Genomic DNA, 72,089 nt, shown 5'->3' with positions numbered 1-72,089 from the left:
ACTCCTGAATGGCTGCAACTCGGATAGCATAGACCGGTAGCAGGGTTCTAAACACCCTACTAACCATTGTGGCATCTTCCACTTTACTATCAGCACTCTTCATCTCACCAACTATCTCTTTTATCCTCTGCCCATACTATTGTATATTCTCACCTTCAGCCATTCACATGTCATCAAACTTTCCTCTTAGAGACTCTTCCTTGGAAATCTTCACATGTTCAACACCACTATAAATCTCTTCAAGTTTCTTCCATATCTCATATGCAGTCTCCAAACCATGGACATCTACATATTTTGCATCAGACAAAGAACTGATAGTAGCCTCTAATGCTTGATTGTTTTCTTGTTGGTCTTTTTTTTGATCATCAGTCATAATCCCATTAGATGCAACACATTGAGTACCAACATGTTCCCACTATTGATTTCCTAAACTCTTGATATAAATTTTTATTCTATCACTCCATATTCTATATTTCTCTCTATTAAACTTTGGACCTTCCTTCTTCATCATGTTCTACAAGATCTTTACCTTAAGTTGTTAGGCCTAGACCTTAGATGACCTGAGAAGCTCTGATACCAATTGATGGTATGATGAAAGAATAAGGATCCGGTCAACTACTGAGAGGGGGGGTGAATCAGTAGATGGAAAAACTGATATAAAATTTCATCAATCTCAAAATCAACCTCTCAAAGTAAACTATAAATTCAATATCACTGTCAGAATAAACCGGTTGATTGTTATAACAAATTAATAGTAAACAACTTGAAACTTCACAAACATCCCAATACTTTTACTAACATAAGTAAAACCTTATTTCATATTGTTTTCAGTTATCATAACTTATCAAGGTGGATTAAGTAGTTAAGCAAATCAACCATAGAAAACATAACCACAAAAACGTTCACCACTTGACACAATATGTTTGATGTGGAAACCCAAATGGGAAAAAGTACGGTGAGATGAGACTCACAATATAACTATTTGAATTATTCTAAAGTTCGCTCCGTTAGGAGCCAAGCCTATTAAAGCTTTTACAAAAAGTCTTGTTAAGAACAGATCATGTTAGGGACCACCCGGTTAAGGGATTGACTATAATGCCTTGTTAGAAGCAATACCCTGTGAGGATTAACCTCGGTAGAGTATTTGAAATCCAAGCTAATGGACCACCTGGTTAGAGGATTTTAATAACACTAGGCTTGTTAGAGCTTACCCAGTTAGGGGATTTCAAAATGTTGTAATTGTTAGAAAATGGTAGGGGTTTGTTGATCTGTTTGAATAGCACTACACTTGCTTTTTCAGATCCTTTTCATGCTCCTATCTACCTTTACACAAACTGTAGATACATCATCTGGTTCAACAACCACACACTCAACTGAAACTTTTCCAACTCTGAAACAAAACAACTCATCGACCTTATAAACAAATCAATAGGTCAGTAACACAACAAAAACCTAATTCTCTCATAGAGATTACAAACAAGTCGGTTCAAGTATGACCGCTGGATTACATAACAATCTCTACACATCATTCAAGAAATCCTCGACCGCTCCTTGATCACCACTTCATCGAACTCAGTAACTCATCACGCACTTTGCATTACATGCAATATACTTGCTCATTCCCTAGACAAAAACCATTATCTCAATGCACCAAAATCATTACCGCTCATCATCAGATCATAAACCAATACAACCAATTCATGAAACTTCATCGGTTACGATTTATCAAATCAACAGGTAGGGTTTACTGGTTCACTCTACAAACTTACCTACCGATTACATTTCCCTTCACTAGCTCTTCCTACCGGTTACAAAACAACATTACAACAATATCATTACCAGTTAATTGACATCAATGACAACATAAAATTTCATTAATGCAATCTTCATGCAAATTCCAACATATTCATCCTAAGCATCACACAACATAAGCATCCAAACATATGAATAACTAAAATTCAAATTAAAAACACATCAAAAATAATTGAATACAAACAATACATATAGAATTTTAAAAAAGAACATAAAGCAAGTAAAAAGCACAACCTTACAAAACAATTGCATCATGTATTATAAGATAACAACAATAATCACACAAATAAGAGAAAAAATCTTAAAACCTGACACACATGATCTCTAAAACACATCAAGAAGGTTTGTCCCAATGATTCCATAAACCCAATTATCATTGTTTCACACAAGACAAGAAGGTTAATTATAGATACCAATCATAGAGCACCCCTGCCACAAGGTAGAAATAGTATGTATTTTGATAAAAACATATCATGAGACTTAACTCATATAGCTTCTAGTTGTAGTTGCTTTTGGACCCTATACAAATGAGAACAGGAGCATATGGTGATGTGATTCATATAGCAAGATGAATAAACTCAAATCTCAACCAACTTTTTTTTTGGGAGAATAATATCTTATGGTAATAATATTGAAGTAAAGAAAATAAGATATCAACCATCCTAAACGATAAGATAAATCATGATCCACTTTCAAATAGAACCCATGGGTAAGTGCACCAAGATGGTGAACAGAAAAGTGGCCACATGAAAAAAAAAAAAACTAAATTTTTCATAACCCGTGCGTGTTCTGAAAATTCAAAAACGTGCAAGCCTAGCCAAAAACAAAAAAGTTCCTCAAAACCCTTACGACTTTTGAGGATCATTATATTTTATAATATAAAATCAAAATTTCCTCAAAACCCATACGAGTTTTGAGGAACATTATATTTTCTAGTAAAAAATCAAAAGTATACTTTTTAGAAACCCACGGGTTATGTAGAACTAGAAGTTTTGGCCTTAGTTCTGCATAACCCATACGGGTTATGCAGAACTAGGAACCAAATAGGAAGTGGGGAGAGAGATAGAGGGAGAGAGAGAGGGAGGGAAAGAAAGAGAAGGGAGAGAGGGTGAGAATAGGATTAAGAGAGAGAGAGAGAGAGAGAGAGAGAGAGAGAGAGAGAGATTAGGAAAAGGAGAGGGGAAGAGTAAGAGAGGGGGAGAGGGAGAGGAGAGGGAGAGAGGGAGAGAGGGAGAGAGAGGGAGATTGGAAAAAGGAGAGAGAGAGAGAGAGAGAGAGAGAATAGGATAAGGAGAGGGGGAGGGAGAGAGGGAGAGGGAGGGCAGAGATGGGGAGAATAGGAGAGAGAGAGAGAGAGAGAGAGAGAGAGAGAGAGAGTAGGGTCAAGGGAGGTGGAGGGGGGAGGAAGAGAGAGTTAGAGACAGAGAGAGAAGGGGATAGGGAGAGAGAGAGAGAGAGAGAGAGAGAGAGAGAGAGAGAGAGAGAGAATAGGAGATAGGGAGAGAATAGGATTAGGAGAGAGAGAGAGAATAGGAGATAGGAAGAGAGGGAGATAATAGGATAAGGAGAGGGGGAGGGAGAGAGAGGAGATTGGGAGAGAGGGAGAGGGAGGGTGGGATGGTGAGAATAGGATAGAGAGAGAGAGAGAGAAAGAGAGAGAGAGAGAGAGAGAGAGAGAGAGAGAGAGAGAGAGAGTAGGATAAGATAATGAGAGGGGGATAAGATAACGAGAGGGGGAGGGAGAGGGGGGAGAGGGAGAGGGAGGGGTACATAAATAAAGAGAGAGAAGGGGGAGAGGGTGAGAATAGGATAGGATAATGAGAGAGAGATAGAATAGGATGGGGAGGGAGATAAGGAGAAGGAGGAGAGGGTGAGAGACATGAGGTAGTGAGAGAATGAGAAGGAGAAAAGGGTGAGAGACTCGGCAGAGAGAGAAGTGTGAGGGGGAGAGAGATGAGATAGAAATCAAGGAGGATAATTAGGGCTCAGAATAGACAAAGACAATGATGGGGGAAGGAAGACGAGAGAGAGAGAGGAAAAGAAGAGAGACATGCATGTATACAAACATATATACATATACCTATATAAATATATGTATATATAACTATAGATATGCATATATACACATATAAACATATATTATATATGTATGTCTATACATATGTGTAGTAAATGCTAAGTTTACAAGCATAAATTATTATGTCTTCATAACCCGTACGGGTTTTGTGAAACACAAAATAATGGTTTTAGTTCTACATAACCCGTACGGGTTATGTAGAACTGTGAATAGTACTTTTTGTTTTTCAAAACCCATGTGGGTTATGTAGAATTGTGAATAGTAATTTTTGTTTTTCAAAACCCATGTGGGTTTTGGCTTGGTAAGAAGGTTGGAAAAAGACCCTAAGGCTTACAAGCCCATTTTCCCCCCATTTTTATCCCTTTACATGTTTTTCATCTTCCAACATGATTTCTTGACTTCGACTTCATTGCCTTCATATTTACAAATGATCAAGTGGGTATCTCTAAAATTACCACCATAATCTCACACGTCTTCTCAGTTTTCTGACCATATAAATTTTTCTATTTTTGGACATTAGCATAGTAAACTTTAATTTTCTTTATCAGTGCCTTGACAATCCTCCCAGACATATGTCTACCATTTTTTTAATAAATTTTGATATACTTGACCAAATTTAAAATAAATTAAATATTATTGTTCTACACTATAATCTATACACTTTTAAAAAAAGAAGTTTGCATTTTCAATTATTTTGATGAAAGTTATGCCCAGCACACGAACAGGTACCAATTTTTTAGGATGCGGTCACTTCAAAAAATCATAAAAAAGAAAATACACAATGGAAAATTATAAAAAAATATACAAATTTTAGATCTCACTCTTATCTATCATCCTACCAAATTTTTTTTCAAAATACTAAATCTAACTATATATTTTGTGCAGCGCACGAAAACAGCTATTTTATGTTTTTTCTGAAAAAATCAGGAATAGTTTTTCGTGCACGAGAGGTTTGACCCTCTTAATCTTATCCAATTTTTTAAAAAAATAGTAGTTTAGAAAATAGATTCAGAGAACTACAATTCTTATTCTTTTTTCAACTCCTAGGTTTTAGTGCATGACCTTCAAATATCTCTTTGAAGTTCAGGTTTACCTGTTTTCAGAAAAAAAAATAAAAAAAAAATGTGGCCACTTATACCCCCCCTTTTGTTCACCATCTTGGTGCACTTACCCTGAAAAACCTCTCATGTACCCTATCCTTTTGGATAGAACCCTAATTTCATGAGTAAAAAATCGACACAAAATATAATCAACCATGAGTTCATAGATGTCACATATACATAGAATCAATTATGAAATAACATATGCCACTTAGAATTGGTTCACTAAGGAAACATTATAAAACCAATCTGAACTAGATATGTACAACAATTATCAACAAAACTTGTTTCAAGCACATAGTCAAAGAAAGAATTGTACAACTTAAGAACACAGTTTCATCAAAGAGATTATCTCCACCCAAACTAAGTTAGGGAGTCAAATTAAAAAATTTGATTAAAGTCAAAATATCCTAACTTTAACTAGAAAATTAATCATGACTAGATCCACTAAGGGACTCTCAAATGCAATAACATTGTACTTAGATGTACGAATACCATAATGAATAAATTTCAAATCATGCTCACACCCCTACAATTAGTACTCATAAAACTAGCAGTTGCACATTTTTTTGTGTGAAATGAATTGTCGATAGGATAGGAAAATAAGATAATAACAATGGATAAAATTGTTTTTTCTACGTGTAATAGATAATTTTTGTATTATTTTGGTAAAATATATAACATTTATTTAGGAAAGTTTGTTTGATGAATACAATTAAAAAATACGATTTTGAAAGTTTGTTTTATCTAAGATGGATAAAAAATAAAATAATTGTATATAGTCAAGAGTATTTCTAACAATTGTTCTGAGTAGTATTATGTCTCTAAGAGCAACTTCAGTTGGTCATAGTTTGTTTTTTGGTACATCCCATAGAAGCATTGAGCCTCCTTAAGTGTTGAATGCTACATTTTGTGCCTTGAAGAGAGAAAGACAATTTAAAATGAGTGGAGGGCTGCATAAATATAGGGAACTAAACTTAAAAGTACAAAGTAACTAAACATAATAAACACATAGCAGAACAATTTCACATAATATCAAGCAATACAACAAGAGATGATCACCTACACTTTATCAGATGGTGCATGTTTGCATTTTTGTACATTCTCTCATGCTCCAATATCTATAGAGTGTTCATTAAAAGTTAAAAGAGTGTCATACATTGTTGTTATCTAGTTTCAATTTCTTTTGGACAATGAAAGATCATCAACGTAGAAGACAAATAAATATTATATTGGGAGGTAGTAAATGGAGGTAAAGGCTTATAGTCTTGAGAGCTATTCAAAGATTGGTCTTGCTAGTAATCTGTCATTTAATAATGCACCAATCCTCTCACCTTTAAAAAGGGAAACTATTGTTGGATCAGGGATGCCATTTTGGGGGAAGATTTTCTTCAATTCTAAGGTCGGGTTGCTATCAATAATAGCTATTTTTTATGTTTTGTTAGGGGCAAGCTTGCTACAAAAGAAAATACGAAAGGATTTTCTTTTTTTAGTTTTAAATAGCATCAAACATTTATTTGAATGTATATTTTGTTGATTAAGTCAATAAGTTTGTAGTAGGTGTCTTCGTATGTTACATTCAAAGCATCAATTGTATCATACAGAGAAGAACAACTTGGAAAGCTAAAGGTTTGGAAAAGAAAAAGAAGTATTTTTGAAAAATTTGCAATTAAAAGGCATCCTATAGATACACACAGAAACTTGAAAGCATATACATATGAGCCGTCTCAATAGGCTGGCTATCTAGTGTATTAAGAAGATCAGCGTGGCCGAAACAAACAAAAGAGAATTTTATGATCAAGATGGGTTTGCTAAGTTTATAAAAATCAGTAGTAAAATGAATTATAATAATGTCGATGTTTTTAGTAGATAATAAAACTCTTTCTTTTTACAAGGAACTTAGAAAGTAGTAAAAGAAAAAAATTCCAATTCAATAGGCAGATTGGTATCAATGGGTTCTAGCTTCCTTTTGTAAGAGAGGAGTCTACAACATAGGATGAATTATAATAATGTAAATGTAAAAGAACAATTAAAAATGAAAGTTGAATTAGTACGGTGAAACAATACAACGAACATGTATCGTATATTGAATAAATCAATGGAAAGCTACAGGTACATACCATGTTCATTTTTTACGCAAATTGGCAATTGTTTTGATTATCAGAAAACATGTGTGACTTTGTTTTCTTTAACGGTGTGTGTGTGTCTTTGTGAAGCTAACTTTAATTTGCCAAGAGTGACAAAATTTCTAGTAAATATGATTTCAAATGATTGAAGAAACTATTGTAAGAATAACTAAAGAAGAAGAAAGTGCATAGTAGTAGTAGAGAATACCTGGAAGAATATTCTACATCTATGCAAACAAATTATGAGATGATGGAGAGTCCTATTGTATATGTAACATTTGTGCGACACAAGCAAGTAAGGTGCACAAACTGCATAATTGAAAGGAACAATGTAAAATCTTAATGAAATTGAAAAAAGCAAATACAAAGTCTCAATTCAATGACTTTATATGAAGAGGAATTGCAAATGAAACACCTTAGGAAACTTGTGATTTGTTTGGAACATCTCTATGTCAATGCAGAACAGTGAAAGCATGTTGACATAAAATAACGATAACTTGAATTGAAACAAACAAACAAACACAAATGTGCAAGTATAATAAGCAAATGGAAGATTATAATTTAACCTCCATATGTAGAGATGATTAATAAAAAAGGTTGCATTTCACCTATTTGCGGCTTCGATTGATGCTATTCATTTCACCACCAATGGTATCACATTCTAAGTAACAAAACATAAATTAGCCAAGCTTATGAAGAAACAAACTATCACCAATCTCACATTGATATAATGTCACGAACCCTATTTTTCCATAATTATTTAATTAGGAAAATAATGTTTATTTTTCAAATGAAATTGAAATGAAATGAAAATAGAACTGTTAATGAAATAAGATAGAAGACCGAATGTATAGAAATGATTTATATACAATTGAATGATCAGTAATAATTTTTGTTGGGATTGTCATTGCTGATGAATTATTGAGTGCAAGTGATGCAGGGACAGGTGAACGAAGTTGAACGTGGGAACATGACTCAGGTAGAGTTGTTTTTAACTAATGACCTTGGTAGACTAGGGGAATCTCACACACCACATTAGTGAAGTTATACATATGTCTGCATTGATGAATGATTTTGAGTCATGAATGAAATTTTGTGAGTAATGGCAAATGTTATGTTTGATTTGTCTATGAAGAGTGAAAATTTGCTAATAATTTGAACATAAATAGTGACTCTATGATTTAACGTCCTTTGTGTAGAAGTATGTAATTTATTGAAACTAGATTTAATGTTTGGTTTTCAAAATTATAATATAACTATACGTATTTTATGTATATTAGTTCCAATAACATGGACTCAATCATATACATATATATACGTAGGTAACTATGGTTTATGTATAATTATATTGATTATTCTTAATATGATTATTTATAAGTTAAATAATTTGGAAAAGAGTTAGGGATTTCATGATTTAACGACTTAACATACCTTATATAGAATGATTTATTGTCTTTCGTATAAGAAACTGTAATTTTATTAATGATTGTTTTGTTTATATTGATACAATTTTATATGCATGGTAGTTAGATAACTACAATTCCTTCAGACATACATACATATATATGTATTCTACAATGTATATAAGTTCTAATAATTCGATCATGTTCTTACAAATACATATGTAATTATTGTTTATATAAACAAATTTATGAAATTAAGTTATTTAATGAATATCCAAAATATATATATTTAATTATAGAAAATGGTTATTAAGAATTTATAAGAGTTTAATGTTTAATATATATATTAATGAAAAATCATTATTTTTATATATAAATATAAATAAAATTAAAAACTAAAAATTAGAAATAATAATGAGTGGCGGGTTGAAGTTTTAAACAATAATGAGGGTGGTCGATAGTAATATCGACCACCCCCCTTAATTAAAGGGAGGGGTCGGTATTACCACCGACCACCCCTCCTCCCATTTTGTTTACAAGTACCCCACATGGCGATAAACACCGACCACTCCACCTCTTAATTAAATAAACCAATATAGCAAACACCGACTATGTCGCAAGTTAAGGGTGGCTAACTAGGCACACAGGCTAGCAACTAATGCAGACTTAAGTGGAAACAACGTGGAGACCATGGCTTAGACTTGGCAGCGTGAGTGATATTCAAGCTCATGACAAACACTTAAGTGTTTGTAAACATGTTTAACTTTCCAACCCCTCCATCAAGCGAGTAATCTGCTAATAGTTTCCACGGTGAATAAAGAGAAGAAGTCCACAATCTATGGCAAATAAATTGCAGATAACTCCCTTATTCCACGGAGATTGGAATCGACTGATAATGTCCACAGTGATAACATAGAAGTAGACCTCAATCTTAGGCATATAACTACAGGAAGAAATGAATTATCAGGCACGTGTGCCATGGAATTAGGAAAGCCAATGATAGGAAGTTGATGCATAGTCAACTCATGCACTTCAAACTGCAGAAAATATAATTAGAATTGCCATCTCTATTAGACGTGTAGACTTGAGAGAGAGAGTTAAATAAAAGACTCAATGTATGCAAAAAGAAGACTTCAAATCAACCACCATAACCGAGCCTCTAATTTGGGAGAGATCATAGGAGAATTTAGGATAAATAGAGATGGAGGATAGAAATATGAACACACAAGGAAAGACACAGGAGAGAGGAATAACGAGAAGAAAAGATTAGAAAGAATGGAGAGAAAAGATTAGGAGATTAGAGGAAATAGAATAATGGAGATTTCGATGTGTTTACGACCGAGTCGTAAAAGATCAATGATGAGCATCTCTGATTTAGTGTCGAACTTAGAAAGTTACGCTCGTGAATGAGTGTTAATTAATTTATTATTATCAGAGGAATTTCCAGAATATAGAAAGGATATGGACTAGGAATAGAGAGCTCGTGAGATAGAAGAGCGTCGAAGAGGAAGGCATTGAAATCCAGACATAATGCAGACAACTTGAAGTTATCAAGGATCGTAATAGCCATGGATCGCGCTTCTTGAGGTAGGCTCAAATCTAGTATGTTTTGTTGAAAGGATTTAAGAGATTAAGAATGATCTAGATTTATATTTGTGAAATATTCTAATGGAAGAGTTAGAGTCACAATATCAATCAATTTATAATTGTTTAAATTACGACCATGCAAATATAGATGCATTAATGATATATTTTATGGAAGTTGGTTGATAAAACTTAGTGAAACTCTTAGAAATTACATCACCCAATTCTCTAGAAACAGAGTCAGAGGATAGAAAGAGAAACTCTGGAATTGAACTACAAAAAAGATGAGATATTAGGATTATGATTTATTAAATAGTGGTGTTTGAGAAAAGAGGTAAATGAACTAGTACACATGGGAATATAGAGAGCTTAGAATTCTAAACCATAAGAAATGGAATGCACATTAATGATTAAGTTATTTAAATGTTTTCATAATTGAATAAAAGAATGTGTGCTCATTCTATTCAAATTTTATGTAAAGATACGTACATGTGTTGCACCTTAATATTTAATTCCTGTCTTTAAACTGCTTGAAAGATAGAAGGGAAAGATTGTTTTCTTTCAGATGTACATTTGTTTATCCATGAAAGATTGCTTCATGTCAGATAGGACTGGTAGTAATAAAAGATTGATTCTTTCAAATTTTATTTAATGAAAGATTGTCTTCTCTAGCATTGTATTTTATCTTACAAGAAATAGGAAGCTAGAATTGAAAGGCGAAATATTGTCTTCCTACTTTGTATTTATTTGAATGATATTGATGAAATTATAATTGCTTTTCAAATTACGAAAGACTGTATTTGTTTATGAGAAAGTAAGGAAGTAGTGTTTAATTTACGAAAGTGATAGGAAAGATGTTATATCAGTTAGTTAAAAGATTCTTGTGGGAACCAAGCTATGGATAGGCTTGTGTATAGAAAGTTACCTTCCGAGACGGGTGCCGAATATGGATTCTTAGAGAGAATAGTTGCTTTTTCCAACTATTTATTTTTGATGTGCATGGAATTATACTCGGTCGAGTAATCAAATTGAATAAACCATTGAAATAGATGGAACTCTTTTATTTTATGCTCTCTACCATATCCTTGATTGATATTGAATGCTTGTTTCTTGAAAGAATTAGAAAAATGAAAATGCTTGTATCATCTAGGTGTAGACATCTAAAAATGGTCAATGCTTGTGGAGTCATACTTTAACATTGGCGCATTGCCTTATTTTAGGGTTCTTGCGTCGCATTAACATTTCTTCTATGTTGCACACTTGGCCTTTATCATTTGCGAGCATCGAGTCCTTCTACATTCCTCATTTTTCTTGCTTTCGAATTAGGTCTTGTCGATAGAAATCTTCAGTCATGATTTTGGTCGATCTTATCCTGTCGCATCATGGTGCGTGCTCATTTATCATCATTTTGGACATCGTCAATCCTAATCGATGATAGAATTAGGGTTTTGTCCTCTTGTCAATCTTTCAATCATCTTTAGCTTGTTAGTAATCATTTGCGATTATCAACGTGTCAATCTCATCATTTTGCGATCGATTCGTCATTGATCCTTGTCCTTGTCAATCTCGTCATTTTGTGATCGATTCATCATCGATCCTTGTCCTTGTCAATCTTGTCATTTTGCGATCGATTCGTCATCAATCCTTTTCCTTTTCAATCATGTCAATTTGGATCGATTAGTCATTGTTCCTCGTCAATTGGCGCCTATCAATTTGATCTCCTTGTCAATCTTGGTCAATTTGTCATTGATTTTTGTCAACCAATCTCAATCATTTATCAACATTGGTCCTTTGTCAATCAGAATCATGATCGAACCTACATTAATTTCTTGTTGTCTTGACCTAATTCCTTGTCTCTTATTTCTAGGGTTTTATGATTTGTTCATTTAATCATTTTCTTTCTTTGTGGGTTAAATAAATCTATTTATTTAGTCCTAGGTCTCTTTCATGAATTAATTAATGGATGAAAACCTATTAATTAATTCACCTAATTTCTATTTCTCCTATTTTCTTTAATTTTTCTAATATTTCCCCTAGTTTCAATCCCTCATTTTCTCCTATGTTTATGCTTCCATTTGTTGCAATCATGGAGGCTATTTTCTCTCTTCCCTTTTGTCATGGGAATGGCATTTCAATCTTGTCATAATTTGTCATTCTTGATTTGAATTTCCTTTCAAATCTCTTCATGCTAATCTTGTCCTCTCTCCAATTTGTCTATAAATTGGATGATTTTCTTCAATGAAAGAAGATCAATCACATTTTCGAGTAACCTTATACTGCGAATTTCATCTCTCAACAACTTGCCTTCCACTTGCATTTTGCACTTGTAGGTGAGATCCACATCAAATTTGAAGATGAAAGAAGAACAATGGAGCCACATGAAGGAGATATTTGCGTCGGTTTGCTTCGATTTCATTTGATTTGAATATCTTGTCTTTATGTCTTCATTGATTGGATTAGGATTGCTTTCATAGAAGCTTTAGGTTTTGTGGTTGTCCTAATTGCTATTGTTTTGATGATTTTCAATTTCCTGATCTACACTAGGCATGCACCAGATTCCCTCTTGCCTTTCAAATTCTTTGGTTAAAACAATTCGTGCAGGGTCAGGTATTCTTGATTCACCAAGAATTTGGGGGAAGCGTAAGCTTCAAGGTTGGGCAGAAAAAGCACCTGAATCTTGTTCTCATCTTCATGCTAAAGATTGCATTGGCGATAGCTTGGGTTGCAGATCAACGGATGCATCTGACCCTTTACTTTGTATTATTTTGTTATTTAACTTATGAAAACTTGAAATACTTGAGTATTGTATGATTGAGATACTACTTTTATCGATTTATGGAATAAAGAATCTTTATGTTTTATAGAAATTTTGTGTTTATTACGATTTAAATGGAATGATTAAATGAAGCTATGCATGGAAATTTGGAATGAAATAGACTTATTAACTGATCTATGTGTTTACTTAAGAATAAAGAGTATTTCGGCTATTATTGAAGTTAGCTCGATTTACGTCTTTACATATAATGAGCAATTGGAGAACCCATGTGTTGAGCTACTTTAGCAAGGCAAGCAACAACAATGTTGCTATCTTCAGGTGGTCGAGATGTCTTTTGTATTTCCAAGGAACTGTTAATAAGAAGTATTTTATTTTTAAAGATATTGCAATTTAGCAGGTACATACTTCTAAAAATGCAAAACGATACTTGTCGCATTGAAAAAAACTACTAAAATTGGGCTCAATTTGAGAACCTGTGCACTTTGCAAATACATGCTACGAAATAAAATTAAAAAGAATCTTTTGTGGTGTCAATCATAAATGATTACAATAGTGCAAATATACTACAAGGTAAAAATAATGAGCTCGACAAGGTTCATGTCAATGGAGGTAAACATAGAGTTTCTGTTGGTGTTAAGTAACCTGAGAATAAGCTTATCATGTTCATATTTCAACCTTATATTAGTATATTTCTATTTGCTGGATCAAAAACTATATTACTTAATTGAATGCTTAGAATACATATGTTTGATCTAAGCATTTCTATGGATCAATTAGATTTTGATTTGCTTTCATTCTTAGCGATATATTTCTTTAAAAATGCAGTAATAGATTCACAAATAAGTAAACCATGTAATTTGATACTTCAAGCATTAAATGTATCAGCACAACTAAATTTTGAAGATTACAAAATCTAGGATTTTTTAATGAGAATCCGAAAGTCAATGCTTGAGATTAGGGAGGAGGGACTTGAGCATCAATATTCAAACTTTGCAGGCTATGAGTGGCACTGCCTGATGCAATGATCAAAACGTCATGTGATTTCAAGGGTGTGAAGGCCAATCTCATCTTGTAGTGGTACTCACCACTCTGTGTTGTCTGGATAGATAGCTAACAAAAAATTATATCAGCATTAGGGTGCATTAAAGAAGGGTAAAAGCCCAAATTAAGGCTGAACATTTGGAAAAAAGTAGTAGCCTGTAAAAGTAAAGCTGCATTATATGAGAATAATGAATATGTAAGTCAATAAATTGCAAACAACTAAAGGAAAATATCAGCTATAAATAAGAGGAAGAATTTAAGGATATTTGAAATAAACCACAATGGAAGTTTAATAAGAACAATAAATGGATTGCAAATGTTCTTTGTAGTGAAAATTTTTACTGGTACCGGAGCATCGGGGCAACAAGCATTGGAAGTTTTACAAATAAATCAAATGGATTGGTATCAATAACTGTGTTAACTATAGGGAAATGAACAATGTCAAAAAAAGTGAGACACGTGTAGAGAAAGTTAGAAAAACAATAAAGATGTACAGTCAAACCACCCAAACCAAAATACAAATAACAACAAGGACAACAAAGAAATATCCTTGGCTGCAAAATAGAATTCAATAGCTAGAAACTTCATCCTTTTTGACCCATAAATTCTATGAGGAACGATAATTTAATTTGTAAAATACATGCATAGATGTTGATACCACTGCAATAATCACATAAAGTAATTTACACCAGATCATAGAAATGCTTATGATCATATCAGCTCCAAGAAAACCAATTTTATTCATGTAGGAGGACATGATAGTTTACAAGTCCCTATTTTTCTATATTGCAAAAATTAAATCAAATAATGTAAATCATGCATAAGTATCTCCACATAAGAAGCTATATACAGTATTGACGAATTGGGCTCAAGAGTTTGTACAAAATATCAACATTGACAACATTAATCACAAACTAAAACCTAATTTCAATACCCACAAAGCCATCTATAAGTCTACAACAAAATAGATCTCAATGGCAGTTTACAGTTAATGAAAAGGAAAGGGAATGAAATTTATTATCTGTAGAAATAGTTGATTGGCACTTACATATCTGAGAAATTCCTTATTTGAAAGTGATGGGTACCGTCCAAGTTGAATTCTATTAGTTTGGAATGAAACAGGAACCTAAATTTTAAAGTGCCTCTTGTTGAGTGTCACTACATTCTAATCGTCCACCTCTTCTCTATGATGAGCAACAGCTAGTTTACGATCCTACCTTCCATGGCCTTGATGATCATAGCTTTATTTGTTGAATTATCTGAGAAGAATTAAACTTTTTGGTAGCATTAAATTTATCCTATATAACTTCAATTTGTAGGTTGTTGCTTTTCCAATTCATCTTGATTTTTAAGTAAATGCTCAATAATTACTACCAAGCTATTAGCCTAAAGAGCTTATATTATTACATTTGCATTTGTTTAGTTAAAGTTTTGAGTTGTCTGACATCCTCATTCATTTGAAGCTACAGTGCAAAGTATGGAAGAAGTTTCGACATGGCTTCTTCAATCAAAATCTCCACTGTTTCTTTCCATTTCTCTCAGCTTTGTTTTGGTTTCAGACAACCTTTAATGCCAACAAAAATAGGATATCCAAAGTTAGTAGTTTTGGTTTCTCAGAAGAAGAAACAAAATGAAAAACAGAGTCACTTTCCAAGCCCTTTGAAAGTTATTGCTTTGGATGTTGCACAACCATTTGACTATGAATCCAAGATAAGTGATGAAATTGAGAAGTATAGTAAGTTAAAGATTGGTATAGTGGGGTTTGGTAATTTTGGTCAGTTTCTTGCAAGGACCATTGTCCGGCAACACCATACAATATTGGCTTATTCTCAAACAAATCATAGTGAGGTTGTATGCAAGATGAGGATTTATTTTTACATGGATCAAGATGATTTTTGTGAAGAGAATCTTGAGGTTATATTGCTATGTACATCAATCATAGCAACAGAATCTATGTTCAGATCATTTCCATTTCAAAGATTGAAAAGAAATACACTATTTGCAAATGTCCTTTGAGTCAAAGAGTTTCCACGCAATCTGTTTTTACAGGTGCTTCCCTTAGAATTTGATATATTGTGAATTGACAACATTCCAACCATTTTCACTATTTATCATAAAAGAAGATTTTACAGAATGTCTTTTCTTAACCTCACTTGCAATGTTTGGACTAAGATAAGGATATTTCAGTCGGAAAAAGCTTGGACAATGTAGAAGTAAACGAAAAAATGCAGGATATTAGAGATGAAACATGCATTTGTATATAGAGAATATATGAAAGCATGGCCAATTTCTTCTAAGTGTTCTCTCAAAATAAAGCATGTACAATGGCCAATATCAAGAGGAAATGGCCTACATAAAAAAGACCTGCAAAACAAACACAACATAATTTGAATATTCTTATAAAGTAGAGGCCCATATCAATCCTACAAAACTGAAGCCCCCACACACATTTCAAAGATTCTATAATCCCATAACTCGTGACTACAATTGAATGGGACCCAATGAACAGTTTCAGCCCATTGTGCAATGCTTGGACTAAGATTACCCTGAAGCCATCTTGTGTGAATGAAAGAAGACAACATTACCAACATACTCTGTTTAGCATACTATTAGCATCTTGTGTCATGGAGAAACAAGAAGTAGATCTACTTGGACCCAATTAACCAAGGATTGCCACAAACCAGTGTCTCAAGGAGACAAGATAAACCCAATCTGCAATACCTTGACCAACATACCCCTTAAACCAGACTTCTAGGAACTAAAGAAAAAGACATTACCCACATCCCCCATTAACACTTGTTTTGAAATCAATGCTACAGAGAGAAGGAAAATATATTTACCTATTTGGAAAGGTAGACCAAGAAGGAGAAGGAGCAGCTTCAGCATCATCCCAAACATGCAACCACTTGGTGCTATTGGGCATCAGGGGACCCTTGAAACACCCAATAAATTAATCAGGCTCATTCATTTGCATGCAGACTTGAAGTGAAGTGGCAACAATATCTACTGGAGAAGAATGAGAATGAGAGAGCAAAGTAGTTTTATCTCGACTGTGAAACCCACTTCTCCCCTGCCTCTTCCCCTTTCTCAAAGGGTGTTTTTCCCTCCATAGGCCAAATCTTGGCAATGTTTTCATTAAACAAGCCGTCATTTTCCTTATCACATAACACAACCATCCCACCACAAAGATGTAGATTAATATTCCCAGATGAAGTGTTTTAACTCCATCAAAAGATTCACCTATAACGATTTATATTATGCTTTTTGCCAAGTTGCAGTCAATTTCTTCAATCTCGACAGGCTAAATAACAAGTAAAATACAAGCTAAAGTTTCCTCTATTTGAAATCACTTATATTCATACCCAATCCAACAAACTCTGTAAATTCTACTTCTGCAAATCCACCACCGCTAACGTTAAAAGATTTGGATTTTTCCTTTTGCGAGAGGATAAATTTGAAACTACTAAACGACGACCCACCGTATAAAAATTTCATTGAAGCGTAGATCTTGTTTAATTCTCTAGTTAGGGTTTTTCTCATATTCCCTAAATCCAAGGGCCAAGATTGGTTAATATCTATGGCTGAGATTTGTTACGATTTTCATTAAATTTGCACAGACAAGTTTCCAAGCTGGCGGGTCCGGCAATGTGAATTTTGCCACCAGTCACCGGAAAGCGATAGTCGTCAGATTATCTTGCACTTCGGCAGTAAAAAGTCCCCACTAAAATCCTATCGGCTTAATAATTTGACACACATACTAAGAATTACAAACTCACCAAACCATGTTGGAAGATCATATAAACCAAACATGACTTCCATATTAATAATTTATATCTAAATTGCATAAAATTAGTTTTCACTAAAATGAGAATAACTTTATCAAAACATAACAGTTTTTAAAGTTTTAAAATTTGTCAAATAATACACCGATCTACAAAACTTTTTATAAAAATGTTATAACTCTCTTTAATATGATTTTTTAATGATAATATAATCATAAATAAAACATAATTTAAAAATTTAATAGCACAAATAGAAAGTCACCAATGTCTATATCTCATAATCTAAAAATTTGGTATGACTAATTTATTATAATAATTAATAAAGATTAATGAAACACCTAACATAAAAATATTAGAAAAATCTAAATTCATAAAAAAAAGCTTATTAAATATGAATTGAGTTATTTTTTATCACATTAGTTTTACAAATTTATAATGTTTCCTAAAAGCTTATTTTCAAATAGAGTTTCAATCACAAAAATTACATCATTACAAATGGATCTTGTTTACATATAAGTTCAAATATTAAATCAAATCTATATTTGAATTCCTTAAATCATATGATTCTCCTAAGTTTCAATAGGCTTCATCTTCTAAAGCAAACCTAATTTTGTAGCTACAACTAGTTTATTTTCATTAAAAAACTTACATCATTGATTAGACAAAGTATATATTCTATGATAATAATCATACCTCAATCCTTGTAGAAAAATCAACAATAATAATCTCATAACAAAATTAATTTCCATTTTTATACTGAAGGTGTTTCTTATATGAAATTCATCGCAGATTTCGCAAATCAATGGTCCATAATATGTATGACGAATTACAAGACGATCACAAAGATTGTAGACCATCGAAATTTGAGGTGATAGGCTTCTCTTGTGAGATTGGGCTCATACAGATGATAGGTAATAGAACACTAATAAAGTCAGAGTAGTGAACGGTTCAAGAAAGGTAGGGCTAAGGTTGGAAAACACAAACAGATTTAATATTTTAGTTTGATAGTGGCAGTCTAACTTCTTCATCACCACCACTCCACCGCCTACAATCATAAATCATATCACTGCTCATGGAGGATATGAAATCGTTTTATAATCCAAAATAATATTATCTGTAACCAAGAATTCATTTTCTCGATTGGGAACTTTTTTATTTCTTCGTTGTGTAATATTTCTATTGAAAATTGTAGGCAATTAGGGTTTTACAACACGTTGAAAATTAATATCAAGATTCCCCCTCCACTTGTTTAAGTTATTAAAGAAAGAGGGACTATTATATTTCAATTTATCTTTTTGATAAACCAACTATTCTCCTATTTCCTCTCTTCATTATTTTTTCCAATGTTTTTGTATTCGGTATATCCATTGCACACCAAGGTGCAATTGTTAGTAATATTTTTCTTCTTTCTTTTTCTTTGATTTGTTTTTTGCAATGTTGTCAATATTTTCTCCTATTGTAACAATGACAAATGATGGATGTCTTTGTACAACTGTGCCACCTTCCTTTCCCCATAGAAAATCTCTTTGTGATTCTTGCAATTCATAATCAAATGGATCTATTTTCCAATTTTTCATTCAACATTTATTCCAAATATTCACTTGGATGGCTTGGCTAACGACAAGGAGGAGTTCTTACAAAACTGTGCCCTAATTTTCAGATTCACCAAATGATGGTCGAAGCCCTAATTTTTCAGATTCACCAAATGATGGTCGAAGCTAAATGAGTTGCATACTTGGATTTTGGTAAACTAGAAATAGTCTTTAGAGGAAGAAATTTGTATTTTCCCTTGCACCAAGGGGTTCTCCATTTTCAAATTTGAGAATTTTGATCTATAGAAAACAAGATTTGGGTGCTAGTAAATAGAACTTGGGTTATACACAACAACTTCGTATACACGAAGCCTTGGTACCCATCCTTTGACTTGTGAACTAAAATATTCTCTTCCACTTTTGTTTGGGTGTTTACCCTATTTTCCTTTGCAATTTTGGAAATTAGACTGTTTACAAGAAATTGACAATGGCTTAGGGAAATATCATTACAACTTAAAGGAAATGATTAACTATCAAGGCTCCACCAATGCTTGAATTTGTGTGGAAATGGACCTATCCAAAGGATTACCTACAAAGATATCATTAGAGGTGGGAGATTGTTGCTGGATGCAGCTAGTTGATTATGAAAAAGTAGTTTTTTTATGTAAAAAAAGATTCTCTATAGATCATTTTATCCCTCAATTTCATAAGATGATAACCCACAAGTGCGGTAAATTGGACTCAAGTGGCAAGCCCACTTCGTGGATTGGGGTAGAGTCTCAACACTAGGTGAGGCCTCCTAGCTCTCAATAAGGCCTCAAATCAAGTTCCTCCAAAAAATCATACACTACAATTAGCCTCTCCTGCATTGGATAAATTAGTTTCTTCTAGTGGGGATGCTTCAACTATTGAACTTGAGGATGGTAACTTTGTGTTAAGAATTCTCAAGATCTCCATTCAACCTTGCAAGGTACTTGCTTGGAAGATTATGAGATAGAATTAGGTTAGACAAAATTGAAGTGAAAGAAACCAACCCCTTCAAAAATCAAGCATCAAATGACTCTAAGGTCATCATCAAAATAGAAAAATAGGGATGGAGTGGGCGAACTTGAGGCTCCTTTGTCCATGGGTTAATGTTGGCTTGCAAAGTTTTGATTGCAAGTAATTTTGAGACGAGCTTATAGAAGCAAAGTATTAGCACCGTTGCACCACTATTTTTTAGGTCATGCAAATTATCTTTTTTTTAATTTTTTACTATTTTAGGGCATGTAGATTATCTTTTTTTATTTTGTTCTGTTACAAGGCCTTCCTTACAATGTTTTGTTACAATAGTGCTAGTCTGTGTGAAAACAGAAGCGCTAGTTAACCAAAAACACATTTTTACATAAACAAAAGCGCTAAAATAAGACTTTGACAGTGAATACAAAAGCGCTAGAACAAAATCAAAAGCGCTAAAATAAGCACAAAAGCACTAAAACACGTACAATAGCGCCAAACTTGAGACAATAGCGCTATTTTAAAAACAATAGCGCTAGAATAGCAAGTTGCAATAGCACTACAACGTGAGCAAAAGCGCTAAAGCGCAACCTGTGTGACAATTTCAATATTCAAACATGTTTGTTGGTTTTTAAGTGTTTGTGATTCACGTCGGGTTCACCAAAGGTTTTTAAGTGTTTGTGATTCACGTCGGGTTCACCAAATGATGCTCTGCAAAAAGGAAAAGGTTAGGATAAACAAACACCGAACAAGAAACAACAAGAAGTCGATTGTTAGATGTTAGAAAATCATAAATTAAAAACTATCCTAAGCAAGCATATCAAGAAAGACACTACTAAGCAAAAAGAAAGCTTAAGGAATCTACAAAAAGAAACTAAGCTCCTCCAAATGCTCTCTACCATGTTGGTAGTTTCTCCTTCCTTGTTCCTCTCCTCTCCAAGTTCCAAAATAGTGTAGCTCTCAGCATCTTTTTGCACTATGGATGCTTATGGAGATTCAAGATTGTAAATGATCTCAAGCTTATGCTATGCAAGTGTAAAACCAACTAATAAAACATATTATGAAAAAGAACTAAGATTTATTTTAGTCCAAGATGACAATATATGAGTTATTTATGCTAAATGCTCTCTAAAATTCACTATAGGTTAAATGCATACAAGTTTTCAGGATCTGGATTATGAAGAAATTGGCTCTATTTATAGGAAAAATGGAGCAATGGATGGTTGAGATTGAACAATCTCAACAAGGGTCAGGATTGAATGATTTGAGATCCATGTGAGGGCTTTCAACCCAATCCCTGATTGACAAGTGTCAATGTGAGATAGGTTGAGAGGAAAGGGAATAACCATTGAATGCTTGACATGACCTGAAGGTTAACTTGGAAGTTAAGGTCAAGGTTAATTGAATGGATAAATTCTTTATTCAAAGAATAAAGCTTTTATCCAATGGATAAACTCTTGTGCAAAGGCAAAAGGGATAACCATGGTCAAAGCAATAAATGCTTGAGGAGGCACATGAGTGCAAGTTGAAATAACCATAAATGGTTATGCATAAATGGTCATGTAAGAGCCATTAGTGGTTTTCAAGACTTTAGAGGTTAAATTGTTGAACACACAAAGCATTAAGTGCTTTTCAAATACTTTAAAGTCTTTTAGAAGTGACTCCAAGTTGCTTAGGAATGTGACAATAATTAGGGGATGGATTAGGCTAATTAGTAAGGGTTTAGAAGAATCTAGAAGGGGTTAGGATTGCAAGTGGATTTGGTGGGTGAGGGAAAATAGGATTTTTATTTAAAATAAATTAATTTATTTCAATAAATGTGTGCAAGTTGCATTTGTAGGAAAATGCAAGTGGGGGTGATAAATGATTTAAATAAATGTTTTATTTAATTTATTTAAAAGAGGAAAAGGGTTAAATGAAATAACTATGATTTATTCATTTAATTGATTGTGAATTTGGTATAATGAATTAATTAAAAATATATTCAATAATTTATTTAATTAATAGAAGAATGTTTGAGGACAAATTAATTAAATATTAATTTAATTAACTGATGGCTAGTGGATTTTTTAATCAAATAAATAGCAAATATTCATTTAATTAAACTAGACAGATTTATGTGACTACATTTGCCCCACTTTGAGACGGTGCGGTTTATCGCGTTGTTTCAAAGAAAGAAAAAAATAGGTGTGAAGAAATGCCCCATAAAATGTTAATTTAATAGGTGGTATGCCCCCTTGAGAGATGGGCTGAAAAATTTTGAAAAATCGGGCGATCTTTCAAAAAAGAATGAAAATTGGCAAGGTGGTAGAAGAGAAGAAGTTAGCAACGCGGGTGAAAAATAGAAGAAATTGGAGGTAAAATGGAGAAATGGGAGGGTCAGGAAGTTCACGGGGACCACGGTGGTGAGCGGGGGAAAGTTACGGTGATGGCGAAGGGTTTATATGGGGAGAAAGGGGTGAAAACGAGATCATTTGTTACCACGACCAGTGTAAAACCAGAGCTCTGATAGTGATATTTTTAGAGGAGCAAGCAGCAGTCAGGATGTTGGTACCTATTGCAGAGCACCGTTTCGAGCGAGTCCGTCAATTCCATCGGCCAAACGACTACGGACCAACGGTACGCAAATTTGAAATTTTGAATTTTACATATTTTTATCATGTTTTTTGCTGAGTCCAAGTTGAGTCAGGACAATAGCGCTGAAACTATGTTTTGGCGCTTTTGTCCAATTAACTAGCACTTTTGTGCCGCAACAATGCTATTGTGTTGTTATTTGAGCACTATTAAAATTATTAGCGCTATTGTGTGCATGTTTAAGCACTATTGTTTGTTTAATGCTATTGAGAGGTCAATTGAGCGCTTTTGTCTTTAAGCAGCGCTATTGCATAGGTCTTGTAGCGCTTTTGCAATTTGAGCACTTTTGTAGGGTTGATTAAGTGCTTTTGTTAGGGGTTTAGCACTATTGTGAGGGTTTTAGCGCTATTGTTAGGAAGTAACGCTTTTGTTGAGGAAAATAGATGCCCCAATTTGTGTGAAAAAAAATCTCCCGATGCTAATGATGGATGGATGGGGATGTGAAGTGAGAGTCATTTTGAACCATAGCAGCCCTGATGAGACTTAGGTCATTAGGATAAATGTCTGTTGAAGTCTAGGTGTGCCATGATTGCTTACCTGTTGAGACCCGAAGATACTTGATCAAAGTATCTGTTGATAGTCTAGGTTTAAACTTAAGAAAGTTTAGAAACAAAACAACTGATAATGATTGATTGATGCCCGTGTGTAGGAGGATCTACGCATGTTACAGTTATGCGAGAGACATCCAGCGACATAGCGGTTATGGGATCGGCTGATAGAGGCCGAGATTGATTTCATTGCAGCGACTGGGTTGTACGATGTGATGCATATGCCCATGATTCGGATGAATCACGATTTGATTATAGTTTTGGCAAAGCGCTGGCACAGTGAGACGTGCACGTTTCACCTAGCACAGGGGGAGATGACAGTGACTTTGGAGGATGTGTAGTGTATCCTTCATATTCCCATTTGAGGTGAGCTAGTCACATATGACAGAGCATGGGGGACTCTAGCAGTGCAGCGATTCTTTGATGAGGATGTGTTCATTGATGATGGCTCCACAGCTTGGGAGGACATCGTGGCGTTGTATGAGCCATTGCCCGCAATTTTATCGGGGATCGTGGGAGGGCTAATGTGTCCCAATAGGCGCTCGCATGGTCTGGTCGTTGGATGGGGACATGTTATAAAGCAGATGATGACAGAGGGGACTCGATTTGCCTGGGGATCGTGCGTGTTAGCACACATGTATTAGGAGCTGCATGAGGTAGCATACCGTGGGAGAGGCTTGTTGGCAGTAGGAGTGACGCTGCTGCACATTTGGGCATGGGAGCACTTACCGGTGACTCGACCAGTGAGTCTTAGATTTTGGGTTGTTGATCAACCTTATATGTTCATGTACAGTGGCATGATGAGTCAGCCCCACCTAGGGAAGTTAGAGTATTGGCGGTGGGCGTTGGATGATCTTGATGCGGTGATCTGGAGACCTTATTTGGAGTGTGAGCCCTAGGAGGATGCTATGAAGGCCTTGCCAAATGTATTTATGACCTGATTCCTGATTGGGCAGACATCCTACGATGTAGAGAGACAGGTACCAGGCAGGGTTCTGAGGCAGTTTGGATGGCAGTAGGGACTGCCGAGGGGATCAGGAGAGTATGCCAGAGTAATGCGAGAGAGATATGCATGGGGGGCAGTACTTCCATATGATCAGGTGTTGGCGGAGTTCTGGACGCTTCGAGCGAGGCCATGGGATATACGGCCGAGGGTGGTGGATGTTGGGGTGTCAAATGAGTATACACAGTATATGGCAGCTCATCCGATTCTGCGGATATCCAATCTAGCAGAGCCGATTCCTACTTTTGAGGATGAGAGGGGATGGAGACAGAGGACGGGAGGAGGTCGAGGACCGATAGTAGGTGGAGGAGGGAGAGGAGATGGTGGAGGTGGTGCAGGTGGTGGAGGTGGCGGATTAGGTGGCTTAGGTGGTCGGGTCTAGCAGAGAGGGAGAGGCAAATTGCCACTACGGATATCTCAAGGGTCGTTGGTGCCAGGCGGAGTCAAATTAGGTTAGGTGTTCGAGGTATGGAAAGGGAGATACCGATGGACAGAGGGGAGGGAGCCACTAGAGAGGTACCTATGGAGATAGGGGAGGGAGCGACTGGAGAGGGAGCTACATGTGAGGCACCTATGGATACAGGAGAGGGAGCGGGTGGAGATATTCGGGAGCGGTTGATAGTACTTTTGCAGTCTCAACTTACAGCAGTCAAGACATGGGCGGAGGATTTGGAGGCAAAGGTTGTAGCTAGAGATGTGAAGGTGGAGGATTTGGAGGCAGAGGTTGCAGCTAGGGATGTGCAGTTATTTGCACGAGAGTCAGAGCTGACTATAGTGCTGCGGGAGAGAGATCAGGCCGTGGACAGGTTGAGCCAGTTGCACGTGAGAGTGAGGGTTTTGGAGGGAGCACAGGGACAAGGGCCATCTGTAGAGGCATTAGCAAGGGAGGTACAGAGAGCATGTGAGGAGGTGGCTTATTGGTGGGGCCTATATGAGAAGGTGGTACCATCTAGTCAGTGGGCACTATGCTATTCACAGATGTGGCAGGCCAGATCAGAGCGATCATAGAGGATGCAGAGCAGTGGGGGTGTGATGGGTCCTCTACGGAGGGATAGATCAGGGGATGCAGGAGCTAGTGGGGGTTTGATGGGTCCTCCACGAGGAGATAGATCAGGTGGTGCAGGGACTAGTCCTGGAGCAAGTGGCGATGGTGGTGCAGCATCTGGTCAAAGCGGCATCTGAGAGAGCATTTTGCATATATGTATTTATATTGTTAGTTTGGACTATATCTTGGATGGCTCTTGGTAGCCGATTTTGTAGACTTCATTGTACTCTGATATATATGAGGAGATCCCATATTTTGATGATATGCATTTGATATGTATGGATGTTATGCAGGATGGTGATTTTATGAGTTTATGCTTAGATGGATACGTGTATATGTATGCATTTATGAGATGATTCCTATATGCATGTTTTTATGATGATTTATGATGTTGGATACTAACATATGAATGCAAGTTTATACATGTGTGTATGTTTTGTTTGATGTAATGCTTTATGTATGTAATGTCATGATGATGATGTATGCTTATGATGAATTATGAACAGGATTTGGTGCTTCATGTTTGATATATTTGTAATGATGAATGCAATATTTTGAATGAATGATTATATGTATGTAAATGTATCTAGATGTTTTTAGATGAATGAAAGATGGAAAAACAAACGTAAAGTACAAATGTTTATATGATGATGTCTAAATGAATGCATATGTAGAATGGATATATAAAAATGGTATGAACCAATGTTTGAGACAAATGGTTTTATGATTCTAAATGCCTAAATATGATTAAGTAAAATGATAATGTGATAATAATGCAACCTATGGTTTAATAACTGCACCTTAATGCAAGTAAAAAGGATAATGAATGCAATGTAAATGAATCCTAGAATGAGCATAATAAGACACTTAATAATGGATGAATGAATGCACTTTTTAACTAATGAATAGATAAAGAAATGGGTGCAACGATAAATGATAAAGGATAATAAAGGATGATGAAATGATAATTGATACCCAACGATAAATGATAAAGGATAATAAAGGATGACGAAATGATGATTGATAACTGACACTAAATGAATGCATAGTAAATGGTTAATACAATCAGGTATAATTGATTTAGATGAATGAATCTAAATATCTCAATTATGCAATGATGAGATGATATAAATTTGTAATAAATGATAATCAACTAAAATGATATGAAATGTACTTGATGTAAATGCAACTAAATGTAATGATGATGATATGACCATGAGGAATGCAAGGTATTTTTAGACTTTGCATGATGCATTGATGATGTATCAGAGTACTCGGTCGCGATTGTATCCAAGACCAGCTTAATTTGCACATAGCTGCTCATTTTAACTTTGTTCACATTTGCAGACAAATCCTACATATGAATGAGTGAATGGATGGATGATATGCAACGGAATGCAATATATATACAAATGGGATGAAATGACGATCCATAGTGCTTTATTTTTCATCATCGGGCTTTAACATGTTGGAAGAAAATACAAGCATCTTGACATAATGATTCAAGATGACCAGAGTATTTCTTACATGGATTTGATATAGCAAGTTAATACAAACAACTTGATATAATGGGTCAAGTTGACCTGAGTATTTCTTGCAGAACAGACAAGGATCATCTTCGTTTATGCATGACTTGGATCATCCTCCTTGATCTTGGGCCGATCATATCCTGAGACAAGTTCATACCGTAATAAGAGATAAAAACCTTTATCCAAATTGGATGAGGAGGAACCAAAGAAGGAGCATTGTTTTGTAAGCAAACAGTATGTATATAAAGAATAAAGAATATGGATCCTTGGTAATGGTTCATGCTCATATGGTCGAGGTATACGCTATAGTCAGCAAGCCGTAGTGATCTATGACTAAATTTTGCATAAGATCATGTAGCTTAGTGAACTTCCCACGTAGACACCATTGGTACATGCCCCAAAACTTCATCGGGACAATCTACAGAAGATATACAAACAATGTTGTAGGAACCTAATATATATAAATGAATGAACTACTCACAAATCAACCAAGTATTTGATAGCTTTAAACAGAATTTTCTTGTCAAAGAAAATGTCATTTTGTCTTTGTTTTGGTAAGGATGCATCCTTGTTGAAGACAGTTTTGAGTGTTGATGTTGATTGTTTGGTCAATTTGGAGAAGTGATCATCATGCAAGTATTTTTCAATGCTTGTTTGGTATCTTCTTGGATGAGTATGTACAATGTTTTGCCATGTTTTTCTGTTTGATTTTTGATGTTTTCTGATGTTTTTGGATTTTGTGAGATAGTTTTGAATGTTTTTGGTATTTTGATGATTGTTTTGAATGTTTTTGGTATTTGATGATTGTTTTGAATGTTTTTTGGATTTTGTGAAATAGTTTTGAATGAAGAACTTTAATGAATCACGAAACAATGTAGAATCCACTTCCATCAATAGGTTAAGGGCATTGCCCCCAGTTTAGACATGACTATGAAAAAGCGGGATGCAAGACGCATGAAGTACTTTCTTGATTGTAGATTAATAACAAGCCATGGTTTGGATGGATGGAGGTGTGTATGGAATGGATGTGATCGCAACAAGTCTTGAAAGACAATGGAGCCATAGCTTTTACGAGTGGCACCTATTTGCTAGGTTCTCACCATCGCACTTACCCAAGGTGCCACCAGAGTGGTTGTTCATCGTTTGGATGCATGATTTTTTCTTTACTATTTTAATGTTTTTGTATTTTCTTCAGGGCATTTATCTGAATGTTTTTGGATTGATTTTCTGGCATGTATGAGAGCCTGATACTCTATACAAATTTTACGTATAAAACTATTTGAGGTGCATGTTGTTGATCGGATCTGCTAGTGGTTCTCCTTCTAAAGTAGCCAACTGATATGCCCCGGACCCAAATATAGCAGTGACAACATATGGACCCAGCCAATTTGATTCAAACTTTCCTTGATGTTCTCGGTTGGGTTGGTTACGAGGATTTTCCCGAAGAACAAGATCACCTACCTCGAATGTACGAGGTCTAACTCGATGATTATAGATTTTGCTCATGCACTGTTGATAGGCCTTGAGGTGATTGTACGCAGCTTGTCGCTTCTCATCAAGTAGCTCTAAGTCCTGAAGATGGGATACTCTGTATGCTTCATCATCTATGAGATTGTGTAAGGAAACCCGTAGTGATGGGATCTCGACCTCAATAAGTAAAATAGCTTATGCACCATAGACCAATGAGTAGGGAGTTGTGCCTATAGGGGTTCAAATGCTACTTCGATATGCCCATAGTACTGGATTCAATTGAAGATGCTAATCACGACCGGCATCATTGATTGTCTTCTTTAGGATCCTCATTATGTTCTTGTTTGATGCTTTGGCCTGACCATTGCCTTGTGGGTAATAAGGAGTGGAAAAGCGGTGTTGGATGTGAAACTTCTCACAGAATTCACGAACATCCTAATTTTTGAAAGGAAGACCGTTATCTGTGATGATGGACATGGGTACACCATACCGGCAGATGATGTAATTGAGGATGAATGAGGTGATCTGCTTGCCTATAACTTGGGTAAGTGGAATAGCTTCGATCCACTTTGTGAAGTATTGAGTGGCGGTAATAATGAATTTGTGGCCGTTGGATGAAGATGGATGGATTTTACCCACAAGGCCAAGTCCCCATTGACAAAAAGGCCATGGTGTTGTGATCGGTTGCAGTTCCTGTGCGGGTGCATGTCTTAAGTCTCCATGAACTTGGCATTTCTTGCACTTTCTGACAAAGTAGTAGGAGTCTTTTTCCATGGATGGCCAATAGTATCCAGCTCGTATGATCTTCTTGGCTAGTGACGGGCCACTTGAGTGAGTCCCACAAATTCCTTCATGTACTTCTTCCAAGGCCTTTGTTATCTCATCTTGTTCTAGACATCCAAGGAGAGTACCATCAATACTGCGTCAATATAGGGTTTCAACAATAATGGTATATCGAGCAGTTTGGCGAATGAAGGTTTTACGTTGGTTATTCGATTGGTTAAGCGGAAGGGTGTGATCGCGCATGTAGGTGTAGAACTCACTGTACCATGGGGATTCAAAACCGATAAGGTGACATATCATCTTGGATTTGGGGATATCATAAGCAGGAATCCAAAGTTATTCTACCAAGAACTCATAGCGTGCTGAATTTTGTGGAAGATCTAGGAGAGATGCAATGGTAGCCATAGCATCAATAGCTCGATTCTGATCTCTTGGTATCTACTCAAAGGTGATAGTAGTAAATGATGCCTTTAATTTGTCCACCATTTGTTTGTATGGCATGAGTTTGTCATCCTTGGTCTGATATTCATCTGTTGCTTGTCGAATGACCAGTTGGGAGTCGCCATATACTTGTAGTTCTTATAATTTTCATTGTATGGCTAGCCTGAGTCCTGTGATCAAGGCCTCATACTCTGCTATGTTGTTGGTACATGGAAATGTGAGCCTGTAAGACTTCGGGATGCTGTCACCTTGAGGTGTGATAAACAAAATGCCTGCCCCCGAGCCATGCCTAGTATACAAACCATCAAAGTATAGTTTCCATGGTTGTGTTGTAGTGATCATGAATATCTCTTCATCTGGAAAATTGGAAATGAGAGGATGATCACCTATGAGTGGTGCATCAGGCAACTGATCTGCAATAACTTGTCCTTTGATAGCTTTACGGTCTACATACTCGATGTCAAATTCACTTAGAATCATCACCCATTTGCCCAAGAGGCCTGTCAATGCTGCTTTGCTGAGTAAATACTTGAGTAGATCAATCTTTGCAATAAGTTGTACTTTGTGTGTTAACAGATAGTGCCTTAGTTTAGTGGCTGCCAAGATTATTGCTAGGCAAGCTCACTCAATAGGTGTGTGATTGAGTTCATAGCCAACTAGTGTGCGAGAAATGTAGTGAACAACACACTCTTTCCCTTCTGCATTATGTTGTGCCAAAAATACACCCAATGCGGTACTTGTTGCAGATATATAGAGTAATAGAGGTCTGCTTGGATCTGGTGGGATCAGCAATGGTGTATTCATGAGATATTCTTTAAGCATCTGGAATGCTTACTGGCATCTGGCATCCCACTAAAAGCATATGTTCTTGTGCAATAGGTGTGTAAAAGGATGACACTTATCCGCCAGTTGTGCAATGAATCTTCGTATGGATTGGAATCGCCCTTGTAATGTCCTTAGCTGACTGATGTTCTTTGGTGGTGGCATGGCCATGATTGCCTTGACTTTTGCTAGGTCGACCTCAATACCTTTGCTTGAGACAATGTATCCGAGAAGCTTCCCTGAGGTTACTCCAAAGACACATTTCTTTGGGTTGAGTCTAACATGATATTGTTCCAGTCTATCAAAGATTCTCTCTAATATGTCCAAATGACCTTCTCTTGTGAGTGATTTTGCTAGCAAGTCATGAACATAATCTTCCATTATGGTGTGCATCATATCATGGAAGATAGTGGTCATTGCTCGTTGATAGGTCACTCCTGCATTCTTTAGACCAAAAGGCATTACATTCCAGCAGTATGTTCCCCATGGACATGTGAAGGGCATCTTATGTTGATCCTCTGGTGCGATCTTTATCTGATTATACCCTGAAAAGCCATCCATGAGTGAAAGCATGGCATGTCCTGCTGTTAGGTCCACTATGATATTGATATTTGGTAGGGGAAAGTCATCCTTAGGACATGCCTTGTTCAGATCTCTAAAGTCAATACAAATGCAGATGCCCCCTTTTGGTTTGCCGACAGGCACAATGTTGGATATCCAATCCGCATAATCAATGGGTCTAATGAAGCCAACATCCAGAAGTTTCTTGAGTTCAGCTCTGACTAATACTACTATCTGAGGATGCATCTTACGAAGCTTCTGCTTGACAGGTTTGGCTCCTTCTGCTACAGTGAGGTGATGCATGACTAAATCAGGATCAAGCCCAGGCATGTCTGCATATGAACATGCAAAGTTGATCTGACGCTTTTGAAAGAACTCTACAAATTTAGGTTGTTCCTCTAGAGTTAGAAGAGATGTCAAATGTATGTGGTGAGGAGTTTCAGGAGTCCCCATGTTGTATTCTTTTGTTTCCCCGATGAGAATCACTAATTGTTCCCGTTGTGTGCTACAGGGAAGGATGTCAAACCTTTCATCCTCAGGCACCTCAGAGAGGTTTTCACCGTTGGATACGCTCTTTCTTTTTACTTTTGTTGAATCAAACAGTGCCACGGTGTGGTTTTCACTAAAAGATCCATGTTTTATTGTTATATTTTTGTAGCTGAAAGGTTTGGCACCCACCCCAAAGTATGTTGCACTATTAAGTTCTATGGTGAATCTAGCTTTGTGATCCCCACTTGGTATGTTATCCTGTAGTTCCAAAAAGTCAATGATTGCCTCATCGTTTTGGAAAAGATCAAGACATGGGGGATTAGGTTGGTTCCATTCGATGAGTTCAGGATGGATAATGGCATTACTTCATCGATTAGGTTAAGTTCGTTAGATGTGTCAGTGAGGGTTAAGACGTTATGGTGAAGGTCGTTGATGGTACTCTCCCTGTCAGAATTAGGCGTAGGATGTGACGTAGGGTCTGTGGAGAATTTTCTAGCTCAAGAACCCAAGAGGTCTTTATCTGTGCTTCTCCGTAAACAGGGATGTCTTTGCGAGGTGGAGGTAGTGATGTGTCTTCCTCATCTGAAGTATTAAGCTGGATGGAATCAAATTCCCATTCATGTGATTCGGTCTCTGAATCACTTTTCAGTATCCGATTAATATACCATACTGGGATGTCCTTTGTGTTAAACACTGCAGGTGTGATCGGTTGATGTACCTTTGTAAATGAAATGATCGGAGTTGCAGGAAGGATTATGGGGATCAATGAATCTGATATGGGGAGCATTGGTAGTGTTGACTCTGTTGCTTCTGCTAGAACCACTGGTGTCGTAGATACTGCTATGGGTTCTAGTATAGTTGTTGCTGCTAATGGTGCTTTTGATGTTATTGTTGTTGCTGATGGGATAACTAGTTTGATTGGTGGGATGATTGGCATTGTAGATGGTTGTGCTGGGATTTTGAGCCTTGGCGGGGGAGTTGTGATGGTGTTTGATGCTTCTTTGATAATAAAAGGTGTCCTCTTTGCAATAGGCTAATATAGTGGTTTGCTGGATTTTCCTTTGAATCTGAGTTTAGGAAAGATCTCCTTTTCAAAGCCTAGGCCTGTATTATCCTTGGGCTTTAATTCTGGCAGCAGTGGTTCATGTCTTCCTTGTTTGCAAGGTCCCAAAGCACTCTGACCATCATAACCCATTCTTTGCATAATGAGGAGTCCTTTGCCATACTGATCTGTGGGAAGTATAGCTTGCGGCATATCAGTGGTGACGAGATCTTTATAGATCCATTCCGCTAAGTCCTCATCTTTAATTTCTTCTTCTTGATTCTTCCCAAGGATGAAAGGCGTCAAAGCACATGTTGGCATGATTAGTGGTTGCTGAAGTAACTATTGTGGTTTGCCATGTGTTCTAGGAGAAGTGGGCATTTGTCCCACACAAAAGAGTTGACTCAAATTGTATTCCCCAGGACCTTCCTCTGCTATTTTCATCTTAAGCTTTTCTTGCTTGGGTATAGTGGTGTTCGAACTGGCAAGAGAGGCTGTACTTATATATGATGTGGAGGAAATGGCTTCTCTATTGTCAGGAACGGTAATCTCTGGTTGATGACTGATATTATGACAATATGTAAAGGGATTTGCATCGCCCAGGATTGTAATCTCTACACCATTATGTGGGAATTTGATACACTGATGGTAAGTGGATGGAACGGCTTGCATGGCGTGTATCCAAGGTCTTCCTAACAATAAATTGTATGGCAGAGGAAGGTCCAGAACTTGACAGATGATGTGCTTCACCACAGGGCCCACTCAGATTGGTAGTACCACCGCTCCTTTGGATGAATGCTCTGCATTGTCATAGGCTTTGATTGTGATCTTCTTGCAAGGATCCATTGATTCTATTGCATATCCCAAAGCTGTGACCCACTATAGTGTACAAATATTCAGGTCGGCTCCATTATCGATCAAGACTTGCTTGATCCTATGCTGGTTGATAAATCCTTCAATGTGTAGTGAGGCGTTATGAGGTTGCTGGAAGGAAGAGTTGTCACTTTTGGGAAAAGTGAGACAAGGTGATGACTTTAGATTTCCAACCATGGCTTGAAATTGATCTGTATTTAGGTTTGCAGGGACAGACGCCTCTTGGAGAGCTTGATCCAAGATTGTTTTATGAGATAGAGATAGGCGCAATAGCTCTAGGATAGATATCAGTGTTGGCATTTTGTCTAATTGTTCCACAAGATTGTACTGCTTTAGGATAGATGGGGTGCCTTGTGGAGCTGCCTTTATAGTAATCTTGTTGCGACGTGTAACAACATTGCAAGTGGAGCTGGGATTTTTGATGGTTATAGTTGCAATTTGTTCACTGGCATCATATAGGTGATTTACAGTATAATTATTCTCGGCTTGCATATAATCAGTGGTATCAGTGCCTCTCCTGGAAGTGGAAGGACCCCTTTGATCTGGTGATGGAAGTGGATTTTTGAACATAAGATGATCATTGTTTGTTGTCTTTGGGTCATGTCCTTCGATTTTGATTTCACCTCGATCAATAAGATCTTGAATAAGATCTTTTAATCTGTGATAATTGCTTGTCTTGTGTCCTCTCCCTTGATGGAAATCACAATGTTCAGTATCCCTCCACCATGCAGGTTTGACTTGAGGTTCATAGTTTGATGTTTTAGGTAGGGTTACCATATTTTGAGAAACCAGTTGTCGCAACACTGTTTCGATGGGTTCCCCTAAGAGAGTGTATGTTCGCTTTTGTTTTTGTTGACAAGGTCTGGGTTCATCGTGAGATGTCATGCGGCCTTGATTTGGAGGAGCAACCGTGTTAGTCTGAGGTGGATTTTGTCCTGCAAATCGAACTATAGGTTGTGCACTTTTGATAGTTCTTGCATCCACAACCCCGTCGTTGACGATATTTTTGTTTTTGTTCCAGAAGCTTGGTTTGTCACTATTGAAGCATGGGTGAGGACCATCCTTTGGCTCATTATAGATTTTGATAAGTCCTTTCTTGATGAGAGCTCATTCACATTTTAATCCTTTGGTGATCATGTCATTGAAAGAGTCTATGTCTTTGACATCCAGGTGAAATTCCATTTCTTCGTTTAAGTTGGAAATAAATATTTCCACTAGTTCTTGTTTAGGTAACTGAAGAGAACGTCTGCTAGACATTTGACGCCATCGTTGCAGGAATACTGAGAATAGTTCACCTGGTTTTTGTTTAGTGTTACATAGATCAGCCATGGTGATATCACGTTCAATGTTATGAGAGTAATGTGCCAAGAACTTCTGAACTAGCTCTTCAAAGGTCCTAATGTTACCTGGTAGTCGGGAAAACCATGATGTGGTTGTTCCTCCCAAGCTTTGGGGAAAAAGGCACATGAGGTACGTGTCCTCGTATGCCACTTTGAGGCAAGCTAAATGGAATTCTCTGACATGATCGCAAGGATCTCCTTTTCCTCTATACTTTTCGAACTTGGGTGTTTCGAACCCTCGTGGAAAAGGCAGCATATAAAGATTCCTATCAAAGGGATAGGGACAAATGTCATTGAGTGAAAATTGATTAGTTTTCACACCATTATGAAGTTGTTGGGTGAGATTTTCAACTTGTTGCCGCAACATCTCTATTTCATTTGGAGGAGGAGGAGGTGGTGGTTTACCTCGAGGAATGTTATATCTGATGGGATCTCTACCTCTTTCTTCTTCATGGCGACTTTGTCGTTCTGATGCTTTTCTTAGTTGTGCAAGATCAAATTCAGAGGGGAGTTTGGCTCCTTCTTGAGCAAGCTTTAAAAAGTGAGCATCCGCATTGCTCTTGAGTATTTCGTCAAAAAGTCTGTTAAAGAGAGGGTTGTGCTGAGCCCTTTCTATTGTTGCAGGAGTAGGAGTACTTGGGTTTTCGTCATTAGCATTTCCTCCAAGTGCTTCTTGAAATTCATTGATATTTTCCTCCTCTTCTTCTTCAATTTCTATTTCTCGTTGCCTTGACTATGATCAGGTATGAGCCATTTTGTTTACAAGTTTTTGTTGAAGTTGGGTGAAAATGATGATGAGTTGTTGATGAAATGAAAGATTGATGTTTGGTGAATTGTGTTGCATGCGGATCTCTAGCACTCAAAGGTAGATGTGACCGAAATTCTTTCTTTGAATTGCTTGTTGTTTTTTATAAGATTTGATGTGATAAGGTGTAGAGAAATCTGAGATGTGTTACAGACTTAACTATCTAGTAATGAGAGGATTCACTCATAAACTAGTTTTAACCTGGGTAGATATGTCTCTTAGGATGAGCTTATCCTAGATGTAGAAACAATCTAAAAGTGATGTTTTGTGTTTGATTCAAGCAATATCCAAAAGAGAACTTAGTACAAGAACCTCTTTAATGTTTTGAGAGTTGAAAATTAATGAGATGAAGTGATGATGTGTGAATGAGATAATGGATGAAATGTTTTAACTTCAATAAAAGCTTTGTGTCACAAATGGGACAAATTCTACCTCTTCTCTTTTGGGTATTGGTGGCATTTCTCGAGCGACATTGTATGTGATACAAATGTTTGGGAAGAAGTTGGGATTAATATTGCCTCCTTGGTTTTTGTGATAACTCAAAGCTCTATATTGCATAAAAGCTCTGCGGTTTAATGATTCTGAATCAAATTCGTTTGATTTGCCTTGAAGGTATAGACGCATGTGACGTAGAAAAGCTCTATGAGAGACAAAGATTTGTCTATTTAGATAGAAGAATTTCCTCCTTTTGATCAAAGATTTTGAGCTCAATGGTCTTATTTTCAAGTTGATGTGCTGATGAAGATTCTTCTTTCTCAAGATGTGAAGAATGGTCATAAAGTTTTGATACTTTTGTTCTTGCACTTTGTTTTTGATATTTTGGTTGTTTTGAAAAATATTTGGTTGGATGAATACTTGTTTTGATTTTTGGATTTTATGATGTTTCTTTGACAAGAAAACAAAGGAAGCACACAAACACAAGAATGTTGCCTCAAAGGCACAAATGAGTATTGGTCTAGATCAACCCAATCCTTGGACTTTTTATGACCCTTTCCTTTAAGTGTATTTTAGGTGTTTTTCCTTCCCAAAGCCTGAAGTCTGCTCAATTTGCACTTGGTCTTGACTATAATGAAAACACTTCAAACACTTTTTATCCCTAAGGTCAAATGGCCAGTTGCGATAAATTCAGCCCGCATCTTGATATTTCTTCGACTTTGGTACTACATACCTTATGAATCTCGTCGTGGCAGGTAAGGATGTGATATACTAAGTCTTGCACGAGCATAACAAATAGATGATCCCTATGATGGGGGAGTCACCACTTTCATCAAGCCACAAGTGACTTTTCAAAAAACTATGTTTCTACTCAAGGAAATATGTATGGTGAGTATCTTGGGAGCAAAACCATCTATGCTCTTGCACTTAATTATATCACAAATATCCTTAATCAATAGAATGGATGGGCTCCTACTTAAAGGTGTTTAGTCATTTTCGATGTCTTTGGACATAAGTTCATTCTGCAATGACTCACTTAAGAGCCTTGTAACTTGTGGTGGGGCCCATTTGTCCTTTCGGCAAGTTACACTATAGGAACAGCTATACCCAAGGCTACAGCTTTCGCTCTCACCTGATTTCTATAGCGGCTCGAAGGATTTACCATGCGAGGTCGTTCCCAAGAGTGATGTTCTCTTGGCAGGCCTCTCTTAAAAAGATAAAAATTTTGAGTGTTACTAACACTTTTTTCTTGCACCTAGGACCACGAAAGCCAAGGGAAAGGATAGTGTGTGTTAGAAGTAGGACCACTCGACCAACTTTTTGCACAAGTGTGCCAATCACGAAAAACACTTGTTCTTTTTAACCCATCATTTGCAATGTGATTTAACTATTTGGAGTTGTTGCTCCAACAACCATGATTTTCTTTTTAACTTCAAAGGCAATATGTTTTAAGTAACTAGGATAATGAAATCTTAGTCAATTTAATAAAAAGCATGTTTGTTTGAAGTAAATCGCTTGCAAAATTGAAACAAGTTGATTGTGATTTTTATTTGCACCAAAATTTGAAGTGTGGATTTTAAATTTTAGTTTGATGCAAGAAAGAAATTTGTCTTGTCTTGTTTTAAGCACCAAAATAAAATGAACCTAACTTGCAAGGAAGTAAATTTGTTTTGTTCAATTTTTAGAGCACCAAAATGTAAAATTTTGATTTTAAGGAAGTGACTTTTAGACCTGCACAAAAAGCAAACAGTTAGTAAAATCCACACCTACAGGGGGCTTCCACAAGCCTAAAATAAATCAAATTTTTGGTTACAAGGCCTTCCTTACAATGTTTTGTTACAATAGTGCTAGTCTGTGTGAAAACAGAAGCGCTAGCTAACCAAAAACACGTTTTTACATAAACAAAAGCGCTAAAATAAGACTTTGACAGTGAATACAAAAGTGCTAGAACAAAATCAAAAGCACTGAAATAAGCATAAAAGCGCTAAATCATTATCAATAGCGCCAAACTTGAGACAATAGCGCTATTTTAAAAACAATAGCGCTAGAATAGCAAGTTGCAATAGCGCTACAACGCGAGCAAAAGTGCTAAAGCGCAACCTGTGTGACAATTTCAACATTCAAGCATGTTAGTTGGTTTTTTTTTTTAAAAAGGTTTTTAAGTGTTTGTGATTCATGTTGGGCTCACCAAATGATGCTTTGCAAAAAGGACAAGGTTAGGATAAACAAACACCGAACAAGAAACAACAAGAAGTCAATTGTTAGATGTTAGAAAATCATAAATTAAAAACTATCCTAAGCAAGCATATCAAGAAAGACACTACTAAGCAAAAAGAAAGTTTAAGGAATCTACAAAAAGAAACGAAGCTCCTCCAAATGCTCTCTACCATGTTGGTAGTTTCTCCTTCCTTGTTCCTCTCCTCTCCAAGTTCCAAAATAGTGTAGCTTTCAGCAGCTTTTTGCACTATGGATGCTTATGGAGATTCAAGATTGTAAATGATCTCAAGCTTATGCTATGCAAGTGTAAAACAAACTAATAAAACATATTATGAAAAAGAACTAAGATTTATTTTAGTCCAAGATGACAATATATGAGTTATTTATGCTAAATGCTCTCTAAAATTCACTATAGGTTAAATGCATACAAATTTTCAGGATCTGGATTATGAAGAAATGGGCTCTATTTATAGGAAAAATGGAGCAATGGATGGTTGAGATTGAGCAATCTCAACAAGGGTTAGGATTGAATGATTTGAGATCCATGTGAGGGCTTTCAACCCAATCCCTAGTTGACAAGTGTCAATGTGAAATAGGTTGAGAGGAGAGGGAATAAGCATTAAATGCTTGACATGACCTGAAGGTTAACTTGGAAGTTAAGGTCAAGGTTAGTTGAATGGATAAATTCTTTATTCAAAGAATAAAGCTTTTATCCAATGGATAAAATCTTGTGCAAAGGCAAAAGGGATAACCATGGTTAAATGCTTGAGGAGACATATGAGTGCAAGTTGAAATAACCATAAATGGTTATGTAAGAGCCATAAATGGTCGTGTAAAAGCCATTAGTGGTTTGGAAGACTTTAGAGGTTAAATTGTTGAACACACATAGCATTAAATGCTTTTCAAAGACTTTGAAGTCTTTGAGAAGTGACTCCAAGTTGCTTAGGAATGTAACAATAATTAGGGGATGGATTAGGCTAATTAGGAAGGGTTTAGAAAAATCTAGAAGGGGTTAGGATTGCAAGTGGATTTGGTGGGTGAGGGAAAATAGGATTTTTATTTAAAATAAATTAATTTATTTCAATAAATGTATGCAAGTTGCATTTGTAGGAAAATGCAAGTGGGGGGGATAAATGATTTAAATAAATGTTTTATTTAATTTATTTAAAAGAGGAAAAGGGTTAAATGAAATAACTATGATTTATTCATTTAATTGATTGTGAATTTGGTATAATGAATTAATTAAAAATAAATTGAATAATTTATTTAATTAATAGGAGAATGTTTGAGGACAAATTAATTAAATATTAATTTAATTAACTGATGGCTAGTGGATTTTTTAATCAAATAAATAGCAAATATTCATTTAATTAAACTTGACAGATTTATGTGACTACAATATTATATATTGATGTTTATAGTTTTGATTGTATCAGTTGGAGCTCCAGAGAAGTCTAGAAAGGAGGACTAGTGAGTGAATCCGAAAGACGCCAGCATCGCATATATCTCCATCCCCTTGACAGTCAAAGGCAACTCGTGATCTATTTCATGGTGCTAGTGGGAAATCAATAGACTAGGGGCCTTTATTGTATGCCTGAATGGCATTTTTGAGCATATGTTTTGTATTATGTATATGTGACATTTTATTGCCATATGGATTTTGACAAGCTCGTCTCATTGTATTGGATACATATGGTATACTCTTATCGACAAGAAACATTTTATGACTTTATGACTTTTATTTATACCCATTCACACTAAAAACAAAATGATCACATCGTATTTTTAAAAAAAATTAAAATCACGATCGGGCAACTTGGTGACCGAAAGAATGCCATACCTAATGATAACCTGGCCTCCTATATGCACTCACATGATGGTTCATTCCCATGACGACCAAATCAAAAGTGGCGCTATGTTGCCACCTTTCACTGAATGCATTTGACGGTTTTTTATGCGACAGAAAAAGTCTCACCACAAGCAAATGGAATTGAGTTGTCTGAAAGAAAGAGAGGTTTTTGTAGGTTCCCACCACATGACTCCATAGGTTTAGGTGGCTCATCCATATGTGCAATGGGCTCTGAGATACGTTTGACAGTTCAGACTTTGAGCGTCACTAAGGTGTGGCTCGGAATGATCAGGCAACTTGGGGAGAAAACCAATGGTATACCTAGCGTAAACACAGCCACCCGAACGTGATTGCATTAACAGTTCGTGCCCACGACGAGCATAACGAAAGTTCCACTATGTTGCCACCTTTCATTGAATGCATCTGACAGTTTTTGATGCGACACAAAAAGTATAGGCATGGGCAAATGGATTTGCGTTGTCCAAAAGCGAGAGAGGTTTAGATGGCTCATCCATACGTGCCACGGGATCCGAGATACGCGATGTCAAAGTTTGACAGTTTTCACACTTTCAGCGCTCAAGGGAAAGCATCGCTAAGGTGTGGTTCGGAATGATCGGGCAATTTGGGGAGAAAAATAAGGGCATACCTAGAGTAAAACCAACCACCTAGATGCGATTGCATTAATGGTTTGTATCCACGATGAGCATAACGAAAGTTGCACTATGTTGCCACCTTTCATTGAATGCATCTGATATTTTTTTATGCCACAGAAAAAGTATAGGCATGGACAAATGGATTTAAGTTATCCAAAAGTGAGAGAGGTTTTTGTATTCATCCACTACACGACCCCGTAGGTTAAGATGGTTTATCCATTCATGCCACGGGCTCCGAGATACGCAACGTCAAAGTTTGATCATTTTCACACTTTGAGCACTCAAGGGAAAGCGTCACTAAGGTGTGGCTCGGAATGATCAGGCGAGTTGGGGAGAAAAAGAAGGGCATAACTAGTGTAAACATAGTCACCTAGACATGCTCACACTGACGGTTCGTTGCCACGACGAGCGGAATGAAATTTGTGCTATTTTGCCACCTTGCACTGAATGCATTTGACAGTTTTTGATGCAACAGAAATCGTGGGACCACGAGAAAATGGATTCGAGTTGTTTGAAAGTGGGAGAGGTTTTTGTAGTTGTCCACCACACCACCCCATAGATTTAGACGGCTCATTCACATGTGCTACAGGCTCTGAGTTACGCGAGGTTAAAATTGGACAGTTTTTCATACTTTTAGCGCTCAAGGGAAAGCGTCGCTAAGGTGTGGCTCGGAATGATGGGGTGAGTTAGGGAGAAAAAGAAGGGTATACCCAGTGTAAACCTGGCCACCTAGATGTGCTTGCACTGATAGTTCATTGCCATGACGAGTGGAACAAAAGTTATGCTATTTTGCCACCTTGCAGTGAATGCATTTGACGATTTTTTATGCGACAGAAAAAGTGTGACCACGAGCAAATGGATTTGAGTTGTTTGAAAGTGAGAGAGGTTTTTGTATTATCCACCACACAACCCTGTAGGTTTAGAGGGTTTTTCCATACATACCACGGGCTCCGAGATACGCAACATCAAAGTTTGACGATTTTCACTCTTTGAGCGCTCAAGGGAAAGCGTCGCTAAGGTGTGGCTCAAAATGATCAGGCGAGTTGGGGAGCGAAAGAAAAGAATACCTAGCATAAACCCAGTCACCTAGATGCGCTCACACTGACGATTCGTTGCCATGAAGAGTAGAACAAAAGTTGTGCTATTTTGCCACCTTGCACTGAATGCATTTGACTGTTTTTGATGCGACAGAAAAAGTGTGACCACGAGCAAATGAATTTGAGTTGTCTGAAAGTGAGAGAGGATTTTGTATTCATCCACCACATGACCCTGTAGGTTTAGAATTTTTTTCCATACGTGCCACAGTCTCCAAGATACGCAACGTCAAATTTTGACAATTTTCACTCTTTGAGCGCTCAAGGGAAAGCGTCGCTAATGTGTGGCTCGGAATGATCAGGCGAGTTGGGGAGTGAAAGAAGGGAATACCTAGCATAAACTTAGACACGCTCGCATTGAGGGTTCATTTCCATGACGAGTGAAATCAAAGTTGTGCTATTTTGCCACCTTGCACTGAATGTATTTGACGGTTTTTGATGCGACAAAAAAAGTGTGACCACGAGCAAATGGATTTTAGTTGTCCGAAAGTGGGAGAGGTTTTTGTATTCATCCACCACATGACCCCGTAGTTTCAGATGGCTTGTCCATACATGTCATGATATTTGAGATACGCGACATCAAAGTTTGACAGTTTTCACACTTTAAGCGCTCAAGGGAAAGTGTCACTAAGGTGTGGCTCGAAATGATCGGGAGAGTTGGGGAGTGAACCAAGGGCATACCTATCGTAAACCTGGCCACTTGGATGCGCTCGCACTGACGGTTCATTTCCACGACGAGTGGAACAAAATTTGTTCTATTTTGCCACCTTGCACTGAATGCATTTGATGATTTTTTATGCGACAGAAAAAGTGTGACCACGAGCAAATGGATTTGAGTTGTCTGAAAGAGGGAGAGGTTTTTGTATTCAAACACCACATCGCCTCATAGATTCAAATAGCTTGTCCACACGTGCGATGGGTTCCAAGTTACGCGACGTCAAAGTTTGACAGTTTTTCACACTTTGAGCGCTCAAGGGAAAAATGTCGCTAAGGTGTGGCTTAGAATGATCGGGCAATTTGGGGAGAGAAATAAGGGCATACCTAGAGTAAAAAAAGGCCACCTAGATGTGCCCGCGCTGACGGTTCGTTGCCATGACGAGTGGAATGAAATTTGTGCTATTTTGCCATCTTGCACTGAATGCATTTGACGGTTTTTGATGTGATAGAAAAAGTGTGACCACGAGCAAATGGATTTGAGTTGTCCAAAAGTGGGAGAGGGTTATGTATTCATCAACCACACCACCTTGTAGGTTCAAATGTCTCATCCACATGTGCTACGGGCTCTGAGTTACACGACGTCAAATTTTGATGATTTTTCAACTTTTAGCGCTCAAGGGAAAGCATCGCTAAGGTGTGGCTCAGAATTATCGGGCGAGTTGGTGAGCAAGAGAAGGGAATACCTAGTATAAACTTGGCCATCCAAATGCAGTCATGCTGACAATTCATTGCCACGATGAGCGGAACAAAATTTGTGCTATTTTGCCACCTTGCACTGAATGCATTTGACGATTTTTGATGCGACAGGAAAAAGTGTGACCACGAGAAAATGGATTGAGTTGATCAAAAGTGGGAGAGGTTTTTGTATTCATCCACCACAAGACCTCTCAGGTTCAGGAGGCTCATCCATACGTGCCATGGGATTCAAGATATGCGACTTCAAAGTTTGACGGTTTTCACACTTTGAGCGCTCAAGGGAAAGCGTCGCTAAGGTGTGGCTCAGAATGAACGAGCGAGTTGGGGAGAATACCAAGGTAATACCTAGTGTAAAATCGGCCACTCAGACATGCTCATGCTATCGGTTTGTTTCCATGATGAGGGGAACAAAATTTGTGCTATTTTGCCACCTTGCACTGAATGCATTTGATGGTTTTTTATGCGACTAAAAAAGTGTGACCACGAGAAAATGGATTTGAGTTGTCCAAAAGCGGGAGAGGTTTTTGTATTCATCCACCACACTACCCCATAGGTTCACAAGGATTGTCTACACATGCTATGGTCTATGAGTTACACGATGTCAAATTTTGATGAATTTTCACACTTTTAGAGTTCAAGGGAAAGCGTCGCTAAGGTGTGGCTTGGAATGATTGAGTGAGTTGGGGAGCGAAAAAAGGGCATACCTAGTGTAAACCTAGCCACCCGGATATGCTCGCGCTGACGGTTCATTTCCATGACAAGCAGAATGAAAGTTATGCTATTTTGCAATCTTTATTTTCTAGTTCCCTCTAAATATCAATGTTCTAAAAAGGTTAAGTGAAGAAGTTGTTTGTGCTAGTAATCACAAAAATATCTCAATCATTGTTAAACAAAAATATATTGCATAGAAGTATCTCGTAATGATATTTAATATTACAGTGCCTCAAATATTTCATTTGTACAAATATACAGGTCACATGTACATATATCCAAATAAGCTTGATATTACACTTTAATTTATTGCACTTACATTCAATTCAATGAACCATCTATAACCGCCCTACTCTTTATTGTGTCAAGAATTTCCTCATGGTCAAACTCACGAATCTTCCATAGGTTTTGGTTCAGTGGCCTACCCCCATATTTAGTCAAGTGAACATTTGATGCCACCACAAGATTCAAATAATGAAGAATCTTTCTATGTGTCTCGAAGTCCTCAAATAACCACAAGTTAGATTTCTTCAATTTGTACCTCCTAAGCCATGTATCAGTAACAATGATTGATCATGTAGGGTATTCAATGTTTTCACCATCTACCATAGGGCCATCTAATTTCTTTTTTTCTTCCACACAACTACATAGATAATAATATGTTCCTTCTTCATTGTATTTAGTTGCAATAACTGCATAAACATGCCCTGCAATCATATTTGCATTTATGTACATGAATAAAGTGAACAAATAGATATAAAATGAATTTATTTAATATATATGTAGCTAATTCACCTAGTTGGACTAGATCTACGACATGGTCAAATTCAACTAATGCTTCCATCTGTGTGAGTTGCAATGCTATCGGGAGTCGATATGTCTCAAGTGGGCTCGGAGTTCTTGTACACCATTTGTCGACCCACTCCTTTGACTCACACTCATTCCATGTTTCATTTGCACATGACGAACAAAATCACACCATATGTCATGTATGTACAATCCATAAACCTGCATTAGAGCTTCTAAAAGAGTGTAGCTCACTCGATCCTGTCAATGTACAACAATCCTCATATTTTGCAATATTAGTATCATCTATCAACCAAAAAAATCTATGAACTGAAGACTCACCTTGATTACCTGGACCCATTGTATCATTACAACACTCGACAATAGCTCTTGCATCTATCAACTTTGTTGTATCTATGTACTTTAACTCTTCTCGTGCCAAGGCTCTTTTGATACATGCTCCTGCACCATCATGTTCTCCCTTTCCATGCCCGACTTCACAAAAATTCCACATATGTTGAACACTAGTGCTCTTATGCATTCTACTTAACCAATAAAACATCTGAGAGCTCTTGAATTGTTAGGCACAATTATTTGACCATATGATGTGTTGTCGGAATGAAATACCCATACTAGCCAAATTATGGTAGAACATCTGAAAGCAACCTTGCACAAACTTTGTAGAATGTGAGTGATCATCAGTAATATAGAAGTGGTACTCCTTCAAAATCTTCCTACTTTCATTTGTGCTATCAGCAGCATGCATGAATGCTATATGCACAAATATAGCAACTTGTGTGGAGTTGTAATACTGGGATTGAACCTCATTTTGTGGCTTTAGTGTGTATTTCTCTGTGAAGTCAACAACCAAAATGATGGTATCGAGTGGAAATGTGTCCTTGCATATCTTGAATTGCAAGTCCAACCATCAAGCTCTATGGGTATGCCTTGCATACTCATACAATATTTTCTCACAAAAAATTCCCATAAGCGGATACACTGGAATCTTTTCAGTGACAAAATCACACCTTTTTGCTTCTTTTCCATCTTTTACATTGTAGGCCACCATCTTATATTTTCCAAATTCCACTAGTTCATTCCCAATAACATGTGTACTATCCATATGTTCACACATTGGCAAATTTTGCAAGTCACCGCAATGAACACATGTGCCATCCAAGCATACTTTATTGTAAAATTGTTGACCATCAACTCTTTCACATAAAATGGTAGATATGAAGCCCCTTGAAGATCTAGGAGGAGCCTTTATGCTAAATTCTTGTGAAATACTATTAGTATGCAAATCTATACATATATGTCTATAAACATAATAATGATTAGAAAATTCAATATGTACTCTACAACAACAAGTAGTGTGTGTGTGATTTATTTTGACATAAAATGGCTTTGCCATTTCAAAAAATCTTTGACTAATTTTCATTTGAGGATACATGTCTAAAAACTTGGAAAAAAATTATGTTTGCCATATCCAAAAAATGCTTCGGATGTGGATCATGGATTTGACTACCAATTCTCCTCCTTACAACATCTCTTTGATTAGGACAGACCCTTGTGCTAGTCTTCCAAAATTCTTCAATCAAGGATCTCAATGCTTCAACAATTGCTTTATATTTTTCATGGTAGTCTACTAGAGAATGCCCATAATTCTTTATCATTTGGATCCTCAACTCTTTCACGCCTTCCCACGGCTCTCATTGGAGATTTTCTACTAATTTGCATTTCTTTACTTGTCTTTCTAATGAGCTGAGATTTCTTGGTTTGAGTGCTTGCTATTGTTGATGTGAGGACACGTCGTGTGACATTGATATCTTTCGTGCGTGATTTAAAACCCACACTCTCATATGCACTCATTAGATTCTTGACAATTGATTTCTCAATTGAATCATCTGATGCTCTTAGCCCAAGAATCCGCATGATGGGCCTAAATTTCAGATTTCTCTTCATTTTAACAAATAGTTGACATCTTTTGCTCTCATTTAACTTTTCAAAGTACAATCTCCAAATTTGGTTAGCATATATTTGACAAGTACGCTTTGGAATCTTATTAACCATTGGTTGCAACATATTAGTATCAATATCAATCAAATACTTAGGCTTTCTGCACAATATTCTAGCAGGTGTTCTCAAAGTTTGAGTTGCCTCAATATTAGGAATGTTAACAACATTAGGCATAGATGGCATACCTTCAACCAAAGATGAAAATGATGACGTGCCTTGAAATTGAGATGTACTTGGAACGTGACATGTTGTAGAAGGTGTGCCTTCAACTTGAAAAGTGAGAGATGGTGTGCCTTCAACTTGAGATGTGACAAATGGTGTGCCTTCAACTTGATATGTGAGAGATGGTAATCCTTCAACTTGAGATGTGACAAATGGTGTGCCTTCAACTTGAGATGTGAGAGATGTTGTTCCTTCAACTTGAGGTGTGAGAGATGGTGTGCTATCAACCTCAAACATCAATTGTCTCTTCGCACGAAGGTTTTGCATTCGTTCTCTTTGTTTTGCCATTACCATATCTCTCTTACGTTCCTCTTCAATTGGCATGTCTTCTTCTATGGTGTTCAATTTCCTTAATTGACGAATTTGCCTCATATTTTCTCATCTTTGCATTCTTAGTTTCACACTCTTCCCATGTTATCTTTTGTCGTCTTTTCCTTGGCATGGTGGCGATTTCTAAATATACCTACACAAATATTGTATAAATAGTTGCATAAACTAATTGCAACATATGAAATTAAGTTATGAATGTTAAAATTGTTGAAGTTATGATCTAAGTAGAAAGATGTGATAAAGGTGGTCTTATTCACATATACACTACTTATTTTTTTCTCTTATTGGTGTAGTTAAATTGTATATTATGAAATAGCAACAAACAAAATCATAATAAACATTTTAATAATAAATAATAAGAAAATTACCTCATATAAAAAAATCCCTGCAAAAAATTCAATTGTTTGTCTTCTACGATGTCCAACCAGCAAAAAGGTGGTGAAATTGTGATGGAATATGCTAAATTTGCTTCTATGATAAGTCAACCTCATGAAAAAAGAGTTTCCTTGTCGTGATCAGAGAAAAAGCGCAGACAAAACCAGGGAATGTGGGCCAGAATCACAGGTCCAATATCTAAGATTGTCATTTTTCACGTGCAATCCATTTGGCGCGTGCCAAATTTGGAGAGCGCCAAATTTGGCTCAATTTGGTGCATTAACATTCACCAAAAATAGAGAGAGAGAGAGAGAGCCAAATTTGGTGCATTAACATTCACCAAAAATAGAGAGAGAGAGAGAGAGAGAGAGAGAGAGAGAGAGAAAGGGAAAGATGGAAAGAGATGGAAAGAGGTAGAGAGAGAGAGAGAGAGAGAGAGGAGGAGAGGGGGGAAGAATAGAGATAGGGAAAGAGAGCGAGTGAGAGGGAAAGAGGGAAAGAGAGGGAAAGATGGAAAGAGAGAGAGAGAGAGAGAGAGAGAGAGAGAGAGAGAGAGAGAGGGGGGGGGGAAAGAGGGAGTGAGAGAGAGGGAGAGAGGGAAAGAAAGGGAGAGAGAGAGAAGAAGAAAGGGAGATATAGGAGGGGAGGGAAAGAGGGAAAGAGGGTAAGAGAGAGTGAGAGAAAGGGAAAGATGGAAAGAGATGGAAAGAGGTAGAGAGAGAGAGAGAGAGAGAGAGAGAGAGAGAGAGAGAGAGAGAGAGAGAGAGAGAGAGAGAGAGAGAGAGAGAGAGAGAGAGAGAGAGAGAGGGGGGAAGAATAGAGATAGGGAAAGAGAGCGAGTGAGAGGGAAAGAGGGAAAGAGAGGGAAAGATGGAGAGAGAGAGAGAGAGAGAGAGAGAGAGAGAGAGAGAGAGAGAGAGAGAGAGAGAGAGAGAGAGAGAGAGAGAGAGGGAGGGAGATATATGAGGGAAGGGAAAGAAAGAGTGAGAGAAAGGGAAAGAGGGAAAGAGGGAAAGAGAGAGTGAGAGAGAGGGAAAGAGGGATAGATATATATATATATGAGGGGAGAGAGGAAGAATAGAGATAGGGAGATAGAGAGTGTGAGAAAAAGAGAAAGTAAGTGGGAGAGAGAGAGAGAGAGAGAGAGAGAGAATAAATGGAGGTAGGGAGAGAGAAATGAAGAATATAGATAGAGAGGGAGATATAAGAGGAAAGGGAGGAAGAATAGAGATAGGGAGATATAGGAAGGTAGGGAGGAAGAATAGAGATAGGGAGATAGAGAGAGTGAGAAAAAGAGAAAGGGAGTGGGAGGGAGAGACTTGAGAAGGAAAGCTCGAGAAAGAGAAAGAGAAAGTTCAAAGATGAAAAAATTGCATGGAATACATTTGGCATGTGCCATATTTGGTGTGCGCCAAATATGGCGCACGCCAAATGTATTTTCAATTTTTTTTCCATTTGGCGCATGCCAAATGTGTTGCCTTGGGAAAAACCAAGCCTAAGGCTTGGATTTGCCTTGGGCATCCAACCCAAAGGCTTGGACACCCTTCTCAAGCCTGAGACGTGTTTTCCAACAAATATTGAAAAATTTCTAACTTTTTTGTTCGTGCTCTCCATCAGGTTTGCACGTGTTTCAATGCAATAAAAAAATACTATACAATCATCAAGTTCTCTCTTAGCTATCCAACCATATAACTCTTTTCAAATTTTGATAATGTTAAGGTCTTCATCTATAATTCCTTTTATTAGTGTGTCTGATTTTTGTCAAAAACCAACATGTCGTATTTTGGCCATAGATTTTTACTCATTTATCCAATTTTGAAAAAATATACATTTTTAGAAACTAGACTCCGTTCTACAAAAAAAAAAATTAAAAATGATTTTTTATTAGTTTTCACAAATTTTGGGGGGGAGCACGCTCAAATTTATGTGTTTTATGATGTGTCCACTTCAAAAATTCATAAAAATTCAAATATTCATAAAAAAATTAGCCGAAAAATATGGCATAAACTTCAATGTGTTAGCTACTTTCTCATCGGAGCAATTTGCAAAATTCTAAAAAAAAGTTGACGTTTTAGGGGCACCACATTTTATGCTATGTTATTTTTTTCTGAAAAAACAGGACCAATAAATGTGGTGCCCCTTTTTGAAACCCTTAATCTCCTCCATTTTCAAAACAAAATAATAGTTTAGAAAGTAGATTCAAAGCACTTCAACTTTTGTTCTTGTTGCATCTTCAAATTTTGAGTGTACCTATCTTCAATTTCTCGTTGAAGTTCAGACTTTGCTGATTTTAGAAAGAAAGAAAAAAAGTGGCATCTTAAGACCTCTTTTTGGTCCCCCATCTTTGTGCACTTACCTCAAGGTAATGTGGGAGCACACATACCTTGGCAATCAAAGGACATTTAATGAAAGTGTTTGGAGATTTTTAAATGGAAAGAGGCAATAATGGTGAAGGAAAGTTTCCCTTCCTTTCTTTGTGAAAAAGAAGTCATGGTGGGTGAAGGGTACGTGAACGTTGAAGGTGAGGTTTGTATAAGCTTTGACGATGGTCGAAGGAGGGGATTTTTTCTAGTGTGTTTGGTGACAATGGAAGCTAATTTTTCCCTTGCCACTACTAAACAACAACTAGCATTTATGGGGAAGATTTGGAAGCACAAAATAAGAAATGTCTTCAATATTGAAGACCCAAAATTCTTCCAAATGGTGGATGTCTTGTTGGGGAATAATTACATGGAATTCAAATTTAGGTACATGACAAATACAGATTTGGTATTGATTTTCCTTGGTTGAGGGACTGAATTGAGCACGAAGGAGGACATAATGTGGGTCATGAGGGAGTGTGTCTAAGAGGAGTGGAAGTTTAAGATGGAGACCATGATCATAGAATGACCAAGGGAAGGGTTTGTGTCCATCAACGGAGAATGGATACACTTGGTAGAATTCACACCTCCTCTGTGGCCTTTTCTGATCTGGGGTGTGGACATGGACTGTGAGATGTGGCAGGAAGAAGCACAAGTGGGTTGGGATTAGATAAAAGACTACTTGTGGAGCAGGGAGTAGATGGAATGATTGTTGGGACCAAATGAAGTGAGGAAGTCAAGGAAGAAAAGTCACTTCAAGAAATTTGACTTCTGGATGAGCCGTAAAAGCCAATTTCTTAGGAGTCTTTAGTTTTGTTTAGTTACTTCAAGCATAGTATTAGAACCAATTGTTTATATTTTCTCTTTCTATTTTAGTTTAGTAATGGACATGTTTAAAAGATGATATATGTAAAAGACATGGTGGTTCCAAATTTTTGTGAAGATATGGATGTTTTACAGATAACATGGATAATGTATATTTTTTGGGAAATGAAATATAATATCAATATTTACAAATCAAAGAAAAAAAAAATAGGCATAATCATGTATTCTTATATTTTTTGTATTTTCCCTTGGTCAAGGGATTCTAAATTTGAGAATTAGAGTCTATAGAAAATAATATTTGGGTACTAGAAAATGGCTCCTAGGTTCTATAGGGGGACTTCCTATGCACAAAGCTCTGATGCCCATTCTTTGACTTGTGAACTAAGATCTTCTCTTCCACTTTTCTTTGGGATTGTATACCCTATTTTCCTTTCCAATTTTTGAAATTGGATTATTTACAAGAAATCAACAATGGCTTGGGGAAATACCATTACAACTCAAAGGAAATGATTAACTATCAAAGTTCCACCAGTGCTTGAATTTGTGTGGAAATGGACCTAGATCCAAAGGGTTACCTACAAACATTTCATTGAAGGTGGGAGATCATTGTTGGATGCAGCTAGTTGATTATGAAAAAGTAGCTTTTATGCAAAAAATGCTTCTCTACAAATCATTTTATCCCTCAATGTCATAAGACAATAACCCACAAGTGTGATAAATTGGACTCGAGTGGCAAGCCCACTTGGTGGATTTGGGTAGAGTATCAACACTATGTGATACCTCCCAAATCTCAATAAGGTTTCAAATCGAGTTCCTCCAAAAAATTATGTACTACAATTAGCCTCTCTTATGTTGGAAAAGTTAGTTTCTACTAGTGGGGATGCTTCAACTATTAAACTTGAGGATGGTAAATTTTTTTTAAGAACTCTCAAGATCTTCATTGACCCTTGCAAGGTGCTTGCATCAAATATTTTGAGATAGATCTAGGTTAGATGAAAGTGAAGAGAAAAAAACCAACCCCTTCAAAAACCAAGCATCAAATGATTCTAAGGTCATCATCAAAAGAGAAAAATAGGGATGGAGTGGGAAAACTTGAGGTTGCTTCGTCTATGGTTTAATGTTGGCTTGCAAAGTTCTGATTGCAAGTAATTTTGAGACAAGCTTATAGAAGCAATGTATTAGCATCATTGCACCTCTATTTTTAAGGGTATGTAGATTATCTTTTTCTTTTCTTTTTTACTATTTTTTTAGAAGATACGACTCCCTTATGTGTAACTTACAACAAATTAAAAAAAAAAAATCCTTCTAAAAATATCTTAATTCATCAAGAATATTTTTTTTTTAATATTATTGAAATATTACTTTTTAAATTCTTCATAATAAAATAATTCACTTGAACTTAATATTAGTGTAGCATTGTAAATTGTACACCCTTAATTTTGTGGTACAATTTCACACTTAGGTTAGCACCTACCTTAGTGTGTTGCATGTTGCATGTTGCATTTTTAAATTCCCTTTAAGCATTTAATTAATTATTTTAATTAAATCTAAAGTCCTCTTTTATCACTCCACACATAATAAAATTGGGCCCGTAACTCTAAGTGTGTCCCTTTTTATTTTATCCTTTCAATCAATTAATTCCTCAAAGCCCTAATTAGGTCCTATTTCGACCTTCAAGGCCCGATTTCACATATCTAATTGTCGCACCAACTTGGGGATCACCTTATAATCACAATACCTTGCATCTTTAGAAATTTGGAAAAGTTGACAGGACCAATGTGAATCACAGGTCCCAACTTTTTCTCCTTGAATTTTGGGATCAAGTTTTGGCGGTATTATAATGTTTAAATCCAATTTTTTGCAAAAATATATCAATTCTAGGTTGGCCTTTGATCAAAAATAAAGTTAGGGTTTCATATATAAAGCCTTTCCTTTCCTCATTTGAAGGATCCATTTCTCTAGCAATTAAAGGAGTCTCTTGTAAAGTTAAAGTACAAGTTATGTGAAGTCTTCAATTAGAAAATCAAGAATTCATGAAGTCTACATCAACCATTTTCAACATCAATTGAATCTTTGAAGATATTGAAGAATAATACGAGATCACCGACTGTTGATTGGCTTGTACCTCTCCCTTAGGGTTTGGTTTGGTTTCATGTTATTTTCATATATTTGTATAAGTTTCACAATCATCATTTTCAGATCTACATTATTGCTTTAGATCCATCATTGCATTTGTGATTTGAAGCATTCTCATTTACATTTTGTTCATTTAGGGTTTATACTCAAAGCATAGGGTAGAACTCTAAGTCTTGCATTTTAGCTCATTTAAGATCTTATACACACATAAGGTTCCAGCACACACACATTTCAATACATTATTGGCTATTTGTGGAGGTGGAAATAACCAAAACAAGGGGTTTGACCAAGGAAAAACCGTATATAGCCACCCAAACACCATTTTTCAAATTGCAGGTGCAGGTACAGAAATTCGACGAAGCTGCAACCTTCGGAAAAGATAGAATTTGCAAGCACGGGTCCAGATCTAAAAGCAGGCCCTAGATTCTTAGGATCAGAGTGCACAGTGCTCTGGTCTTGGACCAGAGTGCACAGCGCTCTGGTCTTGGACCAGAGTGCCCGACGCCCTAGTCCTCTGGATTTTTTAGCATTCTTTGGCATTTCTGCATCTTAGGGCTACAACAAGCATATTCCAAAAGGCCAACTCATTACAGTAAAGGGAGCTAGAGCGCCCAGGGCCTTGGTCTAGCTCTATCAGGATCAAATTTTGATATCAAGTGCACACCAGAATTGCCCCTTCAACTCTGTACTTTGTATCTAAGTTTTAGTTTTGTATCCTTTTGTTATTGTAGTTTACATAGTCGCTTCCTTGACCTTTCTAGCTTAGTTTGTCATTATTGCACATTTAGCTCATTCCCCTTTCATAGCAGCAAAGGAATAGAAACCCTAAGAGTATTCCTTAACTCTCTTTTGCAAGAATTAGTCAAAGTGGATCACTTCCTTAGGACCTTTCATGTTCCAATGTATGGAGGAAAGTGGGGTTAGGTCCTAGTTTACCCAATCCCATTTTTCACCATCACATTTTGGTGAACCTGACGTGAATCCAACCTTTTTAGATCTGCATTTTCTGATTAGATCTTGTTATTACATGTTTCTTTTCTATCAAAAACATAAAAATCTCAAAATATTTTTATATGCATTGTGTGTCCATTTCTTAAACATATAGCTCATGCACTTTTATGTTTGCACTTAGTTAATCACATAACTGCTTCATTGCTTAGACATTTAATTTACTTTCTTTGCTTGCATTGTTTCTTTCATTACATCTTGTAAAAAAAAAATTAAAAGGACATTTTTAAATATTTTCATGCCAAAAAACATTTTCAGGGTGTTGTCGCGAACCCCATTCCATGTCGTCAATCTTAAGGTGACACATCAACCTTCGGTTGACTTATCTTTACAATATAATAATTTAGACCTTGTTCTAACACTTCACCCCCTCCCTAATGATTCTACCAAGGACATTTTGAGGCAAGAAGATGATTTCAATAAGACCTTTATTAATGCTTTCCCTTCTCAAGATGAAGCATTAATAAATAGTGATATTCCCTCTTCCAAAATTGTCCCTACCCATGAAGACACCATTGTGCAAGAATATATTTTTACGCGGAAGGCGTCTCTTTATATGAAATGGACAACCTATAATTTAAAATCAATGGCCAAAAAATCATGAGAGGCTTGCAAGACGATTCAAACACTGTGAACCGTTTGATTTTCCCTGCACTAAATCATATAAACTTTTTTTGCATGTGCGAGCATGTCAATCTCCATCTGTGCGAGCATGTCAATCCCTTGCTCTGACAAATGTCAGGCAGTCAAATTGACCGTGAAAGAATTTAATGACATAATGCAAATTCATATTGTACGATTTTTTTACTGTTTTGCGCTTCCAATTTTACACGTACTTTCGAAAATGTTTTGCACAAGAGTCTATGTAAAAGATATTATTAAAATATAAGTATATGCCATTTGTCTGTTAACCATCCTCGCCTTTTTAACCGTCATTTGTAAAAATGCTTTGATATTTTTTTCTTATTATATAAGGGTAAAGTTGTAGAGGAGCTTAAATTAAAAGAAAAAAACCGTTTAGTGTTTCTATGAGGTTAGACCAAAGTTAGGAGGCACATATGTAGGGTGCACTTTTTTTTGGGGGGAGGGGGGGGGGGGGGTAAATATCTTAATTTTCTTAAGGATATTTAAGTATTTTATTATTATTAGTTTGGCTGATTAGACATTAAGAGCATATTAAATAGATTTAGTCTAAAATAATAATAATTAATTATTATATTTTTTTTTTGCATAATATAATTGTTTTTTTTGTTTTGAATTTATTTATTGTGAAATAAAATTAAAAAATAATTTTTAAAGTTAATAATATTATTATATATATTATGATAATTTTATTAATTATATAATATATTAATTTATTTAAATTGAATATTTAATAATTATTATTAAGGATATAATATAATTTTTTGAATATGTAATATGTTGAAAATTGTACAAGAAATAAACTTACCTTCTATAAATTAGTAGATTTTCATCTAACAGTAAATGTAAAGTACTTTAAATTATAGTTGTGAATATTAAAGATGTAATAACATAATGTATTTAATGATTGGATGAAAAAACTTAAAATTGGAAGTATATTTAATAATTTTTATTTATTTTATTGTAAGTATGTTTTTTAATATTTGTAAGCATGGATCAATGTTAAAGACAATAAATAATCCATAACCTACAATTTACATTAAGTTCTTTAGATTTGTAAATGTTGATCACAATCAAATGTAGCTGACAAAGCACATGCTTAATAATATAAACGAGACAAATGTTTGACCTATAAAGACAACAAAATTTATTGATCATAAGTCTTACCTACCACACATGTATCTAAACCGTCAGATTTTAGATTTTCTGCCAATAGCATTGAAGTTTTGTTTTTTTTTTCCCAAATTAAACCCATAATGTTATTCAATAATAAATAGAGAATACAATATATATTTTAATATTAATTTTAAAAAGTTAAAAACATAAAAAAGGGATGTTTTTCTAATAAGGCTTAGGTAACATGTTTGAACCCTTGGTCCATTAATTAATATTTTTTAAGTAAGAGTTAGTTTCATTTATTTTACATTATTTATATTATATTTTTTTTTTAAATTTTTCATCACATTAAATCTATAATATGTCTTGAGTTCTATTTATTAATTAATTGAAAAATAAAAAATTGATTTATGTAAATTTTCAATCAATTGATAAATATGGTCAAAGGTGCATCCGATATTGTTCAATTCTATACGTATACTATTATTTTTTTGTCTAATCCATTGGAGGGCATGAGTATTCGACACAAGTACAAATAGTATTGAATAAGCTAAATTTTCTAATATTAACATTGAAATTTGGAAGGGCAATTAAGATAATTGTCTCCTTAAACCTACCCACATTAGGGCCTATATGTTTTCTAAATATTAAGACATTAATTTATTTTAAAATTATATGTATTCAAATTAATTTTATAAAAAAATTATATGATATTTTTCAAATATTTTAATCGTAGTACATAATAATTTTTTATTTAAATTGTATAATTTAATATATTTATTACTATATACAATAATTGATATAATATATTATCATTCTTTTTTAATATAAGCATTACCATAGGAGGTAGCTCCCTATATTGATAAAAAACTAGATTACATAAATGTTCAATTACAAATACTTATGTAGGAAAAAGCCCATTCTTGCACCAATCTCTATCATCATATCTACTTTGGCTAGATTAAGAAGATCTTTGTTGTTGCCCGTGAAAGTCTTAAATTCCTCCAAGTTGTTCTTCTTCTCTACTCCAATCCTGAATAAGTATCATGCCTCTACATTCGTTTCATACTCTTTTCCGCCCTCAAGTATATAATATTCAACATCACGCATGACTCGGGGACTTCTAGAAATAGATTGATCGCTCCATCAATAGCACCCTAGCATTCTTGCGAGATAATGTGTTTTGCAATCTGTATCACCTGAAAGTTGTTAAGGACTTGAACCATGGGCTCAAACACACCTCAAAAATCATCTCATTGTGCATGTGTCATTGTTGCCACGTTGATACACCTACAATGCATATTACCACATCTCATGCCTCATTGTTTCTCAATTAAAATTTGGCTTAGGCTTGTTCTTCTCTCGTCTCCTCTATGAATGGATAATGGGTGCCAAATTGTAAGCCATTTCAATTGAGATTGTTGATTCTTCCAAACCACCAAGTTGCCACTTCTATCTCATGTCCCAGTAAAAAACTAGTCTCCATTCGAGAAGAGTACAATCCTTGCCATTCTAACTTGTTACTTTCGAATCCCCAACGTTAGTAAAGAAAGATCCACTACAATGCATCTTATGGCTATGCGAATGTGGCAAAACATCCCTGTAACCATACATCCTATCACCAACTGCCAATGCATCTCAAAGCATTTAAATGGACAAAGGATCATCCCACACTCGTGTCTTCAAAAATTACTTTGTTCAAACCATCTCATTTCTTGACAAAAGAGTCAATTATCTCCTCCACATCACTATATTTTTTTCTTTCCAACTCTATTTATCCCTCTCTCCTCTCTCTATTTTTATCTCTCCCTATCCTCTTCATATTTTTCTCCCTCTCCAAATCCATCTCTATCTTCCTCTCTATCTTTATAAGACCATAGTTGTAATGGAGCCTAATTATCTTCCTAATTCAAAGGTTTTTCTTCAATCATGTTTGGATCCATGTAAGTGGATGCATGATTGATTTGAAGCTATGAATTCTCCATTAAAAAATTTATTACACAAACAACATTATTTGTTAAATACTTACCTATTGACCTCATGTAATACACAAATACATGCAAAAATATACCATAAATTTTCTATTTTACCTTCTACATCTCCTCGGCGTACCCATTGCACACCAAGGTGCAATTGCTAGTTGATACTTCTCTCAATGATCTCCTTATTTGGGATGAACCATTGAATGATGATGTTGATTATTCTTCTCTTAATTTGTTTCTCCCTGGTGAGAGTACCTTGGTTAAAGGAGATAATATGATTGACAAATCCCTTAATAACACTTCCCCTTCCCCTTCCCCTCCCCAAATCGTTCCTACTCATGAGGATACCCTTGATCAAGATGAGATTGTTAATATTTCTTCCAAAGATCTCCCTGTCACGGATGAACCTTTGAAGAGTAAGGGTGAATGCAAGGGAGAGTAAAGAACTTTTTGTGGGTCAAAATGCTAATGGATTAATATTGTAAATGAATTTTAAAGCAAAGATGGAAATATTTGACAAATATGTATGGTTGGATGGGATTTGAAATGCCAACTAAGCAAGCTTTCTCCAGGAGTGATTAAGTGGTTTTCGCCAAGGTAAAATATTTCACGGCAATAAAGCATGAAGAGGAAAAGACAAAATTTCAGTTGCCAAAGGTGCAGATGGATAAGGAAACTGGAGCGAGAAAAGAATATTCTTTGATGCCACCTGCTGCAGATCCAAAGATGCTGACGATGCCAAGTGTCAACTTCAGACCAGTTTTTTTAGGGCTCCTCTCCTTTCTTTATGTTGGAATTTCCTTTCATTCTAGGGGGATTCTAGAAATAGTTCTTCGACAGAAGTTTTTCTTTGTACAACTATTGTGTCTTAGTGTTAAGATGAAGTTTTGATTTGTAAATGAAAGACTGTTGTAGTAATTTTCTTACCAGATTATAGAAAAGAATTTATGTTCTGTCACAGTTGTCTCCAAAATGTATATTCACCAATTTATGAAATAAAATGATCAGGGGTCTTTTGTCTCGTACATTTTGATGGTGAGTGGTATGTGGAGGATTTAAATGAAGAGCTGTAACAGATCCAACAAATAGGGAGTATTAGGGAGTATCGCTGTAATGCATTGGTACCTAAAACCCACTTGTTAGGAATTAAATTGCCAGAGTAGTGCATTTACATGTCCAGAGAGCTTGTGTCCATTGTTCAGAACCAAACTGAAATGACAAATCATTCATTTTTGTTTCCATATTTTATAAGTTATTTCTAATTATTATGTTCTCAGTGCAAGTAGAGAAAATTGCCCAAGATCTGAGCCACTACTGAGTTTTTTTTACATATCTCTTGGCATACTGTTTTGAGAACATTATCTATTATACAATACCCTGCCTGCTACCTGAGTGAATCCATTGGTATTGTCATCTTGCATTCCATGAAAGATCCAGTTATCTGTGTAGCAAGAAAAATGGATATTTCCTGCAAATAAGCACATTGTAAACCTTGAACAAATGAAAAGGAATTGAAGAAAACTACATTGTGAAGCGTCTCTTAAAAAATAATCAATTTAGCAATTTTTGGCTTCTAGAATCCCATAAAATTACATATTAAAATGTTGAGACTTGAGATCTATTAATACAATAAGTCGCAGATGTAACTTCATCCTTAGGATCTTCTTTTTCTTTGTTGCCCAGCACATAGTTACTCGTTCCTTCAAATGTAAAATAGCTAAGTTGAATGCTATATTTATACTTTGAAGATCGTAATTCATTGGTGATCAAATTGCTGAAATGAATGTTGTGTTCCACCAGGAAATCCACAGCCAGTTCACAGAAGTCCTATAACAAATAATTGGAGTCATGCAGCTACACTGTAAAGCGAGGCATCCACAAGTTCTGGATGTCATATGAGCATTGATGTGATGGCTTACAATTCTAATAAATGTTCATAATACACGAGCAAGATTTCTAAACTCATTCAAGCAGGATTGCAATGTCTTGTGACGCTTTTGTGTAGTTTGTAGTTCATTCTGAAGCTGATCCACAGCACCGGGAGCCACAAACATATCCATAAATGTTTCATCTGTTACAGCAAACAGCTCCAGTCCTAGTGTCACCACTAATCTGTCTCGGCTGCATCAAAACAATGCAACAAAACAACTTTCAGTGGTGCACAAAATTGAAAAGGTATACAGGAGACAATTACAAAAAAGAGTTGAAATGTGGTTCTTTTCTTTTAAAAAATGATGGACAAATACACAACAGCTAGGAAAATGAGGAGAATGATGTATTTGGCATTAAGTACAGTGTACTTGAAAAAAGAAATGAAGGTCTGAAGTACCAGGGAGTCAGAAAACCAGCATTCAGAGTGGATGGCACGCTACGGTCTATAAGGGCTTCACGTATCCTTCCAAAATGCTGGGCAGCCAGAGAACAAACTTCTGTATATGCTGATTTAGAGCTCTTCTCCCCAAACAATCCGTGCTTAGGCTCCTTATTCTGACCTGCACGGTCATTAGCTGCTGACGCTATTGCCCTCTTTCGCCCTCCTACTTCAGCCCCTACTCCAACTGCAATACCAATACGTCCACTAGCAATTGCATAATCCTTTTTCTTTGCTGCACATATTTCACTGCTCGGCAATTCTGGAGATGGTGTCTCTGGAACTGTCATTTGACTTTCTCTGAGTGGATCTCTTGGCACACCAGAGCCTTTATTTGGTGTTTCTTGACATTGCCCTTCTGGGGCAATATTTTCGTTTCCCTCATTGAAGCCCTCTTCTTCCAAACATCCCAAGCCTTCAGAAAGATCCAGGAACATAGGACGGTGTACCTTATACCCTGCAGTTGAAACCCCAATGCCAACAAACCCAAAACTGTCTATTCCACAAATCTGAGAGTATGGACTTGTAACAGAATCCAAATGGTGCCTCACAAGCTCCTTGCATTTCTTTGTCAGACTGTGGATGAAACGATCATATGCACGCCTAAGAGCAGCATTAAAAGCAATATAGCCACCAACACCGGCAGTGCTTCCTTCAACTATATATATCCAAGAGCAGGAACCTTAGCATAGTGCCATTTTGCCATAAAAAAACAGAGTGCAAGAATAGAACCAAAGATATAAAAAGGATAGAGCACACTGATGGATTCAAACAAGTAAAAATTGGTTGAATAATAAATTTAGTCAATTAAATCTACTGTGGTATGTTCGATAGGTGCCAAAATGGAGCAATAGATTGGTTATTATAAACGTGTTCTTTGGTTAGGCGGAAAACATAATATGAGAATTAAAGTAATTTACACCATAATGACAGTAAAACAATTGCAAAATACTTGTCATGTAAGATAGGAAAAAAGAATTTATGGAAACCATGGCTCTGCATAGATTAAAGTTTTTGTATGTGTGCAATACATAAAAGGATGAAAAGATATGCCAAGTTTATTCTCTATTCAGGCACAGTATGAACCTTGCAAATATTTCAGACTATGAAAATAACTAAATGTGGAGATATGCAGGGCCTAATAGAGATATAAATAATTTGGTAACTTTAAAATGGCATTCACAATCTAAAACAAATATAGCAATTTGAAGATAACAAAGATGTCACACCACCTGAAGAGTCTTCGATATTTTTTCGCTCAACAGCTAGATCAAATAGGCTTCTGAGAACAAAAGCAAGGCGACCACAAGCTGCATCTAACATGGGAGCCAACCAAGAACGAGCAGCTGCACGAGCTATTCCTGCCGCCGCAGCTGACCCAACTCCCCCACCTCCTCTACCAGAATTTGCAAGCAAAATATTAGCAACCTGTTCAACAGTGACAAAAAAGAACTGTATGTGATCGATCCAATAGAACCATATATTAAAACTGAATGCGAAGGCTATAGAAATTCAGTTAATTACCTTCTCTCTTGAAACTGGTGGGCATTCTATGGAGCAAGTTGCACATCGAAATTCATACATCACCCTCTCAAAGGCAGCTCCTCCATGCAGCTTCAAGCTAGCATTTGCAGGTTTAACATCCCCAGTCAGACCAGGCCACTGACCAACACCACTCTCTGACCTTTCTTCATCAGTTGTTCTTCCCCATTCCTCTGGGTCTGGATCTGCAGCTCCATCTATAAGCTCACCCTTCATAGTTACCACATAAAACTTATATCAGCTTTATACCATATAGTGTATCAAAGAATTTTTTGTCAGTTTCCACATATTGTTCTCGGGGAAATACAAATCCAAGGTTAGAGCATACCACATGTCTAGCAATGGCAGCTGCGTGTATCATGGCAGATCTCCTCAGCGAAGCCACATCAGAAACTGATTGCAGTTTTGCATTAATTCTGTCTACTTCAGCTGCCACTTCACTGCAACGTTGTTCAAGAAGTGCAAGTGTTGCAGGAGCAGCTTCTCTATATCTGTAACCAAAAACCAGATGTGAAAGTTGTATTAGATATGATCTCTTCTTCTCTACCAATAAGTATAATGCATCTCGAATTCCTTCTCGAGTTCGAAAACTTTTACATTTTATTGATATTGCATAGTTCTGTAAACCTATTCAACACATTTTAACAGATACTTGGGTCGTTTACCTGTAAAACCATCCATTTCACATCATGTTATTTTCCCAATGTGTTAATATATAAACTCGTAAATAATAACTCAGTTCCATTACATTTAACTTTTCGTTAATTGCTATTGCATTTTCTTCAACATATTTGAAAAATACCTGCGCTGAAGTTCATTTTCCAAGTAAAATCTCAAGTTTCTAAAACCAATGTATGACCCGAAATTTTCTTCATCATATCCCCCAATGACACTCTCTTTTAGATATTGAATGACTTCAGCATCCACATGAGAAATTTGAGTACGAAACTCTTCATTTGTAATAGACCCTTTATCTTTGGGTAAAGCCACAAAGAATGGTTTGGTCCTCTCACCAAGATAGCCATTGGCACTGAGATACCGATCTACCTCCCATCTTTCTCCAAATTCCTGTGGAAAACAATAGAGTTATTCTTTTATCTATAGTCTTTCCGGGATGAGACATTAAAAACTGGTAAAACTTGGTTTACCTTGAGACGATTATCAAATTTTGAGACAACCACAATGGTACGTCTCAACGTGGGATCAACGGCACGAACTGTGTCCAACCAAAGTGAAGAGCACCATTCCACGCTACTCTGTTGAAGAAACAAAAGTAGACGGTGTGGAGGTGCTGCCAAAGCCTTTACCATAGATAAAATATCCTCCGGTGTGCTATCTGGTTCACCCTTCTTTGCCTATCAAAAACCGAAAAAGGATTCAGACAGTAAGAAACTGGCACAATTTTGTCCAACAGAACACACTAAAACAGTGCAAAAACAACATCGATCACTAAGCAAAAAATTTAGTATAGGTACGCCTATAGTGTCAAAAAGATGGCTACTTAACAAGGTACATACAGAAATGTCTTCCTATAATGATTGGTAAGCTTATGCTATTTAAGTATTGATTATAAATAGAAAAAAAAAAGACCTAGAATACTTATTTCTATATGTTATATACTTGAAATCTAAGCAAAACAGAAACATAAATTCTTACTTTTAAAAGAAAAGCATAGCCAGAAATTAGAAGTCCTGTGTTTCATTAGAGTATGAAGATGTCTCCTGGTCATCATTAGAAAATATGTACTTCGCTAAGCATTTTTCACAAGTACAGATCCTTTCAAATGGACATAGAAAATATAATGACAGAAGACCTAATATTCTTGGCTATTGCTTAAATGATTTACAATATAAACACTGCTGACAGCATAGCATAGAGTGTGATCCATAAATACTACTAGAGCATTGTTAGCAAACAGAAATTAATTATTTAACATTCTCGAAGTAAACAACAATGGAAATACATGATTTTCAAAATCTATGGCAACAGAACTTTCAAATCTGATTTTATAGTGATTTCCACTTTTAACTGTGCAAAAACTTCTTAGGCTTATCCCTTAGACATAAACCTTAAGTTTAGAAATGTCTACGCATTCTCTGTCAGTCTCTCTCCATGGCAAATACCACAACTTATTAGTTTGATTGCTGCAGCAAAGGATAATGGTGCAAAAGGCCTGCTGCCCTTTTCTTCAAATCTACAAATTATTGTAAGCAGACAAAACCCTCCTTTTCAACTGTTCCTAATGCCCACAGCACTAAATTGCGATCAATGCACGGGAATCCAGTCTAATAAATCTCCGGGATATAAACTGAGCTGTGAATCACAAGACGCACATATACAGAGTTGCATATTGCATTTTAGTACCCTGGATAGTCATTGCCCTTGGTTTTTGGGTAGGCATCGGTAACTTTTTTTGGACAAGATTATGTTTCACAATAGGAAAGAGAATATTCTCTCCTACGTTGGCATAAATCTGTACTCTTTGATATGTAAACATAAACTGTGAAAATCAAAATATAACAGGACGTATCACAGTTGAGAAATTAGCAATTTGTCTAAAGATGAATATTAAAAGGAACGCGGAATTTAAGGAATTTTGAGCTGAGTAGAGGTTTGGGGTCAAATCACTAACTCGCACTTATTAGGTTGCAAATTGGATCCACACGTGTCTAGAGGAATCACTCCAGCTCTACAAAGAAGCATAGCCCAATTGTCTCAGACATGCCAACCTAGCAAGAGATTGTGGGCTACTTGATTGGGTTTCATAGCCAAATGCAAGAACAGGGAAAGGAGTGTGAGTAAAACAGGTTGTTTGCACACAATAAACAGTCAGAGGATGTAAATAGAATTGCAAAAAATAAAGTTACCTTGAGAACAAATCCAGGAGTGTCGATGATGGTTAAGTTGGGGCAATGGGCATATTCTGCTCGCATCACAATAGGCTTTGCAGAAACTGCAGCTCGGATTTTCTTCAAGTGCTCCTCTGTTCTACCTTTGATGGTGTCTGCAACAGCAGAAGCCATTATAACAGGTGCTCCGTAGTCATCAGAATCTTCATCCTGAAACAAATACAAACCGTCAAAATTCACCATAAACCCTAGACACATATAATACCTCAAACTTTACTAACGATCAACCGAAAGGATTCTACAATAGACAGTGCTATTGCATATCTAATATTGAATAAAAACCTAAAACAAAGCTAATTGGCAAGTGAACGAAATTCCTAAATGTTAGGAAAGTGATTAAACCAGGTTATAAAAACAGAAGGGCTTACATAACAGAGACCCAAGTCCAACTCACCAGTAAATGTGATAGAGTGCATAAAAGAGTGCATTCAACTGGTTTGTAGTATCTAAGGCCATAACGGAAACCTAAGTGTAAATCGGGGAGAGGTAAAGATAAAATAATGAAATTAGTTAAAAAATTGGATTCAACATCCTGGATTCCATGTACTCCCAAGAAATCAGGCAGGATTAAAGTCCAGAGATATGAATTTGATAGGAAGAAATATTTCCTGGTTGTGGCATCTAAGCCTAAGGGAAGAAATCCATAAAGAGGTTAAAAAAGACCTGAAAGCGGCAGCGTGGCTCAAGCGCAGAAGGATCGTGCACCATTTGGAGCATAAGAGGCCTCCGGGTGCCCATTTCGACCTCTCGGACATTGAACCTGAAGCCCAGAAGTGCTTCCAACAGGGAGCTCTTACCATCGGACTGGCCACCAACCACCACGATCTCAGGAATTGGGAGCTTCTCTCCAAAGGCCACGGCGCTCGCCTGCAGCCGATTGTACGCTTCCAACCGCGATCTCGATTCCGCCGACGCATACAAGCCATCCATGTATTGTGCCTCTGATTTCTGCTCGCCCAATCCTTGCTTTGCCTTCGCCCTTGGTGTGACTTGCCTGCTTATATTCATCCTTATTCAATTCGATTCGAGCTATACCGATGACCATTCAGTTTGAGAAAAGGCTGGCTCTGCTCTTCTTTAAAACATACATTCATGTAATCAAGTCGAGCGGCTTGAAACCTGAGGGTTTTAATTTTGAATTTTGAATGCGATGAGCCGTTGGAAGCAACCGATCCAGCCGGTGAGAGACGCCCCTTGAGCAGTTTACTTCCATAGGAATCTAGTAGGAATTTGAATATTCCTTGTCTAAAGTTTATTTTTTGTTGAATAAATTGTATTTGTATTAGATATTAAACTGATAAAAACATACTACTCTTGATCTTGACCAAAAGGCCAAGAAAGGTATTAGAGGGCGTCAATAAAAATGCATTAATAAAAACATATTACTCTTGATTTTGGCCAAAAGGTCCATAAAAGTATTAGAGGGCATCAATAAAAATGTATATAATTCTTATCGTTGTGGTGTTCAATTTAGTTGGTGACTACAATTTATTAGTTGAATCATATTTTACATATTATATTGGTTTGGATTAGTTTATATATTTAAGTCTCTTAATCGTATAGGATGTCATAATTTATTTAACAATATATAAATTCCACATTTCGTGCTCTATAACGACCTTTATGGAAAATTAATTATTGTACATTTGACCTATGCACCAGTAACTTTGAATTGAGAAATTAAGGACATATATTTATAGATATTCTTAGCTCATTAACAATCAAGTAGAATCTATACGAAATTGCACACAAAAAAAATTGCAATTCAAAAGCACTTTATCTTTTCATCTACACCAATTCACTAGGCTTCTTGCATTTACATTTCTTGTGTAACATGATAGTAAAATCATACTCATTGAGAAAGAGGTATGACTTCTACCAAGAAAATCTAGGTCTTCTTATCTTGCCTTGAACCTAGCCTCACCATGCTTTTCAACTACCCTCTTTAGGAAACAAGATCAAGTGGAATGTGAACATGTTTAGGAGGATACATCAATGACAAACCAAGATGTGGTAAATACCACATAACAAGGGTCAACAGAGTACCAAACCACATGACATGAACCTTTCAGTGATAATGGTGGTTTTTAAGAGGTTGTATCACATGGATTGGATTAGATGTTCATAACTTGGAACCTCTTATTCTAATCATGCCATTAAGTAAACTACAGGGTCAAAGTTGTCAAATGTCTCATAAAAAATAGATAAGCATCTCAATCATCATCTAACTACTTTTTTCCCAACACATATCTATTGTTTTCTTAGCTCCATGTATCATCATTTATAAAGAGAATATGCGTTTATCTTTCTCACATTTTTTAGGAACCTTGACATTGCTTACACAACCTAAAGCCTAGCCCTAGTTTGATAAGCCTTCATTTTTAACATTATAGATTTGCTATAGTGCACATTTATTAGCAAATCTTGTTTTTTTTAATTTATTATGTTCATCCTTACATGCCAAATAAAATTTCATGGACCCTAGTTCCCCTTGGGTAAAGTCTTAGGTTAAACCCTTTCATCACAATGACTTCTTCCAACATACCTATTATTAAAAATCTAACTACTTCTATCCACCTTAATATGTATAACAACGCTTTTGATGCAATTTAATATGCTTTTGATTCATTTCATTGCACTTTTGATCTATTTTATTTCACTTGTGTTCTATTTTATTTTGCTTTTGATCTATATTGTGGTACTATTGATCTATAATGTTGTGTATTGGATCTCTATTTTTGCCCTTTTGGTTGATATAATTGTGCTTCTATTTTTTAGTATTGAAAGTTATTTTGGTTGAACCCTTTTTTGGTCTTCGAAAATAACTCAATTGGTGCATCTTGTTTATCGTGGGCAAAAGACAAAATTTTAAACTACTAATATCATTTGGTGGAGCATGCTTGTCAAATATTATCCTTTTAGCACTAGAATACTTGTACATTTCACTTTAAAAGGGAGTAATTGAACTTGTTTACAGTGGGTATATGCACCAATTTGTGGTACCAAAGAGGTGCCAATTTTTTTTTTATTGCGCAAAAGAAGTCATTCGGTGCTCTCCAACCAGGTTTGGCATGCCAAGCCAAAGGTTTGTTCATTCCAAACCTATTTGGCGAGCACCAAATTTCGAGCTAGTCAAATGATTGCATTGGATAAATTCTTCATTTGGCTTAATCTCTTGCTTGGCAATTTTATTTTATTTTTTAATTGTCTTTCTCTTTCTCAATATCTCTCTCCCAATAGGAATATATACATGAAAGATAATATTTAAGTATAAGTCATATTTCAATATATCTTTTCCTTTTCAATATGTCTTTTTCCTTACTTATACTTTAAGCTATATTTCATGTATATATTGGCAAGATGTTTGAGAGTGGTTTCAAATATCTAAGAGTTATAATGTAGATTCTAGATTTTAGAAGATCATATAAATTTTCAAACTTAATCAACATGCTCCTATCAGCATTCTCTTGCTCTCTCTATCTCACTCTCTTTATCTCCCTAAATTCTAGACCTATAGATATCTCTCTATCACTCTTCCTTTGTCTCTTTTCTACCTCTTTCTATCTCACTCTCTCCTCTCTACCTTTCTCTCTTACCCTTCACTCTCTACTATATGTCCCATCTCTCTTTACACACCTCCCTCTTACTCCCGCCCTACTTATATTTCTCTCTCTCTCTCTCTCTCTCTCTCTCTCTCTCTCTCTCTCTCTCTCTCTCTCTCTCTCTCTCTCTCTCTCTCTCTCTCTCTCTCTCTCCCCATCCCTAGGTCTCTCCTTCCCTCCATCTTTACCTCTCCCTCCATGTCTCATTACCCACCTCTCTCTCCTCTCTATCTCTTCCCCTAGGTCTCTCACCCCTCTCTCCCTAGGTTTTAGGTCTCTCACCTTTATATCTCTCTCCTCTCTAATTATTGACCTCCCTCTCCACCTCTCTCCCTACCTACTTACCCCTTTATCTCTTTGTTAAGTTCTCTCTCCCTTACCCCTCAACCTCTCTCCTCTATAGGTCTCTCAGTCACTCTGTGTCTACCTCTCCCTCCCTCTCTCTCTCTTTGTTCTTCTCTCTCTCATATTCTCTCTCCCTCCCTTCTCTCAATCATCACCTATCCCTCTCTTGTATATGGTTTAGGGAATAGAGTGTAGGATATAGGGTTTAGGGTTTAGGGTATTGCCCATATTAGTACTTCCCTCTATCTCTCCCTCTCCCTCTCTCTCTCACCTCCCTCTCCCCTCTCTAGATTTCTTCCTCCCTTTCTTCCTAGATCTCCTTATCTATCTCCTCCTCCCTCCTTACCCCCATATCTATTTCACTCCCCCACACTCTCTTATATTGTCTCTTCTTATTCTTTCTCTCTCCATTGTCTAGGTAATCACCTCATTCTCCCACCCTCTCTCTCCCCTTTCTAGGTTTTTTTCTTCCTCTCTCTCCACCTCTATACCTCTCCATAACTCTCCATCCATATCTTGTTATATGTTTTTCTCTATCCCCCTCTATCTATCTCATCCCTCTCTCTCCCCATCTAAGTCTCAAACCTCTCTCTCATTCTCCAGGTATATCACCTCTCTAGTTCTCTCCCTCCCCAACCCTCACTCCCTTTATTAACTCTCACCTCTTCTCTCTCTCTCCTCTCTCTCTCTCTCTCCCCTCTCTAGGTTATCACATCTCCCTCCACCTTATTGGTATAGATTTTAGGGTATACAAACTATTTAAGGTATAGTTTTTAGGGAATAGGGTGGAGGGAGTGAGAGACCTAGGGAAGGAGAAGATAGAGAGGTGAAGGAAGAGAAAGAAAATAATGTGAGAGTTTATAAAGGAGGAGTGCTGAGGGGGAGAGAGAGAAGTGGAGATGGAGGGAGATAACTAGAGAGGGGACAAATAGAGAGGTGAGAGACCTAGAGGGGGGGAGAGAGGTGAGAGACCTAGATGGGGAAAGAGGGGGTGAGATGGATAGAGGGGGGTAGAAGAGGAGAAAGGTGATGACCTAAAGGTAAAGGGAGAGAGGAGATGAGAGAGAATAACAAGGAGAAAGAGAGGGGTAAGGAACAAGCGAGGGAGAGGAGATAGGGAATAAGTGAAAGACTTAGAGAGGAGAGAGGTAGAGATATAGAGAGGTGAGGGAGAAAGAGAAGGGAAGAGAGAGAGGGAGAGAGAGAGAGGGGGGGCTAAGGAGATAGTGAGAGAGGTGGAGAGGGAGGGAAAGAACTAGAGAGGGAAGAGATATAAAGGTGAGAGACCTAGAGCCTAGGGAGAGAGATGTGGGAAACCTAGAGGGTGAGGGATATATGTGACAAAGATAGGGGGAGAGAGAGAGGTGGGTAAGTAAATAAGGATGAATGAATGAATGCTTTTAATAATGTCCATGAGGCCAAACAACCTATGGGACCCATAGGTAGCCAGCAAAAGAAGAGTATGCAAAGACCAAAGAACAATCTGCTAAACCTCCTTTTTTCCATTTCCTTCTGCGTCTTGGATCTTAAGTGTGTAACTTGATCAATAAATATGTGACTCTTGTTATCTTATCTTCTTCAATTAAACTACTCAAGGTGTTTACATTTATCATGTCAATGTAGTGAATTCAGATACCATTGTAAGTTGAACATTCCATGATATAGTGTCATTTTGTCTCCACAACAACCCCTTGGGTGCAATATCTACATTTTTTGTCTGCCCACTCCTCTTTAGGTATCATCCATCTCCCAGTTTCACACCTAAGTTGATGTGAACTAGTCCTGATTTGAGCAATTAACATTTTTGCTTTCAATTTTATATCCATTCCAATGTAATTCTTTTGTGTATGATCATGTGTAGGATTGAAATGTCTGATATAATATTCCTTTTTTCTCCCAAGTTGTCATGTCCACATGTTTTCTCTAAACTTTCCTCACACGTACTTTTTTATTTCCTTTTTTTTATTTGGGCAATCACTTATGCTAATACTCCATTTATTTAGCCACTTAATGTTTTCCTTCATCCACGTTTTCTTTCTTCTTTCTAGCTTTTATTTCACTATTATTTTTTGCCAACGACGTGTCTCCATGTTTTCTACTCTTTTTAAATAACTTAGTAACCAAGCCATAGTTGTTGCCTCAATAGGGAAAGCCCCTGTTTCTTCTAGAACAATCTTGTATGAAATGGATTATTTAATCTTGAGGTTATTTGTGATTAAGTGTTTTTGTAATCTCTCTATTTGCCTCCATTTACTTTCTAAAGTGTTGTTGCCCCATACCTCACAATCATATAAGACCACTGGAACCACAAGAAGGCCAAAGAGAGTCTTTTTAATTTCCCAGTCCCATAGCTCAACTCTTCTACATCTATTTTGCAATGAGTATAAGGCTTTCCATCCTCCTTGGATCCTTGGATGGAGAGGTAGAGAGAGAGGGGAGGTAAGGAGGAAAGGAGAGGTAGAGAGGGGGAGAGGGTGGAAGAGACCTAGAGAGGAGAGAGAGAGGTGAGGGGTATTGAGAGAGATGGGTAGTGAGACATGGATGGAGAGGTAGAGAGGGAGGGAAAGGGAAACCTAGAGAGGGAAGAGGGAGTATGGGGGAGAGAGGTGACAACATAGACAATGGAAAGAGAGAATAGGAGTGGGGGAGGGAGAGAGATGGGGGTAAGGAGGGAGGGGAAAATAGAGAGGGAGAGAGGAAGAAACCTAGAGAGGGTAGGTAGGGAGAAGAAGAGAAAATAAGAACAAAGAGAGATAGACTAGTAAGAAGAAAGGGAGGGCAAGGTAAATATGGAGGGAGTGAGAGAACTTGGGAGATAGGAGATAGGGGGGGAGATAGGTGGAGAGAGAAGTGAGATGAATATTTGAGGAGGGAGGGGGAGATATAGAGGGAGAGGTGAAGAAATAGAGGGGATGTCCTAGAGAGGGGAGGGAGAAGAGGAGAGCCAAAAGAATAGAGAGGGGGGGGATGGAGGCAGTGAGAGACCTAGGGAAGTAGATGGATAAGTGAGGGAAGAGAGAGAAGAGGTGGAGGAGAGAGTTAATAAAGGGAGGGGGGAGAGATAAAAGGAGAAATAGAGAGGGGGTAGATAGAGATCTAAGATACCTAAAGGGGGAGAGAGAGGTGAGAGACCCATATGGGGAGAGAAAGAGAGAGAGGGGGGTAAGATATATGGATGGGAATATATAGAGGTGGGTAATGAGATATGTATGGAGAGGTAGATACATGGAGAGGGAGAGAAGGGTAAACATAGAGAGAGAGAGAGAGGGAAAGTTAATGATGTGGAAATCTAGAGAGATAATAAGGGTCAGTGGGGAAGGGAGAGAGATATGGTGGTAAGGAGGGAGGGGGAGATAGAGAGGGAGAGGAGAAGAAAGGGAGGGAGATACTTAGAGAGAGGAAAAGAGGTAGACTGGAGGGAGTGAGATACCTAGAGAGGGGAGGGAGAAGAGGAGAGCCAAAAGAATAGAGAGGGGGGGGATGGAGGCAGTGAGAGACCTAGGGAAGTAGATGAATAAGTGAGGGAAGAGAGA

The 72,089-nt window shown here is 36.7% G+C and overlaps 1 protein-coding gene and 1 non-coding gene across 2 annotated transcripts; both read right to left on the bottom strand.

The window, feature by feature from the left end:
• Positions 1–59,327: 59,327 nt before the first annotated feature.
• Positions 59,328–65,756, bottom strand: LOC131072232 (dynamin-related protein 5A). The gene is made up of 9 exons (XM_058008345.2): positions 65,273–65,756; positions 64,568–64,759; positions 62,849–63,055; positions 62,503–62,768; positions 62,029–62,191; positions 61,683–61,910; positions 61,391–61,586; positions 60,117–60,816; positions 59,328–59,908 (listed from the first exon to the last, which is right to left on the bottom strand). The coding sequence occupies exons 1-9, from the start codon at positions 65,615–65,617 to the stop codon at positions 59,722–59,724; spliced, it is 2,484 nt and encodes an 827-aa protein (XP_057864328.2). The 5' UTR covers positions 65,618–65,756; the 3' UTR covers positions 59,328–59,721.
• Positions 65,757–65,762: 6 nt separating this feature from the next.
• On the bottom strand, positions 65,763–65,954 carry LOC131072235 (U2 spliceosomal RNA). Its single transcript, XR_009112675.1, has one exon. It is a non-coding gene; the product is annotated as a U2 spliceosomal RNA (small nuclear RNA).
• Positions 65,955–72,089: the final 6,135 nt, after the last annotated feature.

The sequence above is a fragment of the Cryptomeria japonica genome, chromosome 6 (assembly GCF_030272615.1).
Source record: "Cryptomeria japonica chromosome 6, Sugi_1.0, whole genome shotgun sequence".
Taxonomy (NCBI): domain Eukaryota; kingdom Viridiplantae; phylum Streptophyta; class Pinopsida; order Cupressales; family Cupressaceae; genus Cryptomeria; species Cryptomeria japonica.
This window is presented reverse-complemented; position numbering and strand designations above follow the sequence as displayed.

What these genes read in the sequence shown, in the direction of transcription:
- LOC131072232 (XM_058008345.2), bottom strand. Translation starts at nt 65,617, where the DNA reads ATGAATATAAGCAGGCAAGTCACACCAAGGGCGAAGGCAAAGCAAGGA. An exon ending in CACCAGTTTCAAGAGAGAAG is followed by an intron (nt 61,587 to 61,682) that starts GTAATTAACTGA and finishes ACTGTTGAACAG; the next exon opens with GTTGCTAATATTTTGCTTGC. An exon ending in AAATATCGAAGACTCTTCAG is followed by an intron (nt 60,817 to 61,390) that starts GTGGTGTGACAT and finishes GGATATATATAG; the next exon opens with TTGAAGGAAGCACTGCCGGT.